Source organism: Pelobates fuscus, chromosome 10 (assembly GCF_036172605.1).
Source record: "Pelobates fuscus isolate aPelFus1 chromosome 10, aPelFus1.pri, whole genome shotgun sequence".
In the NCBI taxonomy this organism is placed as follows: Eukaryota; Metazoa; Chordata; class Amphibia; order Anura; family Pelobatidae; genus Pelobates; species Pelobates fuscus.
The window spans coordinates 108,042,905-108,114,993 of NC_086326.1; the positions used below are offsets into that span (position 1 = coordinate 108,042,905).

General features: G+C 43.2%; 1 protein-coding gene and 1 pseudogene across 1 annotated transcript; one reads left to right on the forward strand and one right to left on the reverse strand.

Annotated features, from left to right (window-relative positions):
- Positions 1-2,850: 2,850 nt before the first annotated feature.
- Positions 2,851-39,884, reverse strand: SMTNL1 (smoothelin like 1). The gene is made up of 5 exons (XM_063434822.1): positions 39,186-39,884; positions 27,464-27,622; positions 13,191-13,296; positions 6,678-6,829; positions 2,851-4,932 (listed from the first exon to the last, which is right to left on the reverse strand). The coding sequence occupies exons 1-5, from the start codon at positions 39,752-39,754 to the stop codon at positions 4,788-4,790; spliced, it is 1,131 nt and encodes a 376-aa protein (XP_063290892.1). The 5' UTR covers positions 39,755-39,884; the 3' UTR covers positions 2,851-4,787.
- Positions 16,677-19,968, forward strand: LOC134575504 (uncharacterized; annotated as a pseudogene).
- Positions 39,885-72,089: the final 32,205 nt, after the last annotated feature.

Below are 72,089 nucleotides of genomic sequence, written 5' to 3' on the forward strand. Positions count from 1 at the left end.
AAAGTATACAGTGAATTAGAGTGTGTAAATATTTAAAATAGTATCCACGAAATATCTACAGTTGAACCGTGGTTCACAATGTACCAAATTCACCACTGAATACAACAGGATACCTCTTCCCGACAAGACCCTAGTGGGGGGTGAATAATGTACTAGGTAGACGGAAGTTGTGCCAAGAACAACAAATAGGTATTAGCAGGTCTTGTCCCAGTTGAAGCCTACAACCCAATGTTTACCCCCTCCTATATGGGATGACAGGTAGGGTGCATGTGCCGGCTGATCCCTATACTTGGCTGCCAAATATGTAGGGATTAGAAATCTCTTTTATTAACTCAGACAAGTATAGGGATCAGCCGGCACATTCACCCTCCCTGTCAACCCCACGCCATCTTCGGATCCACGGGGCCGCCCGATGTCCTCCGTGGCCCCCGCTCCAGGCGCAGCCCTCCCCGAACTGGGAGCCGCACCGTCCACCTCCCGGGCAGCCGCTCCTCCGATGCCCCGGTAGCGCTCCGGGAGGTGTGGCCTCGACCATGCAGCTACCGGGTCCTTTGCGGCCTGGACCTGCCGCCACGCGGCTTCCGACTCTGTCCCAACCGGACCCCACGCCCGGGCTCAGCCTTCTCGGCAGCCTCCAGGCCCGCACAGGACGACCTCTGCCGCCCTCCGGATCCGCTGCTCCCGCCAGGGCCAGTCCAAGTTGGGCCCGCAGCCAGTCCACGCCACGTACTCGAGCCGCCGACCGGATCCCCTCCAACAGCTTCTCCATGTCATTCATCGTCCCTGCAGAAAGGAGAAAAAACAAAAGACCCACCAAGCCAAATTCGTGGACACAGGAGTATACACAAACTCAGCCAGGTAGGAAATTAAAAGTGAATGATTTAAAATGGATGCCTATTTAAATAGCCAAGCCTACTTACCCATAACTCCATTCCTTCCTTGCTTCCTCCTATGCCCGCCTCCTGACCCCTGTCAAGGCCTTTTTTCGCTTAGCTGCGCTTTGGCTACATGGGGCTACATTCCCCTCTTCTCTCTGCTTGTCACTCCTAGCTGTAAATGTGTAAAGTTGTGTATCTCTATTCCTTAGGCCCATTCCACAAAGTCACTTAATTTCTTCTCAACTCTAGTGCTGGGCCATTCATGGCCATCTTTGTGCTGGTGCTCCAAGTGAATGCCTATTTGCCTTAATACAGTACCAGCCATTATAACCACACTGTAAATATTTCTATAATGTTCTTATAAGACCATTTTTACTAGTATAAATACATTTTACTTTTTAACCTTATTTTATAAATGAAAACTTGCATTACTAATTGTGTAGTCCACTTTTTGACTCTTGTTTCTCATTAATAACAGTGATATAGAATTAACTTATATAAACAATTCACTGTTCCCATATAGAGTTTGGTTCAATAAAATAAGAAGCACCACTCAGCATGCTGGAAGAAAGAGTAGATGCTGTCGTTGATTGGAAACTGTTACTTATCTGGAAAATACATCACTGAGAAAACTTTAAGATTACGTATTCCTCTGGTGTGCTCCATTTTCTTTTAAATGTATATAAAAGTTTAAAAGAAGTGAAATACAAATTATACAAATATATTCGGGGCCAATACAAACCATTGTGTGGAAATCTATTCACAAACCGGACTTTACATAGGACACGAGGCCATGCGTTTAGACTGGAAGAAAGAAGATTTCGTCTAAGGCAAAGGAAAGGTTTTTTTTACTGTAAGAACAATCAGGATGTGGAATTCTCTGCCTGAAGAAGTGGTTTTATCAGAGTCCATACAGATGTTCAAACAGCTACTAGATGCATACTTGCAAAGACAGAATATTCAAGGATATAATCTTTCAATGTAGGGTAATATGTGCTTGATTCAAGGATAAATCTGACTACCATTCTGGGGTCAAGAAGGAATTTTTTGTCCTAGCTTGTTGCAAAATTGTGCTTCAAACTGGGTTTTTTTTTTTTTGCCTTTTGGATCAACAGCAAAAAACAGGTGTGAGGAAGGCTGAACTTGATGGACGCAAGTCTCTTTTCAGCTATGTAACTATGAGAAATCACAATCCAGTTCATTGCGGAGCACATAATGGAAATGAAAAGGAGAGCAGAGACATAATTTTTGTTTCTTCCTTTTCACAAAGGCCAAGAATAGGTCAACATTTACAATGATGATTGACATGGAACCAACATGCAGGATGGAGATAAATACTCTAGTATAGATTTGTACATTTAATGTTAGTTTCCAGAGCTCAGAAATAGATAGTTGCTTTCAGTGCTTTATATAGGAGATACGTATACAGAATATTAAAAACCATGGAAAGTAAATGGTCCCCTTTAAATCTCATAAACAGGTAATAGATGAATAAATACTTTTTTTTTGCAGGTAAACACATTTTGTTTATCTTTATATAAAGAGGTACCAATCAAAAAAATAATATTTTTTTGTGGGACCCAAATAAAGTTTGGGGAGAACTGATGATCCACAGAATTAAAATTGCCTTTGTACACAATGTAGCTGGGGATTGAAGTAGTGCATTCATCCATATTTTCATCCACTTTTTAAATCCTTTATAAAGAAATAGGCACATAATCCAGGTTTGCAACTTTCTACTGTGAGCCCTCGGAAGACTCGGTGTGGCTGAAACGTCTCAGACAATTGTAGCCCTCCCATTATATTTAATAAATTACTTTGATGCTAATACATCTTTAGTACTGCTTTTTTGGGGGGTTATGAATGAAAAACAACAAAATGTGAGCAATTATTTGTCATTGAATGAAATTGTATAGTTGACTACATCTCTAAAAAAATGTGTTATAGATGGATACATATACAGACTAGCATAATGATATAATTGAATGTTTATTTTAGAATAAAACTTTTTTGAAGACAAAATAAAAATAAAATAGCCGTTCTTTCCCTGCAGTGTAGCTATGTTTAACACACCAGGCTATATCAGAGGGTGATAGTAAAATTAAGTCCACACCCACGCCTTGGTTAGGAGTTCTTCCATAGAACCTAGGATAAACACAGTATCATGTCTTGCTATTAAATTCATCATCCTCCAATATAAGAATCAGAATGCCCCTGGCAAGCAGATAGTGAAAGATTTTAAAGCAAGTAGAATCAGTTACAAAGAAGAATGGTTTATAAGACTATAAAGTGATTATGTTTGGATTTTTTATCTGGGCTATTTTAATTATGAAATTAACCTAATGCCGGTCAAAATGATGTATTTACTGGGGCACAGCTATAGACAAAACTTCTGAAGGTGCTCCCATTTTTCATAATGTACATGCTTGTGAATGGGAAGTTCTATGTTCTTATGGACATGTGCAAAGTGCATATATTAGGCATGCTATATAAAGAATGCAACGAGTCTAAGTGTATTTAGTGAGTATATGATGTTATTATGGGCTAGGGTCTAATGCCATGGATAAACAGAAACTTTTCGTCATACTTGCTGTTATTTTCGTTCCTGGCTATTTCACGGCATTAGACTTATAGGCAGCTACTTTCCTCTCAGCTTATAGGATGAAAACCAAAGTCTTTATAGGAAGGAACCGGAAACAGAGGAACCCCTGTTTAATTACTAGACAAACATGTGTGGGAACATAATGATGTCACGTAATAGCTGAGAAAAGAAACTTATGGTAAATATGAAAATTTTAACACAGCTGAGAAATTGCTATCTGACTCCAAGTCTTGAATATTCCTTGTCTTAGATGCCTCACACTTATCATAGGATGAAGATGAATTCATCTTCTGGACCTCCCTCCTCATTAGATTTCCTGATGCCTCCTTAATAGCTTGCTACACAGACTACTTAATGTAGGTGAGAATATCTGGTGGAGGTACTATCTGGACTGACCCACAACTGACAGAAAACCTAGAACCCCAGTGAAGTAAAGGCACATTAAATAAATTAGGTTAAACACAATAAACATTAACAGCCATGAAATCTCTAAGGATACTTAGGGTGCGGGGAGCGGGAGGGAGGCACTGTTCATATCACCGCAGCTACACACAGCTTGGTGAGACTATTTGCCAATACCTATCAACATAATGCTACTATGACAGTGGTCAGTGCAGACTGAATTCTATAGCCACTAAGAAAAAATTTCAGGATGTCACCTGCATGTCATCTGGGATTTTCAGCAAGAAAAGTTTAAGCACTGTACAAAAAAAGGAGCGGGTTGAACCAAAAGATAAAAAAAGAAAGGTTGGTTCCCTGACCAGACCTGCTGAATGGACAGAAAAAAAAGACTAGAGGTCTTCTGTAAGGGTTTCTTATCTGCTTTTGGGTTTTTTCTTCCGATTCTATCAGTTGGTAGGGGAGGTATTACCCCAAAATGTAATGCTGCCTTGTATAGCCGAGAGAATTATATTATTTATTTATATCTACAATTTTTCTGTTGTGGACACAGGAAAACTAATTTTCTATTTACTAAAAATAAATATATCTCTGGTAATATGATCTACTCAGCATTTTTAATATATGAATATAATATCAGTTTTTGTGTAGTATGTTTGCAATGCAAATTCCAATATTTAGATTCTGTGTTTCATGTTGCATTTTGTATATATAATGCATAGTGTACATAAGGCATAGAATAATGGTGTGCATATGATGCATTGTAGTACTATGTAATTGTAGCTTATTTGTTAGATAATGTTTATAAATTCACTTTTTTTTGTTTTTAATCTGAGTCCACTGTTTTTAAAAATGATCAGGAACTTCTTAGTCAACACCTATAGGAACATTTAAAATCAGTGCTTGGTTCAGGCCTTCTTAGTCTTCACAAGGCCTTTACTGACTAGGCTGCGGTACAGTTCTTGCACATAGGTGTAAACACATTTAGAGTCCGGAACCTTCATATGCACCATGTCCTCTACGTCCAACAGTGGTGGACAGTCAGCAAGTTGTCTGGAGAGAGAAAATAGAAAAGTTGTAAAGTAATAATAGTAGTAACAAGGGACTACAGTGAACAGAAAGAAAGAAAAACAGAAAATGAGAGAGAAAAAACAGAAAGGAGGAAACATTTTTAATAAAAAAAAATATAAACAGGATGAGAAGCAGAGTTTGATAAGAGATAATACATTACTAATTAAATAGTGGCTTTAGTGGGTATGGTGCTAACTATCCCTAGTTTTCGGACAATCTGTTTTCGAGCAAAACTCTGAGGCACCCACCACCCAACTCCATCCTGTTGCTAAGATTGTAAGACAATTTTCATCCATACTTTCTTCGCCATTCATTGGGTGAGCATGCCAGGCCAGTTGATGTGCTCAGTCAATGAATGGTATTAAAAGAAGGGGATGAGTAGGAGGCTGGGCCTCAGGTGCCATGGGGACACAATGTTTTGTTTACACCATCTGAAAACAGTCTGACCAGGAACACCAAACAAAGACTTTCAGGGTGATTCACTAAAGTGAGAATTCAAGGTGAATTTAAAATGCAAGTTCAAAATAGCCAAACTGGAAACATTCTGTAAGCCAGCTAAGCTTTCACGTTGACTAATTTGGCATTAAATTTGAAATTCACTTCGAATTCACCTTGAATGCTCAGTTTCAAAAGTAACCTTGAGTGTGTTTTCTGGTAGTTGGTAGTCCAGTCTTGACTGCATTAACAGAGGCCATTAAACGGTGAATTAATATGAGTTACTTATTGGTCGATCTGCATACAACGCACAATAACGGACTTGAATTGAAAATACCAGACTAGCAACAAAACAGTAAAATTACTTTATTTTTTTTTGTATCTGTGACATGCTCAATGAAAAGGGGAGGTGAGGATCAAAGGTATTGTTTGACAGGGCTGGAACTCTGTACCTACTAACTTATTAGCTGGCTAGCTGCTTTATTTTGCAGAGTTTATTAAGTAAAATCTCCTTCACTTCATATAATACTTAATATTTATTTTGGTATGGAAGGTTTACAAGTGGAGGGTGAATTTGAACACTGTTAAGTGACTGTACTCCCTTGTACACAAGTTATATTAAAAAGTAATGAGACCCATTCACCACTGACAATGTGGTTTATATTTATATCCAGAACCACATTGTATTACCCAACTACATGTTTCACCATAATGGATCTTTCAAATTACATTTTTAGGTTAGTGTTAGGGATAGTGTACATGGTAAAGAAGTGTTCGGGTTAGTAGTTAGTATTAGGGAACAGCAGGGGTAATAAGTGCAGTGTTAATGTTTAGTGTTAATACAATGTAAGGGTCAACTTTTAGTGATAGTGAAGCATGTTCGAGTAATGTAGTGGTTAATATGTAGTGTAGTCTGTTAAGGTAATGTAGGAGTTAATGTGTAGTGTTGTATGTTAGGGTAGTATAGGGATTAGGAGTAGGACTAAGGTATGCATGGGTTCAGGTTCATAGACGGCTCCAAAGACTGTTTTAAATTAACTGTTAAATCTTTTTCTATTACAGTAGTTAAAGGGACACTGTAGGCACCCAGACCACTTCAGCTCATTGAAATGGTCTGGATATAGTGTCCCTTTTGAACTTAGTGCTGCAATAGTGCCAGGAATACAGCTTTGTATAGTATCCCTTTACGTACAAACTTCCCATATTAGCAATGATTGGAACTGCCTCCCTAATCATCTCTTGTGTCATCTCTTCTACAACCCCAAGTCTTCTCCCCAGGACACCACCCTTACTCTGCAGTGCTGAATGCAAGTTGAAAGTTCCCTCTTCTGTTCTTTGGGTCAAGAGAATCATAATCAAAGGCATCTGGGAAGAAGGCATGGATGAGTGCGCAGAAAGCAAGGCCACTGCTCCAACTGCTGGAGAAATTCTGTATTTCAACACCCTTGTAGATAAAAGTAAAATGCGAAAGGAGAGAAACACAAGTTAGTGTTTTCTTTTCAAACAGTTTTTATTAAAAAGTTTAATACTGATACAGCAAACAAACCGTGGTATAATGGTATAAACAATTACCCGGTAGTAGTAAAATATTAATACATCAATAATAGGGTATCATGGTGCAAAATGTTATAAAATGTGTTTCCCAACGTGGAATGTATGTTGTACCTCTTTCTGATGTCTTTTTCTTTGATATCCCATTCATGTCTAAGAAGGCCAAGTGTGTTAGATGGTGCTCTAAGCATAGGTTCACATCTCATATTTTCAAACAATAGGTTAATAACTTTCCTAATATCAGGAAATACAGGAGATTTCCAGTGACGTGGTAGAGCCATAGTGGCTGAGATGAGAATATGTCCTAAAATGATGCGTTTGTGCTTAGGTGAATTGTCAGGAATCTTTTTGAACAAACATAGTTCAGGTGTTAGTGTGATTATGAAGTCATCAATAAGTCTATTCAAAATAAGAATGTCATCCCAGTAAGACTTCAATTTAGGGCATGTCCACAGCGTCTGGCAAAAGATAACCCACCTGACCACACTTACTCCAACACTTGTTGGTAGGAGACAATTGCAGCTTAAAACGCCTGGAGGGAGTGAGATACCATCTGTATAGAATCTTGTAGTGAGATTCCAAATGTGACACACACTGTGTAATGCCCCGTAAAGCTGATGTGAAATCTAACCATTTATTCAAGTTAGTATTTTCCTTAGTGCTCTTTATAGTTTTTCTATTCTGTTTCACCTTGTTTTCTCGTAGTAATTTTTCAAACAGGAACTACCTATGATATCATATAATAAAGCATAGATTGTTTTTAAATAATTAAATTAGCTGTTGTATGCTTCAGTGAATATGATGGGGGGGAGGGGGTTCACTTCTATAACAACCACCCCCAGTCTACTTTCCCAAGCAGGGCAAACATACTCCATGATGTTTTGTTGGCTTTGTTGAACAGAGTGATGCCACATCACTCCATTCCTATACTCCCTAGCCAGCGCTAGCAGTGATGTCTAGGCAGTTACCATAGCAACCACAATGCAAAAGCTGTGGTGTCTATGGGTGGAGAACCAAGTAATCTCCTATGGGAGGTCTAGTCTGCCCCCGCCTGTATCTTAATTCCTCGGCATTGAGTGTCCTTCAATTGAGATAAATAGGATTTTTCTCCCAAACTATATATTTGCTACCAAAACAAAACTCTTTAAAATAGCGCTAAAGTAGGGGGGCGGGGCCGGACCGCCGAGCCGAGCGGTCGCAGGGAAGAGCAGCTCCTGCATAGTATGGCTTCCCCACGCTATAAATCGTGATTCTCACGGACCCAGGCGACCAACAACTGTGACCAGCAACACAGACAAGCTACCGGAGCCGGGGAGAGGCTTGCTCCCGGAGCTCTAGTCCCCCGGAGGGGGTTTCCCTGAAGCATTTCACGGGATCCAGCCTGGCGGTGAGTGGAGTGGACGGCCGCCGCTCCACTATCCCGCCCAACGGAGCATGTCATACATGAAACATAATGGCGGTTCCGGCCCTGTACCCCCCCCCCACCGGACCGGGGGGGTGATCCCGGTCCATGCCCCAAACTGAGATCGGAGGCACTACCAGACCACCGTGCAGGCCCAAGGCCAAGATGGCGGAGACCACATGGGCGAGGAATAACCTGCTGAGCCCGAGCCAGAGAGCAGACACATCCTGACATGGCACACGAGGCTGCAACTCACACCACAACGAGGTACCCAAGCCCAGAGACTCACCGGGCGCAAAGCCCCGCAGACCCTGCTCGATGCACAGCTCACATGGATGGGGCTGCCCACGAGGCCGCTCGCCCTTCTTCTGAGCTGGGCGCTCAACGAGAGGAACCCCTCTACTGCCTGCCATACACCCTGGGAGAAGATGAGGATCGACACCCAGGGCCCACGATCCTGCTGATGGGATCAATGGCATAAGGGCGCGAGCGCCTACAAAGGCCTCAGGCCTCAGGCTAGTGGCGTCCGGACGTAGTGCTACCACAACACATGGGAAAATGGAAGACGGACGGAATCCACCTCGAAACACAACAACGTACCCGGTGGAGCGTGCAGACGAGCAGGGGGGGGGGGGTAATACCACGTAACCTGGACTTGTGCCTAAATCTCCGGAACAGCCGGACGCAACATCACTGCACATTGCCTTGGTCCGACCGCTAGACATGCCGCACATACCTTGGGACGCAGCAGGCGGGAACTTCGCTCATCGGGACATATGGGCATGCAACACTGGGCAGCCTGCAGCACCAAGCATGTATAATTTCTTTGCCCATACCAAAAGACGAGACTATCATTTTTGCTTACCCTGTTGGCCCCCTCATAACCTTTGACGCTGGGCGAAATCTAACGAAGTTTCACCTGTACCGGACACAAGGTGCCGGTCTTAGCTTCCCTGCCCTACCAACAACACACATGTGAGGCTGTACGAGTCTAAGGAGCCAGGTTATCTAGCCCCCATATCTAGCTTGTATTTAAACATGTATTCAGCAACTCGTACTAGCGTAGGATGCCTGTTTGCTCCCCTTGGTATGTCTTCCTTGCCTCCCGACCACTCACTCATTGGCCTCTGCATAGCATGATATGTATTTTACGTATACTTAACTACAGGCCAGACTCCCAGGGCCAATCCTAAAAACATGTGTACCTCCTATGTAAGCGACTAGCATTTCCACGGGGCCAACTGCATAATACCTAGCATATACCTAAACAGATACCACATAGGTATTCGCAGTTGAACCATGTCCAGCATGCACCCTACTCTTGACTATCACCAAAGCAACCTTATCTTTAACAATGTTTAGCCTGTTTTACACGACCTATCCAAGTTGCGTATATAACCTTTGTTTTGACCTCATAGAGAGGCTTTGGTGACCTGCTTAAGGCTCTCCACTTTATTATAAATGCTTTCCTCGTGTTCGTAATTTTATTGAATGCTTAAAAATATAAAATGAGGCAGTTTCTCATGAGAGATGATGTACTGTATTGACGTGACCCCAAGCTGTATGAAACTGTACACCCCCTCTTTTATTCTGTACCCCAATTAACTAATGCCTCAATAAAAGACAGATTAAAAAAAAAAAAAAAAAAAAAATAGCGCTAAAGTAGCATAAGTCATGACCGGTTCCCTTTATAGAAACAGTGAACTACTAGAGTACTTTGAATAGCCTGTAAAGACACTCAGTGTGCGTATTGTCTTGGTAATACATCATCTTTAATCTGATAATAGGCTTCCTAGAATGGCATTCCTGATTTCAATGGGATAATAATAACATTGAAACACATGCTGTGACAGGCAGCAGATAAGAACCAATGTTTATTTTTCGATGTTCCATCTCTCAACATCTTTACTTTATTACACCTACTAAATGAATCTCACAACCTTCGCATGCACTTCAATGCAATTGCTCAATAAGCTAGTTTTACTTATGAGAAATCAAAAATAATATCTAGTAATGTCTTGGCTCTGTTTAAAAAATGCAGCTCATAAATAACTTTGTATGAGAAAAATAATAAGCTGAGGACACCACTTTGCCACCAAATGTTTGATGGACTAGTATGACTCATAGAAGTGAGTGGCATATACAATATGTATTTTTGAGGTGTGAAAAGAAATTATAGTAAAGTTCAACACTTTTTTTTGTCCTTTTTTAAAAGCAAAATGTAAGGAATAGGTAGACATAATGCTAAAAAATATGGAAATAAAAACAGTTCCCCTTTGATGATGTATACAATAATTGTTACAGACACCCCCTATATGCTAACAATAACCATTTCTTGATTACTCATGGGTTTATTGTTCTTTGTGAAAGGTCAATATATTATAATTCAGCATTAGTGCTGTAGAACTTGCTAAAGCTTGTCTTTCCTATATTTGCAGAAAAAAAGATTGTGACTGACTGAGCTTTATCTTATCTGGCAAATTCCAAAAAGAACCTGGAATGAGGTTCCTATGAGTTTGTCCTGAAATAAGCCCTGATTATATGATTAAGTGATTAGCTTTGGCTGAGTCTCAGATGGTAATCTACCTTTTCTGGTTGGCATTTATTCACTGCTAATACTAAAACACCTATGACCTTAATTTAATTTGTTTGAATCTGATAGAGAAAAAACAAAATTTTTAAAATTATTTATCTTCAGAAGTCACCATTATTGATATATAATTTTTAAAAAAAGTCTAGCAGAAAATGGAAATCTGAAATCTGATTTCATGCAAACAAATCAAATTGAGAAATACACAATAGAAGGGAAAAGGGCGCTATACACAAAATACTACAACTGGTGCAGCTTAAAAACACCTCGGTGTACAGTCACTTATTACACCAAATGAGAGATATAGTGAACAGAAAAAAAAAAGGTGAAAGCGCACAAACAGTGGAATATTTTATCTTTAAAATCTTGTATAGGTCCTATTTTCAGCAACAGACAGTAACTGTGGACCCTATATATAATATATACAAGAAAACAACATAGTGTATACTGTTGAAACCTATTTACAATATGTGGAGAATAAAAAAGGTTCACTCACACTTTCCAGAGCCACATAAGTTAGGCTCTGGACTGTAAAGGTATTTCATCCACCAAGGGATACACTGGATCTGATCCTCCTCTTAGATGTTTGCAATAAGTTTTTCTTAGCAGGAACTCAGGAATAGTGATGTAGCGAACACAACATTTTCGGTTCGCGAACGGCGAACGCGAATTGCCGCAAACGTTCGCGAACCGGCAAACCGGGCAAACCGCCATTGACTTCAATGGGCAGGCGAATGAAAACCCACAGGGACTCTTTCTGGCCACAAAAGTGATGGAAACGTTGTTTCAAGGGGACTAACACCTGGACTGTGGCATGCCTGAGGGGGATCCATGGCAAAACTCCCATGGAAAATTACACAGTTGATGCAGAGTCTGGTTTTAATCCATAAAGGGCAGAAATCACCTAACATTCCTAAATCACAATGGATATGGATTGACACCTGAAATATGACATATTGACACCTTGACATATGGATTGACACCTGTCCTCAGAGACCCTGATACACACTGACACAGAGCAGAATAGGGACTGTTTACCCTACATAGGGTCACTTGGCAGGTATGGCTTGATACCTATCCTAAGGATCCCTGATACACACTGACACAGAGCAGAATAGGAACTGTTCCCCCCTGACACCCGCTTTAAGGACACTGACTGCTATTAGCTTACAGTGAAAAACTTTTTCTTTTTAAAGGCACGCTATAATGACACCAGATATGAGTGGCAAAGTACACTGGCAGAGGTTGGCAGAGTACACGCTGAAGGCCTGACACCCAGACGCTTGCAGACAACTAACTGCTATTCAATCTATTACAGTGAAAACATTTTTTTTGTTTTTAAATGCAAGCTTAAGCTATTGTGACACCAGATATGAGTGGTGGCACTGGGCAAGTGGGTACAGTATCCACTGTGAGCCTGACACAGAAGCTGGCAGGCAGGTAACTGCAATTACATTACACAGAAAAAACAAAAAAACAAAAAGCAGACTGATGTTCTAGCCCTAAAAAGGGCTTTTTGGGGTGCTGTCCTTACAGCAGAGATCAGATGAGTCCTTCAGGACTGTAGTGGACACTGAATACCCTAGCCTAGCTATCAATTTCCCTATCAAATGAGCAGCAGCTACACTTTCCCTTCTCTATCTAAGAATGCAGCTTCAGAATGAATCTAAAATGGATGCTGTACAGGAGGTGGGAGGGTCTGGAAGGGAGGGTCTGCTGCTAATTTGCTGGAATGTGTCTGCTGACCGTGAGGCACAGGGTCAAAGTTTACTCAATGATGACGAATAGGGGGCGGATCGAACCGCGCATGTGTTCGCCCACCGTGGCGAACGCGAACACGCTATGTTCGCCGGGAACTATTCGCCAGCGAACAGTTCGGTACATCACTACTCAGGAACCAGGTAAGGTGAAGTGTTAAAATAAACATTTATTTGGTATAAAATAATAAAAGCAGAAATTGCTGACACAGCAGCTAGCACAACGCGTTTCGACCCTCCAGGGTCTTTTTCTTCACCTTTTTTTGTATGAAAGAGTCAATGGTTGTGAAGCAAAGTTTATCCAGGCTTCTGTACATCCGTGTTACATTTATTTACAAATATATCAAAAATATCAAAGATTACATTTGAAAAATCGGTGTTGTATGCAGAGAATACAGCATATTAATAAGGCCAAATCCATAAAATGCCTGGAGTGTCCCTGTAAAAGTGATAAACTCACTTTAATAATTTTGTTATTAATGTATCTACAAACTCTCTTTCTCACCTGATGGTCTCTTGTTTTTGCCCGGCACCAATCCAGTAACATGTTCTTCACCGCACTTGCTCCACAACTTGTCGATCTCTGGACACGAACACCTGATGTAGCCACCCTGTAAGGCACCTGTATTAGCAAACTTCACATGCAGACTTTAACAGACTTTTCTTTACTAACCCCAGAAATGCATAATTGTATTGTGTTTATTCACAGTAAATTGTGGTGAATGGAAAGCAAAATTTCTAAATTTACTGCAAGTAAAGTAAGAGTTGCAAAGTAAGATTCAATGCAACTTTTTCCAGCCAAGGCCTTGATTAACTTTTATAATATTTTTTTGTTAAATAGAAAAATATTAAAAAAAATATCACATATAAAAACCACATCAAAATATTAAAGTATTAAAATATCTCTCAAAAATATTAAATAATTGTAAACTTTTTTTTACAAATATTAACTTATTTGAAAAACGAATCCAACAATTTTAAATTGAGGCCTACATTTTGCAATTTAGTTTTCAGTTCACCACTAATGAATAACACCACTAATAAATAAATTCAGATGTATAATGAAAAAGATTAATTTTGAGATACATATCAAAATCTGGTAGGCTGCATAGATTTCACTTCAGTAGAGAGGTTTTTCTTAGACATGTAAACAGATTTTTTTCGTGGGAATTTGTTCAAAGATAAAAAAAAAAAAAAAAAAGTTTGACCGATTCTTTGCCACAAGCCTTTTCCTTTCAGCTGAAAGTTGCTTAAAATTTTAGGTGAACTAACAAATGTAAATCATTAAGCTCTATAGGAAAGGAATTAAGACAAACAGGGTTAATGACAATTGAAAGCAAAAATAAAGATAAAAAATAAATGAAATAAAGCAAAATAAAAAATAAAAATATTACTTGTAAAGAAAGTGTGGTGGACTCTCGGTAAAAATAAATTTAGTAGGCCGAGATTACCACGTGGCATGTGTACGTGCATATGCTGACGTATCGATCAGTTGGTTGCACGAGGCAAGATACGATCAGTAGTGTACGGAGCATGTGCAAGAATACAGGATATAGTATTCCCCTCCTCCATTGTGCTGGACAGGCCATGCGGTCAAGCAGGAAGTTAATTCTTATTTGTATTGATTGGTCAAGAGAATGTGCGGGTGGAGCTTAATATGGGAGGAGTTATGTGCCTATATAAGGAGCCTGCACTATTGTCCGGGGCTCAGAACTTGCTGTATTTTGGTGACACTAGTCCCTCTGAGTCCCGATCGGTGATCCAATAAAGAATCTCTTCCTTCCTGAAGAAACCTGTGTCCATCTCTCTGTGCTTGGCTTCCGTCAGTTTCTCCGGTATCATTTGGTGCATTGGCCGGGAAGCTCATCGTTCAACGGTAGCTGAGAGGCAGAGGCGTGAGACGGTCTATCTTTGCCCACGTTCTCTACGGCTGCACCCCTGAACTTCTGCGTGGACCTCCCTTCGTCTCGGCGCCACTGGTCTGTTGTCCAGGAGATCATCGGCCTCTACGTAAGAAGTGCTGGGGTGTCCCCGTCGATGAGTGTGAACTCAGGTTCAGGAACGAGGAGGTAAGACAACTGCTGTTTTAGACGGCAGACCCACTAGGGGTATACCGATTGTGCGGTAGGCCCAAAAGGGGTTTAAATCTGTGTATGGAATCTGCCCCCTCTGTCGGAGGGAAGGAGCGAAGGCGCACCGCTCAATCGAACGCTCTTTAGTAAGACCGTTTGATTTGGTTTGGAGTCAGGCGGGGTTCTGGTGTAAATAGCCCTAGCCGGACACCGGTGTCTTGTCTAGACTAGCGTTCTAGGGTGTATATTACGTTCGCTAGGTCGGAGGGACCGGGAGACTAAGCGGCGTCTGTGTAAATTCGGTTCGCTAGCTCTCAACCTATCTTGGCTAAGTGGGAAGGCGTGTAAATTTGGAACCCACTAGATTTTTGATAGAGTAATAGACTAAGAGGCGTCTGTGTAAATTCGGTCCTCTAGTTCGCTATATGTGGTGCTTGGGCAGTGTGGCTAACCAAAACGGGTGTATATAGTTTTAGGTAGTCCATTCAAGGTACTGGCCAATAGTTTAGTTGGGATTGTATATGTGTTAAAGATTGTTAGTAAAGTGTATATCTTGTTAGATAGCGCGAGCTCAGCCGTCTAGCGAGAGTGTTAATAGTGTGTTGCTGTATCATAGTGCACGGTACCATAACCCTGTATATTTACTGACACTGTATATAAGTACTAATCATTGTCGTCTATTGCATGTTTAACACCATAACCACTAATGATTGTATTGTGACCTTAAATTGTGCTTTGACCTATGCTAACCGTACTGTAACCGCTATTTGTAAAAGACGATGTTACTGGGGTGTGTTATAGACGGGTAATTCATATATAGAGAATTATAGCGTGGGTGACTGTATAGTTTCGCCAAAGGGCATAATATTGATTATTTAGTGACTGGTGTAACAGCTGTGTGTGTACGGGAATTCCCTGAGTGTTTATTGTGTTATTGTGTACGTTTCACTTGGTAACCGTACCACGTGGTGCTGTTGCCAGAGGAAACGGGTGTGACTTTTGAATAGAACGCGTGCATAGTATTCGTTGTCTACGACGTTCCATTGATAAGTATGGGCGCGTCGGAGTCAACGATTTTGGATCCCTTAGGTTGTATGGTAAAGCATTTTAAAAAGGGATTCAAAACATGTGATTTTGGGGTTAAAATGTCTCCTGTACGTTTGGTCACCTTGTGCACTAGGGAGTGGCCTACTTTGGTTGCGGCATGGCCGCCACGTGGTAGTTTGGATCCAACCCTGATACAGCGTGTACACGTGGCTGTGTCAGGTAGGCCTGAACTTTATGGGCAGTTTCCATATATTGATTGTTGGAGACAGGCCGTAAACGACTCGCCAAAATGGATTCAGATATGCCACGAGGAGCAATGTCGCCTCATGGTGGCAAGGACTTGTTTGTCCACTAGGACTGTGGTTAGGCCCATTTTGGACACGCCCCCTGAGTCCGAGATCCCTTTGCCGCCCCCTTACTTCCCTACAGGAAGAGGTGACGCGAGTGCAGGAAATTCTATACCCCTCCCCTCATTGCCTTCATCCACTTCCGCTTCCTCCTCCAGTACAGAATCCACCCCCCCTCGTACTAAACCTCCCCTTCCGGAACCAGGACCAACCCCCATTAGATCTGAATATCCTGATTTGGCGCCACTTCAAACTTCCGGTCAAGCTTCTTCTAGCTCGGCTGGGAGTGTTCTATTCACTAACTTTTCCCAAAATCAAGCTCCCACATCCTCATGCTCTATTACCCCCCGACCGGAACCTCTAACTGACGCCCCTCCACGTAGTCCCATACTAACCCGACAACTGACCGGTACCCAACAATTAAAACATTATCAGATGCCTCTTCGTCTGAATCCTGGGTCAGCCTATCTCGATGCCGCAGGTCAAATGGCACATGCTGACCCAGTCTTCGTATATGTCCCGTTCACGACTACCGATCTCTTGAATTGGAAGACCCACAACTCCTCGTACACTGAGAAACCACAAGCTATGACGGATCTGTTCACCTCGATAGTTCAGACACATAACCCGACATGGGCTGATTGCCAGCAGTTATTAATGACATTGTTTAATAATGAGGAAAGGACAAGGATTAATCAAGCGGCCATTAAAGCGCTAGAGGATAGAGCCCGTGCTTTAAATCAAGCCAATCCGGCAGCATGGGCTGCAACACATTACCCTAACACCGATCCCGATTGGAATGTTAATGGCGCTGATATGGTTCAACTCAAAGCCTATAGAGACGCTATAATTGCTGGCATGAAAGCCGGAGGGAAGAAAGCTATTAATATGTCGAAGACAGTTGAGGTGATTCAGAAAAGTGATGAAGCGCCCAGTGTCTTTTATGACCGATTATTGGAGGCATACCGCTTGTATACCCCCTTTAATCCGGAAGACGCTGATAACTCCCGAATGGTGAACTCCGCCTTTGTCAGCCAAGCTTACGGAGATATTAAGCGCAAGCTACAGAAGTTAGAAGGGTTTGCAGGAATGTCTATTACCCAACTAATGGAGGTAGCAAATAAAGTATACATGAACAGGGAAACAGAGACAAAGAAAGAGGAAGAGCGCAAGATGCGTAAAAAGGCAGATATGCTAGCGGTAGCGATCGCAGGCGTAGATAGACGGGGTCCAGATAGAGGCGATAGTAGATGGAATAGGGAGCCTTTGAGTAGGAATCAGTGCGCGTATTGCAAGGAAGAAGGGCATTGGAGAAACGAGTGTCCGCAAAGAGAGCAGTACGAGAGAGACCAGGGCAGGTTACGGAAACTTTAGAGGCAGAGCAAGAGGTAGAGGAGGCCCCGGAGGGAGTAATGGTAATAGAGGGAGTAATGGGAACAGAGGAAGTGTAAGGGAAGATAGGTACTATCCAGCAGCGCAAAGGTCCCGCGATAGAGAAGGTAGGGACTTTGTGGGATTGGCTGACACGGTTATGGAGGACTATTGATACCGACCGGGCTCCATCCCCCTTGGTCGAGCGGAGCCTATGGTCGATGTATCAATAGGGGGAAAAAGGAGTGCGTTCATGATCGACACTGGTGCTGAACATTCGGTGGTGACTGACCTAGTTGCTCCTCCATCTGGAAGAACTATTACTGTAATAGGAGCAACTGGGAGAAGTGCTGCAAAACCGGTTCTTAAAAGTCGACTCTGTACATTGGGAGGCCACGTAGTAAAACATCAATTCCTTTATATGCCTGAATGTCCAGTCCAATTGCTGGGACGTGATATGCTATCCAAGTTACAAACGCAGATTACGTTCCTACCAAATGGAACAACATCCTTAAAGTTTAATGGACCTTCAGGTATTATGACATTATCCGTACCAAAGGAAGAAGAGTGGCGACTTTATACAGCGTTGACTAGCCAAAACCCTAGGAGTGATGAATCCCTATTCAACATACCAGGAGTTTGGGCAGAGAACAACCCACCAGGACTGGCCCGCAATATTCCACCTATTAAAATCGAACTAAAACTTGGGGTTTATCCAGTGAGCCTAAGACAATATCACATCCCGCAGAAGGCTAAGAAGAACATCCAATCTTATCTGGATAAGTTCATACGGTATGGTATCCTAAAATTCTGAACTTCCCCCTGGAACACCCCATTGCTGCCTGTTCAAAAGCCCGGTACAGATGAGTATCGACCTGTGCAGGACTTGAGAGCAGTCAATGATGCGGTTGTTAGTATACATCCAGTTGTGCCCAATCCATATAACCTGCTTGCTTTAATTCCGGGCGGGGCTACTTACTTTACAGTCTTAGACCTCAAAGATGCCTTCTTTTGCCTCCGAATTGCCGCAGAAAGCCAATGTATCTTCGCTTTCCAATGGGAAAACGCTGTGACGGGCTCAAAACGCCAAATGACCTGGACAAGACTGCCCCAAGGGTTTAAAAATTCACCTACCCTATTTGGTTCAGCTCTAAGTCAAGATCTACTGGATTTCGAGTCCATCCCAGGAGAGTGTGTATTGTTACAATATGTAGATGACTTGTTGATAGCAGCAGTTACAAAGGAAATATGTCAGCAAGCAACGCACGATCTACTACACATTCTCTGGAAGGCAGGATACAAGGTGTCTAGAAGGAAGGCTCAGTTGTGTTTGCCAACTGTCAAATATCTGGGATTCCATATCTCTGAAGGCCAAAGAATTATGGGGCCAGAGAGAAAAGAAGCTGTGTGCCAAATACCGATACCCAAGAATAGAAGACAAGTGCGAGAATTCTTGGGGGCAGCAGGCTTCTGTAGGATATGGATTCCCAGCTACGCGATACTGGCAAAACCTCTGTATGCAGCTATCAAAGGTACAGAGCACGACCCCTTCTTATGGACTCAAGAACAGCAAACGGCATTTGAAGATGTGAAGAAGGCTTTGATGAGTGCCCCAGCATTAGGTCTATCTGATCACACACGACCATTCTACCTGTATGTACATGAGCAAAGAAGAATGGCTGTGGGAGTATTGACACAGTACTTGGGATCATGGCAAAGACCTGTTGCCTACATGTCTAAGCAACTGGATGCAGTGGCCAGCGGTCTTCCACCTTGTCTAAGAGCCGTAGCTGCAGCCGCCCTGCTAGTAGCTGAAGCCGATAAACTCACTCTGGGTCAAGAACTTTATGTACGAGTCCCACATGCAGTACAGACGTTGTTGGATTACAAAGGAAATCATTGGTTTAGTAACAGCCGTATGACCAAGTATCAAGCAATGTTGTGTGAAAACCCAAGAGTGCATTTAGAGACTGTAAATACCTTAAATCCAGCTACCCTTTTGCCACAACCTACTGAAAGTCAACATGATTGTTTGGAAGTAATGGATGAAGTATTTTCAAGTAGACCAGATCTTCGTGATTTTCCCATCCAGAACCCCGATGTTCAATATTACACTGACGGCAGTAGTTATGTGAAAGAAGGGATCCGCTATGCAGGATATGCAGTAACAACAATAGACAAGGTGATAGAAGCTCGGCCACTGGCAAAAGGAACATCAGCACAAAAGGCAGAATTGATAGCACTGACACGAGCGTTACAATTGGCTGAAGGTTTAAGAGTGAACATCTACACGGACTCCAAGTATGCGTTTTTAACCACTCATGCCCACGGAGCTTTGTATAAAGAAAGAGGACTATTGAATTCAGAAGGCAAAGAAATCAAGTACGCAGCTGAAATCCTACAACTATTGGAAGCAGTGTGGGAGCCGAAAGAAGTCGGTATTATACATTGTCGAGCGCATCTGAGAGGAGATGGTGATGTAACCAAAGGAAATAGGATGGCAGATAGTGCAGCTAAGCGTGCCGCTGAATCGGGAAGACAAGAGTATGTGGAGCATATAGCTGCTCTTATACCAACTCCACTGTCTCAATGGCAGCTCAAGAAGAGGAGTGGTTAAAGACTGAACCTGGAAAGTACTTGGAGAACAAATGGTATCAGTTAGAAGATGGAAGAATAGTTATTCCAGCATCACTAGCGGTAGAAATTGTCCAAAACTATCACAACGGGACACATTCTGGAAGAGATAGTACAGAAGAATCTCTCAGAAAAAATTTCTACATACCAAGATTGTCCAACTTGACTCAGGCCATTGTAAGAAGATGTGTAACGTGTGCTAAGAATAATGCAAGGCAAGGACCAGTAAAGCCACCAGGAGTCCAGTTTATGGGGGGACTCCCCATGTCCGATTTACAAATTGACTATACAGTGATGCCTAAATATGGTGGACATCGCTACCTGCTGGTAGTTGTGTGTACCTATTCAGGCTGGGTAGAAGCATGTCCTACTCGTACAGAGAAAGCAGGAGAAGTTGTGAGATTCCTGCTACGAGAAATAATACCCCGATATGGACTACCCTGCTCTATAGGATCGGACAATGGTCCAGCTTTTGTGCACCAATGCCTACAACAACTGACTCATATGCTTGGTATAAAGTGGAGGCTTCATATGGCATATAGACCCCAGAGTTCTGGTAAGGTAGAGAGAATGAATAGAACTATTAAGAATCAGTTGGCTAAAATGTGTCAGGAAACCCAACTTAAGTGGAACGTTCTCTTGCCCATAGCTTTATTGCGAATCCGCAGTACACCTACCAGAAGGATGGGCCTCTCTCCTTTTGAAATCATGTATGGGCGACCACCTCCCGTACTTGGTAACTTAAGGGGGGATTTGAGTCAGTTGGGAGAAGGAATTACCCGGCAGCAGGTTGTAGAGTTGGGTAAGACTATGGAGGAGGTACAGAAATGGGTACAAGATAGATTACCTGTGAATATTTATCCCCCAGTTCATAGTTACCACCCAGGAGACCAAGTGTGGATTAAAGAGTGGAATAATGTACCGTTAGGGCCCAAGTGGAGAGGTCCTTATGTTGTTCTTTTGTCTACCCCTACAGCGATAAAAGTAGCCGAAGTGACTCCGTGGATACATCACTCCAGGGTTAAACCAGCAGCAGTCGATTCTTGGCAAGTTACAGCAGATCCAGAGAATCCCTGCAAGATCCGGTTAAAACGCACGACTCAGTCGGAGTGACGAGGAACCTTGTGGATTACAAATTTTATTGTTTCAGAGATTTGGTGAGTGAGTGAGAAGGCCATAATAAAGCCTGTCCGCTCACCGACGTGTAGTATATAAGACAGGAAAAGTCTCGAAGGGACCCCTGTGAAGACGAGCAGAACTCCATTCCCTGCAGCCCTTACATCCTGGAAGCTGAGGTGCCTTCGCACGGACGAAGACTGAGGATGACGACGAAAGATGTATTCTTAATAATGTTTTTATATGTGTATTTTTATATTCAGGAAGGTAGAGGTACCGACAATCCTAGCTGTGAGGCATGCATTAAGACTACAAGAACAGGTAACCATATTTCCCAAACCCTAATTTGGCATTCGCAATACGAGTGTAAAGGAGATGTATCAAGATGTAGATACTTAAATATAGAATATAGTGTGTGCCATTTAGGAGTAGGAGAACCTAAGTGCTTCAGTCCAGAGTATCAACCCCGTACAATTTGGTTGACTCTCAGGAATGGAGATCCTCAGGGGACCCTAATTAATAAGACGGTATTAGAATCCGTACATTCTTCGGGTGTTCTGCTATTTGATGCGTGTAAGGAGATATCAAGTGGTAGAAAGCCGTGGAATGTATGTGGGGATCTTAGATGGGAGAGGACGTATGGGTCTAACGATAAATATATTTGTCCCAGTAGTAAAAATAAGTACGTGAGTCCTAGATGCCCAAATAGAGATTATAACTTTTGCCCATATTGGTCTTGTGTGGGGTGGGCGACTTGGGGACAGACAGTAGACAAGGATATGATTGTGACTAAGTTGCCTACCAGTCCATATTGTAAGTCTATGGAATGCAATCCAGTCCATATACTTATAAATAACCCCGACAAGTTCTTAGATAAATATGGTAATTTATTTGGGTTTCAAATATATGGGACGGGTTTAGATCCTGGGACAGTATTGTTTATAGGGATAGAGACTGATACGGTATCCTCCCAAACTCATCAAGTATACCATTCCTTTTATGAAGAGATGAGCATAGATAATAAGATCCCCCATAATGCTAAAAACCTGTTCATTGATTTAGCCGAAAGTATTGCCGGTAGTCTTAATGTTACCAACTGCTTTGTGTGTGGAGGTACTAACATGGGAGACCAATGGCCTTGGGAAGCGAAGGAGGTAATGTCCGGTTCTGAGGCAGTTGACCAATTAATATCTACACAAGCCGATTATCATATGAGTATAAGAGGTAAATCTGAGTGGAGATTAAAGACCTCCATCATAGGTTATGTTTGCATAGCGAGGAAAGGAATGATGTATAATACTTCTGTAGGAGAATTAACTTGTCTAGGGCAAAAAGCTTATGATGATGATACAAAGAATACAACTTGGTGGTCGGCTTCAAATGTCTCAGAACCATCTAACCCGTTTGCTAGATACACCAATTTAAAGGATGTGTGGTTTGATTTATCCATCACATCTAACTGGAGAGCCCCGGCAAATTTGTACTGGATCTGTGGTAAGAAAGCCTATTCGGAGTTGCCACAGGACTGGGAAGGGGCATGTGTGTTGGGTATGCTCAAACCATCCTTCTTCTTGTTACCTATTGAAACAGGTGAGACTTTGGGTGTTAAAGTGTATGATGTGAATCATAGGAAGAAAAGGGGACCCATAGAGATAGGCACCTGGGAAGATAATGAATGGCCTCCCCAGCGTATTATAGATTACTATGGGCCAGCCATGTGGGCAGAGGATGGTACCTTTGGTTATAGAACCCCAATTTATATGCTCAACCGTATTATAAGATTACAGGCAGTGGTTGAGATCATTACTAACGAAACATCACAAGCGCTCAATCTTCTAGCGAAGCATAATACCAGGATGAGGACAGCAGTATACCAAAATAGATTAGCCTTGGATTACCTTTTGGCAGTAGAGGGAGGTGTATGTGGGAAGTTTAACCTGAGCAATTGCTGTCTTCAAATAGATGACGAAGGGCAAGCAATAGCTGAGCTTACTAGCCATATGGTTAAACTAGCGCATGTGCCTACTCAGGTATGGAAAGGGTATAATCCAAGTAGTTGGTTTGGTAGCTGGTATGAGTGGTTTGGAGGGCTTAAGGCAGTGGTAGGTGGAGTCCTACTGATCTTAATGTTGTGTCTACTCCTGCCGTGTCTTATACCCTTAGTAGTAAGGTCTGTGCAAAGCCTGATAGAAAATATAGCAGAAAGGAAGGCTGCTGCACAGATAATGGCTATATATAAATATAAGGCTCTAGATCAGGGAGAACCAATGCAGGAAGATGAGTGTTGAAGATTCACATCATAGATAAGTCTGGTCTGGTTCAAGGTAACTTGCGGTGTATGCAAACCAAGGTTAAGTGATGCCTCAAGTAATTGTAAAATATCAAGAGGCATCAAAGGGGGGAATGTGGTGGACTCTCGGTAAAAATAAATTTAGTAGGCCGAGATTACCACGTGGCATGTGTACGTGCATATGCTGACGTATCGATCAGTTGGTTGCACGAGGCAAGATACGATCAGTAGTGTACGGAGCATGTGCAAGAATACAGGATATAGTATTCCCCTCCTCCATTGTGCTGGACAGGCCATGCGGTCAAGCAGGAAGTTAATTCTTATTTGTATTGATTGGTCAAGAGAATGTGCGGGTGGAGCTTAATATGGGAGGAGTTATGTGCCTATATAAGGAGCCTGCACTATTGTCCGGGGCTCAGAACTTGCTGTATTTTGGTGACACTAGTCCCTCTGAGTCCCGATCGGTGATCCAATAAAGAATCTCTTCCTTCCTGAAGAAACCTGTGTCCATCTCTCTGTGCTTGGCTTCCGTCAGTTTCTCCGGTATCAAAAGGATAATGGCTGGCTACTAGTACTGTAGCACTGGCTAGTAGTCATGCAAGTTGCATATGTAATATACATATATGCATTGCAATTGTATGCACACTCACAGCCATATTTTTTAAAAAAAAATTAGATGTGAGCCCAAGGAGTTTTATATCAGAACCCTGCAACAAAGTTAACAAAACACAGGGAGAAGCACTGCAGCTGTACCAACAACCTCTAAAGAAGGATAACAGTTTATTTTTATTTTAAGTCAGAACAGCAGCAGCCTTTTGACATGCGTCCAGGAAGAGAGGTAGCAGACTGGCAAAAAAAGGATTTACTCAGACATAGAACAGCTGCAGCATCCTTCGGACGTCAGCCCAGTGAAGAGGTAGCAGTGGCAGACGGTCAGGTAGTCACTTTAATATTATCAGGTCCTTGCAACAAAGTTAATAAAACACTGCAGTGCTATAAAGGGAGAAGCACTTTAGCTAAACCCTACATCCAAAAATCCCTAAAGGGGGGTGTGGCGAAACCAGCTTCGCCACTGTGAACTAGAGAGGCCTGGCTGCTAGCCTCCTGCCCTGCGACTACGGCCCATGGACATATTGCTCTATAAACACTATATTTGGGCATGTAATAATTTATATTGCTGCTACTGGCCCTTTAAAATCATCTATGAACAGATTGGGACTTTTGGGACTACTGTCCCTTTAAGACTGTGAAGCATATTCTAGTGTACTGCCTGTAATATTGTATATGTATTCATGTGTTAAGTTTAACCTGGGTGATATGTATGCAGCATTCACCTGATTGTTCGGTAGAATCACTCCATTCATTATATTGAGTGAAACTACCGAACAACCAGACCACCCAGGAATAAGTGTGCCTCCAATTACAGTTTGCAACAATGTTGCAAATGGGTAATTGGCAATCCAGGTAATGTATTCTTTGTCCTCTGGGTGGCCGCCATTCGGGAAACAAACACGTGGCGGCGGCCATCTTAAACTACCGAACAGCGGTGTTTTGCCGTCGAGTGTCTGGAACTAAAATCGGACACTTGACTAGGCAAACACCGCTGAGACCTCCATACTTCCAGAAATTCGTATGGAAACTACCGAATGACCCGCCGTTCGGTAGAAAGAACCCCACAAACAAGGGAATTCATTCAAACCCTCTCCAGGCTCTATAACACAGGCAATTCGTCTGTTTCATTCACTTGTTTGTGACCGACCGCAGGGCCAAACTGCATGGAACTGTTTTCGGATACTTTACCCATGCGGTCGGTCAATACTTTAAAGTCCCATAACTCCCGAACCGTTTATCCGAATGGGCTGATTCTTGCATATGTTGTCCCCCTGAATAAGGGCTATCAGGGGATACCTGTTTTGGAGGTGTAGCCTATGTATTTGGGGTACATCCAGGAATTGGGGAAAAAGGTGTACGGTATAATTGTGTTAAGTGTTAATCTAAGGGGAGGAAATGTGTGGGAGGTACATCCATGTGATTGGTTAATTTCATCCTCCCCCTGGGAGTGTCCTGTATGTACTTGTTTGTAATAAAAGCCAGACTGGGTGTCCCAGTCTTGAGTTCTTGCTTAACCCTCAAAGCGATGTGTCGTCTCGGTCTTTGGGGGAATGGGATTGTATGCTGACTGCCAAGAGTGTAAGCCGATGTCTGCTTTTCTTGTTCAGCTGTTCCAGTGTTCGTGTGGTTCCAGTCGGGAGAATGGTGTTTGCAGTAGCTGCCTGTGCATCTGGAAAGGGGATTATCGCCTAAACTGGGTTTTATCCTCTTGTAAGTGAAACGGTCCGTTACAGGGGGTATTTGAATTCTGAAATCAGAACAGCAGCCTTTGGATGTAATCCCATGGAAAGAGGTGGCACACTAGCAGAAAGGAGATTCACTCAGAATCAGAACAGCGGGAGCAGCAGCCTTTGGACATGAGCCCAGGGAAGAGGTATCAATAGCAGACAATTGGGAAGTCACTTTAATATGAGGTTCATGCAAAAAAACTCAACTGAACACTGCTCCTAACAACCTTTAAGGGCGATAGCAGACATCCCAACATGCAAAAATGCATTTCATGGAGGTGGCTGCACAAGCTACTGCATCACCCCCCCCCCCCACACACACACACACGCGCTCACCCCCCCACCCGCTCTGCCACCCCCGTGCTCACTCCCCCCCACCCTCCCTCACAGACAGACACTCACAGAGATACACGTACTGGCACATTCACACACTCTGGCACACACTCAGATACATACTGGCACTCAGACAAACACTGGCACTCAGATAGACACAATGACACATACACTCAGATGCATATTGGCACTCAGGCACACACATACACTCAGATACACAATCTGACACATACACTCAGATACACGCACTGACACACAGGTACACAAACTGGCACATACACTCAGATACACACTGACACATACACATATTGACATGCACACAAGTAATTCTTTATGGATTTGCAGCATCCCTCCTGTTAGCTTACCTTTGTGTCCAGGAGGGTGGCTTGCAGCAGCTCACTCCAGCCCTTTCCTCAACCTGCTTCCATCCTGCTCTCTTCTGCTGCCTCCTCCTTACTGTCCTCCTGGATGGGAAGCTCTCTGTGCAGCAGGGAGGAAGTAGCTGTCACTTCCTCCCTGCCGACTGATATCACAGGGGCCCGGTCAGCTCTTAAAGGGTCAGCACCCAACTGGCCCCTATTTAACAAGTAGTGTTAGGGGGGCACAGATCATACACAATATAGATTAGAGGGATTTCCCGCTTTGGTGCACTTGTCTATGTTCGGGGAAATTTACCCGAAGGGAGATATACGCACCAGAGCAGGGAATCCCTCTAATATATGTTTGGGAAAAATTCCATGCACAAAGAACAGCTCTCTAACATGGGGAATCCCTTGAATCCGCACGCTAAAGAGCTTGTCGTAAGTGTGAGCCGTCGTAAAGTGAGGACCACCTGCAGTTTATGTGGTGGTTCATAAGCGGTTCACCCAATCAACCCAACTTCAGACGACTTGCAATTTGTAACAAAATGAATCTCCAAGTTTACAAATTTCCAGGGGCAAAGGACAGAGCTTGCTACAGTGAATGCAAGGTAGCTAAGATAGAAGCACCCTGTTGTAGGACAAAAAGGTGTAGATTTTTTTCATTTAAATCTATTTTTCACACATCACAAATACATATTTGTTAAATTTACAGGATAAACAGGATAAGTAAGCATAATATTAATAAAGGACAGTTTCCATTTAATACATCTTACCATTTACATGCTGTTCAGTTGCCACTAGTGGGAAGCTATCTATATTCCCCACATAACATGCCATTGATGCAATTTTTTCTCAGTTGATTCTTACCCTCCAAACTTCTCTGCAATATCTTTTTTCGTAGCTCTTCCATATGATTTTGGCATAGTTCTAGAGCGGGGCAGATCAGTTTTTCGCTCTGGACGTTCTTTCCCCTTTGATATTTCTTTATTTGGTGAACGTGAAGCTGGAATCTTGTCTTTTACATCACTGTCAAATGAGAAAGTGGGGATGTTCTATAACAAAATAAACAATTCTTATAGGCTTACAGTATATTTCTAGTTTTTTTTAATCTTTAATGTTTTAAAGTGTACCCTGAAGAAGTCCCCCTATTGGGTGAAACGCGTTGGATCTTTCTTTTTATGGACTTTAAAATACCCTGTTTTATCTTTGTTTTATTTCCTGCTGCTGAAGTTGGTTACCCCGACCTACTACGCTGCTATTGAGTTCCACGTGACGTGGAGATATGCTCACGACTTTCATCTTGTCTGTAAGTGCAATCTAATAAAATGTATTTGTATTTAAATGTTACATCACTATGTGTGGCCTTTTTCCTCCACATATTTAAGGATTCCTATAATCTGAAAGCCACCATCCTCTCTATCCGTTTAACCCCTGGTGGGGTGAGAAGCCTGATTCATCTTTTGTTTGTGAGTTTTCTACCCTACATCAGCAATTTTGTATTCAAATACTGTATTACGCTATGTTATGTTTATTATTATTGTAGATCTGCCAAGAATCCGTTTTTCCTGAATTATATTTTCCAGGTTGTTTTGAATATATTTATTACCTGTTATGTATTACATTTATATATGTGTATATGTATATGTATGTATATATATATATATATATATATATATATATATATATAAACCAATGGAAAGAGTGCACTCGAAAGGTCTTCATATGAAATATATAATCAATTTATTGTGCCAAAATTCAAAGACATACAAGTCGACGTTTCAGTCCCCGTAGGACTTTTATCAACTTGATAAAAGTCCTACGGGGACTGAAACGTCGACTTGTATGTCTTTAAATTTTGGCACAATAAATTGATTATATATTTCATATGAAGACCTTTCGAGTGCACTCTTTCCATTGGTTTATATTGAAGGCTGAGGCAGCACCGAGGCAAGTACAAGACCGGCACACTGAGTGCGGGACATTTGCAGTTTATATATATATATATATATATATGCATATATATATATAGTTTGTATGTTGTATTTTTGTGATATTGTATCCTATTGTAACAATGCAATGTTATGTGGACCTAGGAGATACTTGAAAACAAGAGAAATCTCAATGTATCCATCCTGGTGAAATATTTTATAAATAAATAAATAATACTGTGTTTTAAACATACTTCTGCTGAGAAGTATTTTAAAAACACAGTATCAGGCTGACATTAGGACGAAGCTACCAAATACTGGCAATTACAACTGTACGCAAACATTTTCAGGATTGAGGTCCCAGGGGTGTCCACAGGGTGGGCAGAGGGGTAGGGGAGGCATGGATGGTTTCCAGCAAGGGCAGGGACACAGACATGACAATTATTTCCCTCGCCCTCAAATGTACACTGGGGACCCACCTGAAACCCAACTCCTCTCTATTAGGCATGTGCAAGGGGAAAATTTTCGGATCGGTTCGGCATTCCAAAATTCGGGACTTTCGCAATTCGGGACTTCGGCAATTCGGCACTTCGGCACTTCAACACTTCGGAACTTCGGCAACTTCAGAACTTTGGCACTTCAGAACTTCTGCACTTCGACATTTCGGAAATTCAGCACTTTGGAATTTTGGAACTTTGGCATTTCTAGACTTCAGGACTTCTCTTGCAGCTGCTTAGTAGATAACTCCCTAATTCCCACGGTATTAGGGAGTTATCTACCAAAAGGCTAAAAAGGCATAAATTGGTCTTTCAACCAAATGTATTAACACTAAGGGGCATGTCTAGTAAACAGTGAGCAGTGAGCAGGACCAATTGCCCCCCCCCCAGCCACCACCCCTGAGCGGCAGGTGGAGGCCCTAAAGCAAAATGATGGGGGGGACCTATTGTCCTTCCCCCTGGCCCCCACCCGGCGGTGGGTGGGGGCCCTACAGTAAAATAAGGGGGGACTAAAGTCCTCCCCCATGGCCCCCATACCTGAGCAGTGGGTGGGGGCCCTAAATACTAATAAGGTGGGAACCTAATGTACTCTCCCCTGGTGCCCACCCCTGAGCGGCGGGTGGGGGCCCTACATTAAAATAAGGGGGGGACCTAATGTCCTCCTCCCAGGCCCCCACCCCTGAGCAGCGGGTTGGGGCCCTAAATTGGAATAAGGAGGGTGCCCTAACGTCCTCCCACCACCCGCCGCTCAGGGGTGGGGGTCAGGGGGGAGGACATTAGTATTTAGGGCCTCCACCCGCCACTTAGGGGTGGGAGCCAGGGGGAGGACATTAGGTCCCCCCTTATTAGTATTTAGGGCCCCCACCCACCGCTCAGGAGTGGGTGCCAGGGGGGAGGACATTAGGTCCCCCCCTTATTCCAATTTAGGGCCCCCACCCGCCGCTCAGGGGTGGGGGCCAGAGGGGAGGACGTTAGGTCCCCCCTCTTATTAGTATTTAGGGCCCCCACCCACCGCTAAGGGGTGGGGGCCAGAGGGGAGGACATTAGGTCCCCACCCTTATTATAATTTAGGGCCCCAACCCACCACTCAGGGGTGGGGGCCAGGAGGGAGGACATTAGGTCCCCCCCTATTCTGATATAGGGCCCCCACCTGCCGCTCAGGGGTGGGGGCCGGGGGGGCAATAGGTCCCCCTTTTAGTTTAAAAGCCCCCACTCGCGCGTCACGGGTGGGTGCTCGGGAGGGGGGACCTTTTTTTTTTTTAACAGTGAGCAGCCACAGGCTGTTCACTGTTTAATAGACATGCCCCTGCTCACGGTATAGCGAGTAGGGGCATAATTTACTAATACTAAGTAATCTTTACTTAGTATTCGTAAATTTGGCTGAAAGACCAATTTAGGTCTTTCAGCCTTTTAGTAGATAGCTCCCTAATATCGTGGGAATTAGGGAGTTATCTACTTATTCATTCCTGTCATTACACAGATTGGCTAAGTAACTTACATTTTATATGAATGTATGTTACTTGATTGTTGTAAGTGTTGCAAATGCTTACAGCTGAATCCTGGCTATGTTTGTATACTTTTTATTTAAAATTGTATACAATGTAACATTCTTCTTCTTTCACTGGGTAAGTATATTAGTACTCAGGCAATACTGTGCTTCGGAACTTCGGCACTTTGACACTTCGGAACTTCGCCAACTTCGGCACTTCAACAATTCGGCACTTTGGCAATTCGGACATTCGGAAGTAACCGAATGTCCGAATTGCCCGAAATTCGTCAGAATTCATATTCGGACCGAAACGAATTGCACATGTCTACTCTATATACGCTTGTCTAACCACCTCTCTAGATGGGGGAAATGTGTATTTTTGTTTAGTGGAGACTAAACAACATGTACTTTGACAGATCCAAACACTCTTATATCTACTATTAAGACTGTTTTGAGAATTGAGGGAAAGCCCGATATTTATCCTATATTTATATGATAAAATGTAAGGGTAGACCCCCTAAATAAACCACTCATCCCTTGTAGTGATTGGACAGCCTATTCACCTTTTAAATAGAGAGATTCTGAGTAAACTGAGAGCCACAACAGAAGTTAGTACTAACAGCATGTATCTTTCTCTTGACACATTTATTAAACAGATAAGCACCCTTTTTTACATTTACTGTTGCAGCACATGACCTTTCAGACTTACTATCTGCTGTGTTTTCTTGGCTATGGGTAAATAGTACAACTGACGTGAGTCTGTTTCGTTGGAATCCTATGTGATTTCCTCAGTCACATAGCACTGTGACAATACTCGTTAGGTGCAGTCAGCAGAGATTGGTGATATTTGATAAGCTGTGATTGTGTCGTTTTTAACTTACGTATAATAAATATGTGCTATGGTGTTAGCACAAGCATCCTGCACTTTTGCTTTTGGTATTTATTTTGTTTTATTAGATACATATTTTGGTGCGTATTAGAGCTGGATCCCTTTATCTGGGAACGTGAAGACTTTCATTACTATTCCAGGCGTTTGTGGGTCAAATATATACATTATGCATTTATTGGTACTCTTAGTACGACACTATCATTGTGCTGTATGTTTCTTTTTAGGATTGGCAGTAATCTCTTTCTTCTCCCATTTGTAATAGCTATTTGTGGGGATTTGGGGAAGTCCCAGAGGAAGCAATTCATATTGGAAAGAATTCCCATTGATTTTTCATGTTTGATTCACGTTTGATTTCATATCCTGTACAGATATATATTGATATATCAAGGAGCTGGTAGAGTTCCAAAAAGATCCCTCTAAAGACTATCTTTTTGCAGTCCAAGGGAAGGGATGAATTCAGACTAATATCTACAGAATGCTTCAGCTCCATTTCCAAGCAGGCACTGGACATCACACACCACATTACCAAGCACAATATGCTTAAGGGATAGGTTTATGGGATATAAGCAAAATGATATTGAGGGCAAGAACGGGTCTGGTGATCTCTTTAACCACCTTTTCGATTTTCTCCCTACTGCTAGTTTGTTATGTACTATGATCCTAAGTATTATTGGTGTTCTAGTATGCTGTATAATGCTTTGGTGCTGCATATAATGTATCCTGAGCTTAATATCTCGCTTTAGAGGAATGTTTAAATGCTTCTAAAGGAATGAGTGATCATACTAACCTATTGCCTCTAATGTATTCTGCTCACCCCTTTTCCTAAAGGGGCTTATGAACTTGAAGTTATTTTACAACTCCCTGTTTAAAAATTCTGCCATTCAGTTTTTTTCATATTAACACTAACCTGTCCGTATCCAAGTAGCATTTTGTCCTAAGGTTGGCCAAGAGATTTCTAATAGGATATGGTCACAACAGAACCCTAACACACAGTGTTTTCCTATTAACACTAACTTGTCCTTATCCAAGTTGCACTGTGTCCTAAGGTTGGCCCAGAGATTTCTAATAGTCACTAACAGAATCCTAACACACAGTGCATCGTAGTTAGCTGTGTATGGGGCCAGTCAGCTTGCCCATAATGACCCCTGTCCACCACCAAAAGTACCTTCAACGAGGACTGTGCATCAGAACTGGCGGAAGGAGCAATGGACATTTGGATATGCTTCACAGGACATTAAATATGAATATAATTAAAACAATGAAATACACTTTTTTTCAAAGGTATTTTTATAATATATTTCCAGAGCTAGTGCAGCTAAAAAAATAGATTTCTTTATTTGTCCTAATGTTTTTCACATAATTTTTCACGTATCTAGGAATCCAATCAGTTTTGAGCAAATATAGGTTGAAAAATACAAGGGAGGAACTTCTTTGCAAACATCCCTATCCTGAGACCAAAGTTTAATTGTGATTCAAGGGTCCTAGGACCGCCTTGAAGCACGTGGTAGGCCTTACTGAGCGGGAGCCCTCCGATATCGCAGAGTTAGCTTGCTGTTCCGCCTCCCTCCTGAGCAGTTTGCTGCAGGATTGCGGTGGTGGGGTGTAGTGGCTGACTTACTGTGAGGCTGTTTGGATGGTGTATACCGCTGGTCTCTCCGCTGCTCCATCAGTGCAGATTGTGTGCGCTCATGGATCATCCTTCAGAAGTTCTGGAAGATGGCATCCAGATGAAGAAGGGTATTTGCAAGAGAGCTGTTGTGAGCATCTTGGGATGCTAGTTCCTCACAAGGGAAGTCTGCATCTTGAAAGCAGAACCCCGCGAAATGTAGTGGGCCACAGCACGAGGCAATGTGAAGAGTAGGTGGTCCCCAACAGCACAGTGAGACCGGGTTAACCCCCGCTGGTCCGGGGGGGGGGGGGGGAGGATAGGAGCACAGCCCGAGTAGGTTGGCAAACTGGAGCACAAGGAGATCGGCCGCCTCAGTCTATTTTAGAATGGATATTTTGAGTAATTTTAGAGGCATGCCCATAATGTATAAGTCGCTAAGTTTTGTTTTAGTGTCACTTTATCAGCCATTTTTCACTATCTGTCTCTCTACACAAACTTGCATCAAGGTCAGATGCTGAAGAAATAGTCAAATAGATACTGGAATAGGTGTGTAGTGGGTGTCCAGGAGGAACACAATGTGTTCTATAGTAATGTAAACCTTATAAATTGAGTATGTTGCCACAGCAATTAGATGCCTGAGGTAGCTTCCGAAAGCTATTACTGGGATCCCTCACATATGAGGTATGCAACAATCCAATCCAATCCCAAAGCAAAATAACTTTAAACTTTAACTGTTGGTGGTGCATACGATCTAATTTGTATGTCTATGAAAATAATTGTTTTTGTTCAGCAACACTGCTATCATCAACTAGAACCCTCAGCATGTTAAAAAAAAAAGGCTTTTTTTTACCCAAAATGAATATTAAGGAATATTGATTATTATGTCTGTTTGTATTTCCGTCTGTCTGTCTATATAGAAAAATATCCTCAAGTGGCATGCACTATATGTAAGATATCCAAATAATGAAGTTTGGACTACACATTTAAGTTGATAAGCACTCACAAACATACTAGTTTGGCACACTAGTTTTTTTCCAGAGCAATGAGACACTACAGGATGGCAAATGTCCCCTATTCTCACACAAAGTCAAACACAAGGCCCTACACCACTGGATCCCTCTCATGTGTCTTCATGGGCTTACACGGGATTCTGAATACGTAGTCATGAGTATATGTTATTTTATTTGTTCTTAACCACTTAAGGACAACAGTGCATGGCATTGTGCTTCATGCACTAGAGTTATATCCTTGCTGGTACCAAGAAGTCTTAGGTATACTTAGATACCTGGGGGTCCACTTTGTCAGCTGGGGTGCTGCACATAGACCTTTAAAACATTTAAATACTGTATAGCGCATAGCCACGGTACTTCTGAGTCTGTCCCCAGCCTGCCAGCAATTAAAAAAAAAAAGGGAGCTTTAGGTAGTTTTGACACACAATTAGTGGCCCCTGACTGACAGATGAGCTATGTGCAGCTCTCTAAATGAGTGTGGCATATAATAATAATAATAATAACAATAACGTATTTAACCAAGAACAGTACATTCAGATTAGTCTGGTATTCAGGTATGTCCTGGGGATGTTACTTTTGCCCAACATCCAGGGTTTGTTACGATTACCCAATTTAATAGTACTCATTTTATCTACCTCGGAAGGATGAAGGGCTGAGTAAAACCTGCTGGGATTTAAACCTACGACCCCCCCAGGGGTTGAACAGATATTGATGATGCACTAACTCACTGAGCTATCTCATTGTAGCCCTTAAAATGAATTAGCATACCGCAGCAGGGCGCGACCGGTAATTTTACCTGTACCTGGTAGATCTCCTGGGTCTCAAAAGACCCTTGTGAGGTCTCCCTGCTAAGTGATTAGTGCTGGGCTTTCCAGCTGCTCAGCACTGATCACTGTTCCAGGAGAGGGAGATTCCCCTCTCACACTGTGATCACACTGTAGAGAGGGCTCACATAGCCCTTTGTACTGTGAAATCCCTCTTTTGATGTCAGTACCGATGTCAACCGAGGGAATCCCTGAGGTGGCATGTTTTAGGGGCAGAATTAAGACTAGGATTAAGATTATGGCTTGGATTATTGATAGGATTATGGTTCTTTTATGGGTTGGTTTAAGGGTTGGATTAGGGACAGGATTAGGGGGGAAAAGTATAAATATGTGGTATCATTGTAATTGAAAACATTAGCAAAATACAAATATGAGATGGAAGTGGTACACGTGTGGTCTGTGAAAATCCACATAATAAAACATGTGTGAACTTACCCCCCCCCCCCCCCACACACACACACGCTAAACAAATACTATTTTGACATAGGTTTGTGATTAAATAGTTAAATGAAAAGTGTTCTAAGGGAATGTACTTTCTACAAATATATACTGTTCCGTAGCAGCGTTGGATTCTGTGGTTTTGTAATGCTAACATACTAAATTTGGCAAAGTTTTAGCTTTAAAGGACCACTATAGGCACCCAGAGCACTACAGCTTAATGAAGTGGTCTGGGTGCCAGGTCCATCTAGGATTAACCCTGCCTGCTGTAAACATAGCAGTTTCAGAGAAACTGCTATGTTTACAAATGGGTTAATCCATTTGACAGCCGCTAGAGGCGCTTCCGCGCTTCTCACTTTGATTTTCACAGTGAGAAGACGCCAGCGTCCATAGGAAAGCATTGAGAATCTTTCCTATGGACTGGCTGAATGTGCGCGCGGCTCTTGCCATGCATGCGCATTCAGCCGATGACGGCCAAAGGAGGTGGAGAGTCCCCAGCGCCGAGGGAGCCCGGCGCTGGAGAAAGGTGAGTTTTTAACCCCCTTCCTCCCCCTTCAGCCCGGCGGGAGTGGGACCCTGAGGGTGGGGGCACCCTCAGGGCACTATAGTGCCAGGAAAACGAGTTTGTTTTCCTGGCACTATAGTGGTCCTTTAACCCCTTAAGGACCGGACTTTTTTTGCGATGTTGTACATTTGCGACCAGGCATCTTTTTGACACTTTTGTGGTGTTTGTGTTTAGCTGTAATTTTCCGCTCTCTCATTTACTGTTCCCATACAAATTATATATTGTTTTTTTCAGGACAAAAGGGGCTTTCTTTACATACCATTATTTATATAATCTCATGTAATTTAATTTTAAAAAAATGAAAAAATATGATGAAAAATTTAAAAAAATACACGTTTTTTGAATTTTAAGTGAAAAATCTTTTACTCATCTACAAAAGCGAATGAAAAAAACTGCTAAATAGATTCAAAATGTTGTCCTGAGTTCAAAAATACCCAGTGTTTACATGCTTTTTGCTATTTTTTTGCATGTTATAGGGCTATAAGTACAAGTAGGATATTGCGGTTTCAAAACATAAATTTTTAAAATGTATCAATAGTGACATTGTAACACTATTATCTGTCATAAATTGCTAAATAACACCCCACATGTACATATTTTTTTTAAAAGTAGACAACCCAGGGTATTCAATATGGGGTATGTCCAGACTTTTTTAGTAGCCACTTAGTCGCAAACACTGGCCAAAGTTAGCGTTCATATTTGTTTGTGTGTGAAAAAAGTAAAAAACTAAATTGAACGCTAATTTTGGCCAGTGTTTGTGACCAAGTGGTTACTAAAAAAGACTGGACATACCCCATTTGCAATACCTTGGGTTGTCTTCTTTTGCAAATGGTATGCCATCATGGGGGTAATTCTCATTCCTGGGCTACCATACTCTCTCAAAGGCAACGTAGCCAACCTGGCCATTTTCAATGTAAAAATATTTGACCCATATATTTGACCCTGTAACTTTCAAAAACGCTATAAAACCTGTACATGGGGGGTCCTGTTCTACTCAGGAGACTTTGCTGAACACAAATATTAGTGTTTCAAAACTGGAAAATGTATCACAACAATTATATCATCAGTAAAAGTGCTGTTTGTGTGTGAAAAATGCAAAAAAAGTCACTTTCACTGACAATATCATCGCTGTGATATGTTTTACTGTTTTGAATCACTAATATTTGTGTTCAGCGAAGTCTCCCGAGTAAAACAGTACCCCCCATGTACAGGTTTTAGGGTGTCGTAGAACGTTACAGGGTAAAATACAGTGATAGCAAATTAAATTCTCTGGACTTTCGGACTGGGTTGGCAGGCAGGTCCCTTAAATTGCAATCAATAAAATAACTTAATTATGTAAAAATATTACATAAATACGCATGTAGAATTTAAATATATATGCATATTTATATATTTGAAGTCTACGTGTATATTTATATAATTATTTATGTAATTTTGTATATGGACATATGAATAGTTCGCATTCTTTTTATTTATTTATATATACATAGATATATATACAATTTCATTCTAAGTGTATTTTGATATAAATATATATTAATATCAAAATACAGTTAGAATAACATTTCGTATAGATATAATTTTTTTTTTAATTTTTATTATTATTTTTAATTTTTTTAATTTAATTTAAATTATTTATTATTCGTATTTTATAATAATATATATATACAATATATATAGTTATTATATATATTATATATATACGTGTGTAAATTAATTATAAGTGTATTTTTATATTAATATATGTACATATTAATATAAAAATACACTTAGCATGACATTATATATATGATATATAGACATATATTATATACCGTATTTATCGGCGTATAACACGCACCGGCGTATAACACGCACCTCATTTTTAGAAAGAAATTCCAGGAAATTTCCCCCCCCCATAGTATTCCCCCCCCTCATCCCATAGTATTCCCCCCTCATCCCATAGTGTTCCCCCCCTCCCCTCCCATAGTATTCTCCCCCTCCCCTCCCATAGTATTCTCCCCCCCTCCCCTCCCATAGTATTCTCCTCCCCTCCCCTCCCCTCCCATAGTATTCTCCTCCCCATCCCCTCCCCTCCCATAGTATTCTCCCCCCCTCCCCTCCCCTCCCATAGTAATCTCCCCCCCTCCCCTCCCCTCCCCTCGTATTCTCCCCCCTCCCCTCACATAGTATTCTCCCCCCTCCCCTCCCATAGTATTTTCCCCCTCCCCTCCCATAGTATTTTCCCCCTCCCCTCCCATAGTATTCTCCCCCCCTCCCCTCCCATAGTATTCTCCCCCCCTCCCATAGTGTACTTCCCCTCCCATAGTGTACTTCCCCCTCCCCTCCCCTCCCATAGTGTACTTCCCCACCTCCCTTCCCCTCCCATAGTGTACTTCCCCCTCCCCTCCCCTCCCATAGTGTACTTCCCCCCTCCCCTCCCATAGTGTACTTCCCCCCCCTCCCCTCCCATAGTGTACTTCCCCCCCTCCCCTCCCATAGTGTACTTCCCCCCCTCCCCTCCCATAGTGTACTTCCCCCCCCCTCCCCTCCCATAGTGTACTTCCCCCCCCTCCCCTCCCATAGTGTACTTCCCCTCCCATAATTACTTACCTGTCCTGAAGCGTGGGCCGGCTTCACAGCTTGCACCGCGGTACAGGAACTTTAATTTCATGTTCCGGTTTCTGGCGGGACTGAAAGGAAGTGTGCACACTATTGTGCACACTTCCTTTCAGTCCCGCCGGAAACCGGAACATGAAATTAAAGTTCCTGTACCGCGGTGCAAGCTGTGAAGCCGGCCCACGCTTCAGGACAGGTAAGTAATTATGGGATATCGGCGTATAACACGCACCCACGATTTTCCCCCTATTTTCAGGGGAAAAAAGTGCGTGTTATACGCCGATAAATACGGTAGGTATAATATATGTCTATATATCATATATATACACATATATAATAATATTTTTTTATTATTAACTTTCACTTTAATTTTTTTTTTGATTTTACAGCAGCAGGGAGACTGCCTGTCAGCACAGACAGTCCCCCTGCAGGCAGAGACTAGGACAACTATTGTGACCATGTGGTCGCCCTGTTGGGCGATCACATGGCCACAGGGGTCCTAAACCGCCATGGGGAGACTGTCTGTTCTTTTTTTTAATAGTTTATTCCTATTTAATATTGTGTAATATATACATATAGAATATCAAAATAAAGCCCTATTCACAAATGTGTCACATCTCAAATTAACCTTGGTCCTTAGCTGTTAATTGAATACATTGTTTTAAGAAAATAAAAACATTTTCCACTATTTTCTCATGGTATGCACTTGGCACCTAGTCGTAGTTTTATTTTTGGGTATTACCTGTTTGTCTCATTACTTGCACTCCCACTTTCCTTATTCTCATCTAAAGTCTGTTTAGTTCCATCTTCTTTGCTTTGAGTTTCACCATCTGTACTCTCTCTTCCCTCTTTGCTTTCAGTTTTCCCATCACTGCTCTCAGTTTCCTTATCTTTGCAAGACTGATCTTCTTCTATATCTTTTTCAGGTGTTTTCTCATGTGTTTCTACATCCACTGCAGAGGCCACTTTGTTATTCGTGGATTTCTCATCGTCTGTCTTGTCTTCTTCTATTGAGCTTGTGTCTTTGTCTGTTATTTGTGTTGTCTCATTATTTGATGGCGGTGTCTCCTCAACTTCTGGAGAAGTTTCTTCCTTAATTTCCACTTTATCATCAATAGCATCTCCTGTGCCTTTGTGTACTAAACTAACAGTATCACAGTGTTCCAAAGGCTTACCTTCATGAACAGGGACATCTTTCATGCTTACATCCTCCTCTTTTAACTTCTTCTCCTCATTCTCATTGGATTGTAAGCCGCTATCATCAGTCTCTAAATCTTGCATTGCTGAGGGATGTAATTGCTCCTCCACCATGGTTTAATGTGAAAATTGGCTTTATAAACACACACCTCGTAAAGTGCTAGGCAGTCTCTCTACAGTCTTCTCTCTTGCAGTTTTTTCCTCTCCTGCTTATCACTGTGCAGGGTGGGTGACTATTTTTATTCTGGATTAGCTGGTATTATGCATCCTCCTTGGCTCCCCCACCCCCTGCCAGCTGTCACCTTGAAGCTCTGTCCCTGAAAAGCTAAAAACAACCCTGTGTTATGTCACTTGTCACAGTGCCTACTGTCCCTATGTCCACTATGTTTTCACATATACTTCAATCAGGGTCGTCTTTAAAATTGATTTGGCCCTGGGCAAGAATTTGATGGGGCTCCCTGACATGCAATCACGCTCTCCACTTCCCAACACAGTAGCGGAACCATTTTCCCATGCTTGCAGAGTCGTATTTAGCACTGAGTTGTGTTTGTGTGTTTGAATGAATGCATGTTTGTGTATGGAGTATGTTTGTGTAAATGTAGGGGTGTGTTTGTATTTGAATGCAAGCATGCATCTATGTGTAGTTTTTTTTTGCTTGTTTTTTTAAATGCTGGGGTGTGTTTATATATATTTTTGGTGTTTATGTATTGTTGACGTTTCAATGCAGGAGTATGTTTGTATGTAGTGTTGAAGGTTGAATGCAGGGGTGCACTTGTGTGTAGTGTTGGCGATTTGAATGATGAGATTTATGCACATGTACACAGAGATTGCCACACACTGAAACACATGCAGATACACAGACATAAACACTGACACTCACACTAACACACATGCAGATACAGACAGGCACAGATACACACACTAACACATACAGACACACAGACACACAACCTGACACACATACATAGACATATATACAAACACTGACACATATGGATACTCAGACACACTGATGCATATACTGACACACATGCATACACAGATAAAAACACTGACTATATACAGATGCACACACAGATATACAGACGCAGGTACACACTGACAACATACAAATACATACAATGATAATGTACAGATACACACACTGACACACATACAGACACGCAGATACACAACCTGACACACATGCAGATACACAGACATAAACACTGACACTCACACTAACACACATGCAGATACAGACAGGCACAGATACACACACTAACACATACAGACACACAGACACACAACCTGACACACATACATAGACATATATACAAACACTGACACATATGGATACTCAGACACACTGATGCATATACTGACACACATGCATACACAGATAAAAACACTGACTATATACAGATGCACACACAGATATACAGACGCAGGTACACACACTGACAACATACACATACATACAATGATAATGTACAGATACACACACTGACACACATACAGACACGCAGATACACAACCTGACACACATGCAGATACACACAGACCACATAGAGAAACATAGATATACTAAATACAGATACACCGATATACATACTGACAACAGAGATACACACTGACAGACATACTGATACACACACAGACACCCTGACAGACATACTCACACACAAACACAGACATACTGACACACATGCACAGTTTACATTTTTACACACTGACAGACATCCTGACACACACAGAGACATACTGACACACACAAAGGCCCTGACAGACATACTGACACACGCACAGACATAGTGACACACGCACAGACATATTGACACACGCACAGACATAGTGACACACAGACATAGTGACACACACACAGACACCCTGACAGACATACTGACACACACAGACATACTAAGACACACATACTGACACATACAGACACCCGGACAGACATACTCACACACATACTAAGACACACACAGATATACTGACACACACAGACAGACATACGAAGACACACACACAGAAATGGTGACACACACACACAGACACCCTGACAGACATACTCACACACATACACACATACTAAGACACACAGACATACTGACAAACACAGACACACTGACAGACATAGTGACACACACAGAAATGGTGACACACACACAGACACCCTGACAGACATACTCACACACATACACACATAGTAAGACACACACACACACACACACATGCAACGTTTACATTTATAAAGCCACCCTCCAGCCTACCTTATGGGTTCCCTGGGGTCCAGTGGCAGGCTGAGGTTGTTGGGAGTGTGAGGCTCCTGCACTCCAGCTCCCTCCTGACGGCCTCCTCCTCCTCCATCCCGCGCGGCTTCGTTCTATCTGGGAGGAAGTGACTCACAGCAGTCACTTCCTCCCAGCCTGCTGCGGTAAAACAAGGGGGCCCGGTCGCGCTGTTAAAGGGCCACAGCGCACGACCGGGCCCTTTTAGTGTGTGGGCTCCAGGGGGCAAATAAAAAATAAAAATTGGCGGACAGCGGGGCCCACGGGGTAGCTGCTTTGGGCCCTCCAGGAGTGAGTGGGCCTGGGGCAGCTGCCCCGTTTGCCCCGTTTTAAAGACGGCCGTGACTTCAATACTTAAATCACAGCTGTTAGGGCCAGGGTATCGTGGTGACTCTATTATACATGGGGGTGGAAGGGGGGGTGCACAAAGATAACACAGTCAAAACTAGGGGAGCACTAATCATTTCCACCACTATATTATATAAGCAGGGGTCACAGGGCTGCAGTGGGTGTAGAGGAGGGTTAGGGGCTTTAGTGGGTGCAGGGGGATAGCAGCTGTAGTGGGTGCAGGGGAGGGATAGTGGCTGTAATGGATGCAATGGGTAATTGAGACTTTAGTAGGTACTGTAATGGGGTTTAGGGGGTAGGCAGATAGGGGCTAAAGAAGGGAAAATAGACTGTAGTGAGTATAGGGGAGATATTGGCTGTAGTGGATGCAGGTGAGATAGGGGCTATAGGGGATGATATAGGCTGTACTAGGTGCACCCCTTACTTTCTTTCTATCATCCCAGTTTGCTGTGTCCCGGGTGCTCCAGTCTGGCATCCTGCCAAGAGAGTGGATGGATTATTGGGAGGGGCTGGGAATGACCCAGCTGTCATGGTCTATATTGGTTAGAGGAAGAAGAAGGACCTTAAATAATTAATTCAGAGAATTAGGTAGCAAACTTAAGTATTTTCTGACATATTACCTGTGCCATGTGCTACAGTGGAGAGGCAGCAGGAGATTAGAGAGATCTATATGTGGCTGAAGTTTTGGTTTTTGATAGAAGCATTTAAATATATAAAGGGAATCAACACAGTAAATGAGGAGAGTATATTTAAAAGAAGGAAAATTAGAGGGGCAAAGGTTTAAAAATAATATCAGGAAGTATTACTTTACTGAAAGGGTAGTGGATGCATGGAATAGCCTTCCAGCTGAAGTGGTGGAGGTAAACATAGTGAATGCGTTTAGGCATGCGTGGGATAGTCATAAGGCTATCCTAGCTATAAGAGACTAATGAAAGTAGTTAGGAAATTGGGCAGACTAGATGGACCGAATGGCTCTTACCCGCCGTCACATTCTTTGTCTCTAAATGATCTGGGGGCATTTAGTGGTCAATGTGAATTCAAAGAGAATTTCAGGTTTAAGGTTAGAATATGAAACTAGAAAAAAATCTCTAGTTCAGCTAAGTTTTAAGTTTGGCTACTTAGTTCTTAAATCTCAAAGTAACTGTGAATTCCTACTTTAGTAAATAACCCTGTTAAAGTAAATTTAACCCCTTAAGGACACATGACATGTGTGACATGTCATGATTCCCTTTTATTCCAGAAGTTTGGTCCTTAAGGGGTTAAAGACAACTGAGTCGTTCATGAGAAAGGTTTAAACGAGTTATAGGTGATGTTCAATGTTTTTTGTTCTGTTGTGTAAAAGATTTATGGAGAAATTCTAAGCTACTATATTAACAGCTATAATTGTAGTTATTAGGTTTTGACATACATATGTACATACTCATGGTGCATAATTTGAGTTTATTTAATGTATATCTGCTTGATGGCAACAGAATACCATTTTCATTAATTATTATTATTAAAATAGAATTACTTAGTATAGATTTCTGCTGAATACTTGCTCTTCCTGAAAGAACCTTTTTACATTGGGAAGACAGGTTTACTTGCAGAATTCATCTTTAGAGATGACCTTTGCTAATCCAGATAGCTCTTAGGGAACCTGGGCACTTTGCCTAAAGGGAAATCCTTCCTAAATGATGTAAGGGAAAGGAATTTACCTGCAGCATGAATTTTAAAAAGTGTGTGGCAATCTATAAAGTATATGGCAATTCAGACAGTGATGGAGAAAGGATTTTTTCAGTGAAGAAAGATAAGAAAGATACGTTTTCAGGGTTTGCCACAAAACTAGGAATTTTTGGGCATCGACCATGGAATTGCATATAATATAAAATACTGGAACTGCAAAAAATCGTCTGTTTTGACTTAAAATGTGCAATTACCTATTACATTTCTGACAGTTTATGGTGTAATGAATGACCCTGAAGATGTGTTAGAAGGAAGAAAAATGGGAATCATAGAGAATGTGTATGAGAGTGACAGAAATGAGGGATGAATGTGACAGAATTGTGTATCAGTAATACTCATTTATGTGATTATATGGCACATTCAATACATGAAAATAGTTTTTTTATGAATTGTTCCAGTACAGAGTGTAGCATAAAAATAATGACACAGTAAGTAATATCAGCCCAATAGTTTAGTATAACAGCCTAACAGCCTGGATTTAAATGTGAAATGCCGGTTCTGCTGCACGGAGGGATAATCCACTTAACGGTATATTTCAGTGGGAGTATCCCTCTCGTGCAGCAGTGCCTGATGGGAGAAATGCTCCAAATGTTAAGTCCCCCATGTAGTCCCTTACTGTATTACCCCTGCTATGTCAGTAAGGAAACCCCTTGCATGGGGACTTGCATAAATACTGGAAGCTGTGAATAAAGACCTCAGTTGACTCCCAGAACTGTGTTTCGTCCGGTTACTGGGGGATTTGGGATATTGCCTTACTTTTCAGCGCTGACTGTGGATTTACCTTTAATACCAGCGGAGATCGTGGGATTTAATATTGCCGCTCCGCTACACAGCCTAATATATAGTAAGGATACCGTACTCTCACAGTGAAAACCAGGTGCATCAAAGACCGGGTTGGCAAAACCCAATTTAGTAGATAACAATAGAAAGTACCAACGGACAAGACCCCCACGCCTCTGGCCTAGATAGCATGCAGCGCACCACGACCCACACCAGAAGATAAGTAGAGCTGTCTCACGGGTGCTCAACCCCAGACGTGGTCCCCCACCTAGATGCCCTTAACCAGCACTACCCTGTGTGCCTGGCACTGTTGATTCCGAGGGGGCGTCCCCGGGGCCGCCTATGTACTCGCATGCCTGCGCATATTGGTAACTGTATATTCATGCATTCACGGTCTTGTTTAATCATGCTGTATGCTTCTCCATGTTCGACCAAACGCCACGTATGTCGTGCTGATATGCTACTGCCACTTGCCTGTCTGTCCCGGTGTCTCCCCCCCCCCCCCCGCTCGATGGCAACCCACTATCCCGACTGCGAGACCACAGAGAACGCATCCCCCCCCCCTCTCGGCGTGGCCATGATGCCCTGGGAAGCACCCCCGTCCCCTTCTGTAGGACCTGACGGGAGTGGCCCCCCCCCCCGGTCCCCGTAACCCCGCATTCCCAGCAAGATGTTTGACATGTGCTAGACTGATTAGATAGCCCACCGACCGGCTCCACAGTAGATCCCGAACTGCGACGCTTAGCCGACCGCCCTGACCGTTCCCATCCCCAAACCCATTCTCATAAACGTTAGTTGACGTACCAACCACCCCGTGCCGTGGGCCAAGGGAGAGCGGACCCGGTCTCTCAAGACGGACTGCACCCGCCAGACTTCCTTGTCCCCCAGCAACCGACCCACCTGTATATTAGGTCACCCTCACACGACCTAGGGCCACAGTTGCCTAATCCCTTGAGCCCGTACCGGGCTACCACCCTATCCTAACTACCCCCCCCCTCCGCCCCCCCCTCTATCCTCTCCTACCCTTTCCCCTCTCTACCTCCCCTACCCAGAGGCCCGGCGACCCGTCCCCCCTTCGCTCCGTGCAACCGAGCAGCCATGGCGTCAAGCTTCCTGCCTTCCCCTTTACTCCTAAGAACACATAATGTTCGTGGCCTTAATTCCCCTGAAAAGAGACAACACCAGCTTCGAACGCTATGGTCCCAAAAGACCTCCATAGCATTCATTCAGGAAACACACCTTAACCCCTTAAGGACCAACCTTCTGGAATAAAAGGGAATCATGACATGTGACACACGTCATGTGTCCTTAAGGGGTTAAAGGGGAGGATGCACCCCAGTTGGAAGACATTCCCCTTAGGCTATTACGCCAACAATCCCGAATCTAAACGAGCGGGAGTCGCCATTATCTTCTCTCATAATGTCCCTTTCCTTAGCTCGGCCTCACAGGCTGACCCCCTGGGCAGATATCTATTTGTGAAAGGCACAATAGCAGGCCACAGGTACACTTTCGCCACGATTTACTGCCCCAATAAAGGTCAGCACCGATTCCTAGCACAAACCCTCACGCGACTGGAGAGATTCCATGAGGGAACCCTGGTCCTTGCCGGTGATCTCAACATCCCACTGGACCCCCGGATGGACTCATCCGTGGGCACCAGCACCATCCCCTCACACTGTATACGAAAGGCCAAACAAGCACTGGCTAAGTCAGGCCTGGTCGACTGCTGGAGGGTGGCGCATCCCGACGACAAAGATTACACGTGCTATTCCGCAGCCCACACCAGATATAGTAGGATAGACTATATCTTCCTGGCCCAAGAATACCTTCCCTTCCTGTTAGCCTCCACCATAGGGATCCAACACGACTCAGACCACGCCCCAGTCCAAATGACACTAAAATCACCCCTCTTTAAACCTCGTGAACGCCACTGGAGACTCAATGAAAGCATACTGTCGGACAACAACATTACCACACAAATATCCCAAACACTGACCCAATATTTTGCTGACAATGTCAGACCTGACACCGCCCCCCTTACAGTATGGGAGGCGCACAAATGCGTTATACGGGGACAGTTGATTAAACTCTGTACCCAGCGGAAAAAGGAACACAATGCCAAGATTCAGGAACTGACGCATAAGATAGCAGACCTAGAGACACGACACAAAAGGGACCAAACAGACGACACATACCGCCACCTCACAGACACTCGCAGACAACTCAGGGACCTCCTATCCCAGAACCTACTACACACCATCCGCAAGTCCAATAGACACTTCTATGAGTTCTCCAACAAATGTGGTAGGACACTGGCCCGAACCCTGACACAGAGACAGAGGCAACACTACATCCATCGGATCATGGGGCGGGACGGGACGATGAAAAGGTCTCCGACGGATATCCTCCAGACGTTCAGGCTTTTTTACTCGGAGCTGTATAACCTGGACACTGCTGCGCGGCGAACAGACTCGTCTCAGCACCTTCGTAGAATAGACACCTTCCTTGCAGAACACGTCGGCCGCACGCTCCCGGAGGACCTGGCCGAGGAACTGGAACAACCCATCACGGAGGAAGAACTGGCCGCCGCACTCAAACGGTCTAAATCCAATAAGGCTCCGGGCCCCGACGGTTTACCGATATCGTACCTGCGGAGGTTCAGGGAAACACTGTTCCCGCACCTGCTGCAGGTCTTCAACTCCTTACTAGAGGGGGGCCGATTCCCAACAGACTCTCTCCACGCCACAGTGACGGTCATACCGAAGGAGGGAAAGGACCCCACCAACTGCGGGAGTTACAGACCGATCTCGCTTCTCAACGTGGATCTCAAGCTTTTCGCCAAAACCCTAGCCTTGAGGCTCTCCCGTGTCCTCCCCACACTTGTCCACCCGGACCAGGTTTGGTTTATCCCAGGATGAGAGGCGCGGGACAATACCATACGCGCCCTGCATATGATCCACTCTGCCCGGTCGACGAAACGGAACCTAGTTCTGGTCTCCACAGATGCGGAAAAGGCCTTCGACCGGTAGACTGGCAGTACCTCGAGGCCACCCTACGCCATATGCAATTTGGACCCCACATCCGTTCCTGGATCATGGCCCTGTACACTACCCCGACGGCCCGCATTAGAATGAACGGCGCACTCTCCGCACCCTTTCCCATTCGCAACGGCACCAGACCCCTCCTGTTTGCCCTCACTCTGGAACCCTTCCTGGAGGCGGTCAGATGGGACGGGGGTATCACGGGGTATAAGCTTAACCATACGGTACATAAAGTAGCCGCATACGCGGACGACATGCTATTTTTCCTGGACAACCCCACTATCTCATTCCCCAACCTCCTCAGAGCCTTCAGGAGTTTTGGCGACGTCTCCAACCTTAAGCTGAATATGAGCAAGTCAGAAGCCCTCCCGATCTCGCTCACAACTGAGAGAATTACACATCTACGTTCGCAGTTCCACTTTTCGTGGTGCGACTCCAAACGACCTGACACTCCTTTATCAGTTGAATTTCCTCACCATACTCTCATTTCTACAATCAGACCTACGGCGCTGGAAAGGCCTCTATGTCTCCTGGTTCGGCCGGATTAATGCTGTAAAGATGAACGTGCTCCCGCGCCTTCTGTTCCTGTTCCAAACGATTCCCATTACTATACCCAGAACGTACTTCCAAACACTAAACGCGGCGATACGACAATTCGTTTGGAACGGGAAAGCGAGCAGAGTCAGCAAGACGCTGCTAGAGCGACCTAAATCCCGTGGAGGCGCGGGTCTCCCGTCTTTCCAGGGATACTACCACGCAGCACATTTGCTAAGGGTGATAGATCGGCATGCACGTCCCACAGCAAAGCTATGGGTCCCCATGGAACAAGTGCAAGCGGGAGGCACGCTCCCCTCCCGCCTCTGGCTCGGCTCCCTCACGCTGGGTTCGCTGTGAACGGGCAACCCACTGATCGACGCCACGCTCCGGGTCTGGTGCTCATTACGCTACTCACAACAAATCTCACCACCACGGATGTCCCCCTCACTCCCATCACACACAACCCGAGGGTGGGGGGGGGGGACTCACGCCCGCAGACCTACACTAATTTACTGACACAGACTGGCTCAGCTTCCAGCAGCTACTGCACGGGAACCGACTCAAACCCTTGACGGATATCCTGGGAGACAAGACGCCCACAGGCCTAGACCACCTCCACTATTTTCAAATACGAGCATACTATGCGACCTTCCCCAACAAACAGTGCCTACACAGACCCCCCACGCAGTTTGAAACACTATGCACAACCCGATCTCACCCGGAAAGGGGAGTCTCCATTCTGTATGCAACCCTCCTCAACAGTGCACACCAGACACACCCCAGATACGTAACCAGATGGGAGAAAGAATCGGGGTCCACGCTCTCTGACCAGGAATGGGATAAGATATTCATACTGACGCATAAATGCTCCATCAGCTCCAAATCTCAGGAGACAAGCTTTAAGATTCTCACACACTGGTATAGGACCCCAGACGTTCTGCACTGTATAGACCCAGAGACGCCAGATGCTGGAGATGCGGTGCCCCCGACGGCTCCTTTATCCACATATGGTGGAGCTGCCCTGACATCGCACCATACTGGACAATAATTAGAGAGACCATCCGACTCATTACAGACATTGCCTTACCGCTCCATCCCCTCACCATGCTCCTACATCACACGGACATGTCATCTCAGCATACAAAAAATCCCTAATTAAACACCTACTGACAGCAGCCACTACACTAATCCCAACTAGGTGGAAACAAAAGGATGCGCCCACTCTCCGGCAGTGGATGGATAGGGTGGGGGAGATATACCACTTGGAATCACTCACGGCGGCACTGCATGACAGGCAAGAGAAATGCACCCGCACCTGGACGCCATGGCTGTGGTACCTCGCGACGGGCGGAGCCGGGCTCCCAATTGACTTGAGGGACGGTTACGCCTCCACCCAAGAGCCGTTCATCCCAACCCCCCCGCCACACTTTCCCCCCGCAAGATCGACCCCGTGATAACACTCACGAGTCGAACACCAGAATGGTAAACGTCAGAATCACCGAACCGAAGAGCCACTCATTCCAGAACCACCTTGATAGGACCCCACACATTTCCTATTCACACAGACCCCCTTAGCTGTGCTATATATACCAGCCTAACCAGCGGATCCCTGGCCAAGGGACTGTTGTCCTCGCCACCACACCGATCCGAACTCCGAGGCTGGAGTACACTGACCCCCTCGCAGGGAACATGCCCCGATATGACCTGTACCTTAGAAGACAGATGCTGTCACCCTGACTTCACACAGCTGACCGATACGTCTGCATCCTCCGCAGTCACAGACCGGGGAATCCTCCCCAACACGCCCCAAAAATACCCCCCGAAACGTCTGGAACACATTAACTTTACCTTCAGTCACCAAGATGCCGAACAGCCCCCCCACATTTACCACAGCTTGTTCAACGTTCGCTGTTTGATGGTGCAAAGTGTAAGAGTATATGCCTATGTGCCTCCCCTGGTTTGTTGATAAGTTTGTGAAATCTGTTAACTGCTCTCGAACTATCATTAGTGACTTCATGTACTCAACTATATCTCCTAAGAGGTGCCCTGCGCCTCGATTATGTCTGCCTATTGCCATGCAGGTTGTACAACCGCTTTACCCATATCCTGTTGATGTTCTCTAAAACTGCATTTTACTTCACCTGTACTTCGTGTACTAAAATAAAGATTGTCAAAAAAAACCAAAAAAAACAATAGAAAGTAGGTCCAGGCACTCAAAGGTTCTTCAAAGAGGCAGATTTATTGAGAACTGAATTCGCAACTGCGACGGACCGCCTGCCACCCCGACCGCGTGCCTTCGTCAATTGAGGCTCATAGTGCTCACCAAGGACTCCAAGCACTCCACCAGTCACCATCAGCTCTGTAGCCCCCTAGCTGCCGTAACTTGGCTGGGGGTCTCGCTGTCCCTTCCCACCCTGGACCAAATTCCTGGATCCAGCTCCCAGTGGGAAGGCCGCTCCTCCAAGAGAGTATAGCTGTAAAGCTCTTATAAGAGCTAGTGATATAGCTTGTATAGCAGGTCCCTACAAACTTTCGGCTCGGCTCTATGTTGAGGGTAAAGCAGGACTGAATTTTAATGGTGCCACATTGGCCTTTTATGACAGTCCCCATGCAAGGGGTACGCCCACATGGATCTTGTTGGGGACTCCAACACAAAGACACAGACCAATAAGAATGGTGATTAAATGCATGGTAACAAACATACAATAACAAACATACAATTTTCCCCCTCTGCCTGGGAGATAATTAAGTCAGATACTGTATTAACCCAATTCTCTCAAAAAACCCCCACATATTTTACAAAACCACCAAAGTACCCCAAAAACACATGATATCCCCACAAATATCCCCTGATAGCCCTGATCTGGGTGACCAACATATCCAAAGATCACCCAGATCAGTTCAGGGGTTCAGGAATTTCCTGGAAATCACATTTTGACCAACCGCACGCATGGTTCCATGCCCAAATTTATAATTTTTTTGATTATCTTTTAATCATGGATGCACAATATTTTGATTATGATATACATGCATGTATTTATGCACAACCTATTTTTTAATTGACTGATTGGATATATGTTTTTCACTAATTGTGTTAATAGTCAAATAAAGTTTACACCCTTTAAATATAGCATTAGTTCAATGTGGTGACAGCTTGTCAATGGCCTCTGTGAAGGCCGAAAAGTTGTGAACTCAGTGCTCAATAAATCTGCCTCTTTGAAGAAACCTTGAGTGCCCGGACCTACTTTCTACTATTATCTAATATATAGTAAGAACATCCCTACCATGTAATCACTGACCAAAACAATGGTGGTTACTGATGAGGTTGAACCCTACTATGGCTATTCAGAAGAAAGAACTTAGAATGTATACATGATACATTGCCAACATTTTTGCATCTAAGGTAGACTTTAAAAAAAAACAAGGGTTTGATGGCACTGCCCCACATACTCTACCTCTTCCACACACTGCCAATAGCATTACCAAACAAATTGATTAAACTCCTTCAACTTGACACAATGTACAATTTTACCCTGTTTCGACTCAATAAAAATTATATATCAATGTGCACGTCTGGAAGCGGAAACCCCCTAGAGTAGCCCAGCGTAATTTAGGACTCCCATACACCAAAGGGGGACTGGGCTTACCAGACATCAGGACCTACTATAGAGCTTCGGCGCTAGCGCAGGGGGTACACATATTAACCAGAGACAAAAAAGTAAAATATCCACACTGAAAACAGAACACATAGAACTGTTTGGACATGTGGATATAATCTGGATTCGTAGTTAAGAAAAAAGAAGCTTTTAAATAATTGCAAAATGTGTATTGGAACCAAAAAGTGTTGTACTAAAAAAGATAGGTCAGGATAGTTTCTAAAGCTAGCTTTCTTCTGACTCAGATTAACTTCTAATAGTCCTTATAACGAAGGCTTTAATAAAGATGGCCAAATAGAAAGGGTATCTAGAAAGTTAAATTGCTAGCTAGGTAGGGGAGATTGTTTAGTCTATTTGAGGAGTATTATCTCCAGTTAGTTTGCAAAATATGTAGTTTAGCCGATGAGACAAATATCGAAGGTTTTTATCAGGTAAAATACACTTGTAGCGAAGTCTCTAATCAGCATAAGTATACGACTAGCTGAAAAGATAAAGCAGCATAGTAAAAACATAAAGCCTCTCTCCCTGTAAATCTTGCTACATAGTCAGAAATATAGGAAAAAGAAAGGTGAAAAAATAGTGCTTATGAAAATTCCATGCTTCCATGCTTCCAAGTCTGCATGGTGTGACACACCGAAGTGATAGTGTGCCCTGTGAAGTGATGAGTTGCCCAACGCGCGTTTCGGTGCACTGCGTGTGCACCTTCGTCAGGGGTAAAAGATATACTGACTCTGTATCTGTTTTTAAACTCTAAGCCCCACGTGGGATCAGTGACCGGCAGCCAATCGAAAGGTGCCGTGTGGATTGTTATTGAGCTGTCTAGAATATCTTATCTTGATTGGAACACAACTCCTAATGATAGGACATTTTGATGTTAATCACATGGTCCTAACTTATTAATGATTTTTTTCGTCGGGTAGCTTTTTTACCCTTGGTAATTTCAAATACTGTGATGTGTTTTCAATTAGATTGAATTCGTTTACTGGACTAGATTTCAATTGAGATATCATGAAGATATTGATGTACTAATAGAAGAGGCATAATTTAAATGCAAGTTGGTCAGATTAATATTATTGTTATCGTCATCATGATTTATCCGTCTAAGGTATTAGTTCTTTTGGTCCAATCATTTAAAACTCTTCTTTGGTAATGATAGAGGTTTTTGAATCAATGCTTATAATGTCCTGGATTATTATTAGTTGGTACACATATTAAGACTCTCAAATTCAACCCACCAACCATTATGGTTACCACTGGAGGACGCTTGTTTGCACCCACAGAACACGACACACTCCTTATGGGCAAATACACTCCCCAAAACTGATCGATTTCTGCTGCGCTCCTGGCAACTCTGGAGTCGCCTAATCCTAGACCCGCACTCACTTCTCAGAGCAGCACCACTTGAGATCTTAGCCACATTCTCCCCAGACCTGCCGATGGCAGGATGGAAAACCAAGGGCATACACAGGGTGATCGACCTCCTAGAGGTCAATAAGATCAAGCCATTTCCTGACCTTCAAAGAAATTCTCCCTACACCTTAGAGTGAAAAATATATTGCTACCTCTTCTGCGAGGCTCTGCTGATAACCCAGGTTTTATCCCCCAAACTAACTAAACCTCTATCTATGTGCTATAATGCCCTCCTCCTAACCCCGTCCCAAGAGAAATTGCCATATATGTCACACTGGGAGGGAGAGCTGGGTCGCCAACTACCCTTGACACAATGGCACGAGGCAATGACAAACACAAAACGAGCCTCAAAGAGCCTTTCGCTCTGGGAAGCGTATTGTAAAATATCCATGAGATGGTACCTAGTTCCGCATAGGTTATCACGCATTTATAGAGATTCGTCTGAGCTATGCTGGACGATGTGGGGAGGGAACAGGTACCATGCTACACATGTTCTGGAAGTGCTCAGTACTGGGAGCCTTCTGGAAGCAGATACAATGGCTCATCTCAAGCACTACCAGTCTCCCCCTCCAGGTAAGACCAGAGCACTACCACCTACACATGATACCTGAGCTGTCAATAAATCCCCATTGTAAGGTGATAATAAACATACTCACAGTGGCAAAGGTTCTCCTAGCACAAAACTGGAAAAGCACAAAAATACCCACCATAGAGGCCATCAGCAGTAGATTAGACATGATATGCTCCTACGAGCAAATGGCTAGCAGGTTGCATGGCCATGCAGACAAACACGACCGGGACTGGGTTGGCTGATCATGCAGACTACAGCACCTCACTGTCAGCACTAGTGGTAACCAAGTGGAACCTATTGATTAACTATGAATCAGCTGTCAAACTCAATACAACAGGAGAGACGTGAATAGATGTAATTAAATGTATATAAATGTGACTAAATGTACATAACTGTTAACCAAATGAACACCGGATATTGCATGGATACCTAGAAGTAGCAATTCGGGGGACTTCATGTCTTATGTTTCATGTCCCCTCTCCCCTCCCCTACACCTTGCTCCCTAATCCCTTACTTGTTTCTTTTTATGCCCCCTCACCCCATCGATACCATAAAAGTCAACAGTGCTGTACAATACCAATTTATACTTGATGTGCATTGTGAGGAGCTACTCAACTGTTATGACCACATACAACCTTGTTTACCAATCATTGTACTGAAACTAAGATTTCCCTGTGTGTTACTGGCAATGTAAACTTGACACAATGTACAATTTTACCCTGTTTTGACTCAATACAAATATATATGGAGAAAAAAAACAAGGGTTTGACATTCCAAACAATATAGAACTGCAAACGGATTGAAACGTAATGAGATAGAAAGGTTATGGCTGGACAGTCTCACAACGTATAATGTACGGGAGGGTAGAAAAGTACCATTGCCACAAGCATTGCAAGTATATATAAACCTTTAGGCGCAAGTAAGTGTAACCCAAAAAACCCTGGGTACAGTGAAAGGGTGGAAAGGAAAAAGCGACTGTAGGGCCAGAAGCCATTATATCACTATGTGGGAAAGAATAGCATAAGTAAAAATAATTTAAAAATAGTGGAGAGATCAAAAACAAACTACATGTTCACCTGGAAGATTTGCATACGCCATAAAACTTGGATGCAGGCAGTCTATCACCCAACCTTCAACTAGCCTCTAGGACAAAGGGAATAGTTGTGTTGTGTCCACGTTCCAAGTAGGGGTAGCCCTGTTATTGGGCCACATGGCTGAGAGAGTCCCAGGCTCAGCAGAAACATAGCAGTGTCAGAGGCTGCAGTAAGCTTAAACTGAACCCCATATTTAACTGCCATGAGCTTACCATGCCCCAGTGGTATGGTATAACAGAGTCTGTAAAGCCTTGGTGACAGTATGGATAGATTGTCTCCACTGCAATGTTGATGTACATGTTCAAGGCACTAACATACAGGTTCATTGCTGTGTGACTACTTCTCAAAGCAGAAGTGTTCATGGAGTCTAAAATAACCATTAAAATCTGTCCATAATGGCACCTTGGCATTTCTTCAAGTCTAAATGGGAGAACTCTTTGTACTGTCCTTTGTATAATCTTAATAACATTATGTCATGCTTCCTGATGTGATAGCATGCTATGATGTCCTACAAAAGGAGGGCTTTATAAGCCGTCAGGCTGGCATAATACAGCCTAAAGATCTGGCCACGCCCCCAGTCCGGATACTTACCCACTGTGCCAATCACGATTGGTGGACCTGCCTGACAACCTACCGACCTGCCCAACAGCCAATCCAGCCGATCCAAGTCATGTGATTGCAGTGACACTGCGATCACATGACTCGGATTGCCTTGATTGCCAGGATTGGCTGCAGGGCAGGCCTGGACTGGGAATGAAAAGCAGCCCTGTGAAGAAATTCTATACTAGCCAGGAAAAAAAACTTTAAAACTGAAAACTACCACTCAAACATGAAAGAAAGATCTCATAGGGCTTCAAAATAAACAAGAGTGGATTTGCTGTAAGCAGACGTGCATTTGCATATAATCAATGTTTCAGTCCATTTTCTTGATATATTAAGAAACGTTTGGTCATTTGGACTGAAATTATGAATGTATGTATGCTATTGCACAGCAGTAAAAAAATAATGTTATCTTGTGTTTTTGAAGTAATAAGAGTGATGGATTGCACCTAAACGGGGTCTGCAGTGCTGGGGGATAGGATGGCTAGAAGGTTGGAGGAGATTTTAAACTAGTAGTGGGGGGGAGGGTCATAGCAATTTACAAAATGGAGATAGGACAGAAAGGAGATGGGCTTTAGCACAGTATAAGGAGGGTGGAGACGGGGGGAGGGGCAAGCTCAGAACAGAGAAGGTATGTAATGTTGATAATTCACAAAATATACAAGTGATGCATGATATTAAATGTATGCTTACTAATGCAAGGAGCCTAAATAACAAAATGGGGGAACTAGAGGAATTAGCATACACTAAACAATATGATATAAAAGGGATAACTGAAACATGGTGGGATGAGACACATGACTGGGCAGTTAACTTAAATGGGTACATGTTATTTAGGAAGGATAGGAAAAACAAGAAGGGTGGTGGGGTATGTTTGTATGTCAACCATGATTTAAAGCCAAATCTTAAGCAAATGGAATGCGATGAGGAAAATGTGGAAGCTTTATGGGTAAATATCTGCTTGGGTGAAAAGAAGGGAAACCAACTATTGGTTGGGATATGTTATAAACCACCTAATGTTAATATTGACGAGGAACAACAGCTGTTTGAGCAAATTGAGAAAGCTGCAAATCTGGGTAACACTTTAATTATTGGAGATTTTAATTACCCGGACATAAATTGGGACAGAGGGACTAGTAGCTCAGCAAAGGGAATTAGGTTTTTAAACTTGTTAAAGGACACCTTTATGTCACAACTTGTACAAGCACCAACTAGAATGGACGCTTGTCTGGACCTGGTTTTAACAAACAACGTTGATCTTTTGACCAACATTCAAGTAGGTGAGCACTTGGGAAATAGTGATCACAATATAGTGTCCTTTGAAATAAACTCAAAAAAACAAAAGTACATGGGGTATACTAAAACATATAATTTTAAAAAGGCCAATTTAAATAAGTTAAGGGAATCTTTACAATATATTGACTGGCATAAACTCTTTAGTGAAAAGAACACTGAGGATAAATGGATCATCTTCCAACAAATATTAGAAAGGTACATTTCTCAGTTTGTAAGATTGGGAAATAAATATAAAAGAAACAAATTAAAACCAATGTGGCTTAGTAGAAAAGTAAAACAAGAGATTAAAAATAAGAAAAGGGCATTTAAAGCATTTAAATCGGACAAATCAGATGCATCTTATAAAAGATATAAGGAAGCAAATAATGCGTGCAAAAAGGCAATTAGACTTGCCAAACTTCAAAATGAAAAAATGATAGCTAAAGAGAGCAAAACCAACCCCAAAGCATTTTGTAAGTACATAAATTCTAAAAAAAAACAAAAATGAAAGTGTAGGTACACTAAAAACTGAAACGGGGTTGTTAGTCAATGAAGACCAGGAAAAGGCAGGAATTTTAAATAACTATTTCTCCTCTGTATATATTAAGGAAGAACCCATGGCAATAGATGTGCAAATGATTGCTACTAAAAACTTGCAGAATAATTGTAATTGGTTAACTCAAGACAAGGTGCTGCAGCAACTAAAGAAAGTTAATATAAACAAAGCTCCAGGGCCTGACGGTATCCATCCACGTGTACTTAAGGAACTAAGTGTAGAAATAAGTGAACCTCTGTTTTTAATCTTTCAAGATTCTTTTCTTTCAGGAAGTGTTCCGGAGGATTGAAGGCAGATGTGTTTCCTATATTCAAAAAGGGTTCAAAATCCTTGCCTGGAAATTATAGACCTGTGAGCTTAACTTCTGTGGCTGGTAAAATATTTGAAAGGTTATTAAGGGATAATATTCAAGAATTCCTTGAGAAGAACATGGTTATCAGCAAAAATCAGCACGGTTTTATGAAGCACAGGTCGTGTCAAACTAACTTGATTGCATTCTACGAAGAAGTAAGTAGAAGTATAGATCAGGGTGTTGCAGTGGATGTGATCTATTTGGATTTTACCAAGGCATTTGATACAGTTCCAGACAGAAGATTAGTGTTCAAACTCAAGGAAATCGGTCTAGATGAAAATGCTTGTTCTTGGGTAGAACATTGGCTTAAAAACAGAGTACAAGGGGGCGGAGCTAAGCATATGAAGCGAGCGGTCGCATGGCCGCGGTGCTCTGGGACAAACTACAGCTAAAGCAACTTTGCCAGCACCAAAATCCACGCAAACAGTACCCAGAGACGGCACAGGGAACCGGGAGAGCCGAATCGGGCGGAAAAACAAAAAAGCAAAACCCGATAAGCCCCGACAGGGCATGGACATCGGGGAACTATAGCGGCAGGCGCACGAGGCAGGAGGCGCCAAGATGGAGTCCTTGCACGGCGGCTGCTCGGACTTCACGGAGGGGTCGTCGGATGAGGATGGGGGAGACTCCATACTGGCGACGCTGACACATTCCCAATCACAGGGGACAAAACCAACCACAAAGACCCCCCCCACCCCAGTGACCATGGAAGCAATTGGTGATCTGATGGCGACTCACCATAAGAAGATAGCCGCCGACGTGCCCCTAATTAGAGGTGACATCAAGGGCATCACAGACAGGCTGGCAAAGGTGGAGGCCTCCTCCGACAGCCACACCAACCAAATCAGGGATCTGAAAGCAGCGATCGAGGACCTGCAGCAAAAAACCCTGCAGCAAGAAATCCAACTGACCGCACAGGAAGACAGACACCGACGAAACAACCTCAAACTTAGAGGGGTCACGGACTCCATACCAGAAGCGGAGTTACCCCATTTCATCAGGCGACTCCTCACGGCATTGCTGACACCTAAGGCAGCTAAAACGATCACACTGGAGGACCTATTTCGGCTACCACAACCAGCAAAGGCACCTCAGGCTGCCACTGGGGACCTCATACTAAAATTCCATTCGGCCAAAGACAAGAAGATGGTCCTAGAAGCCACAAAAGGACAGCCCTCGTACCTCTTTGAGGGGCTGTCTCTTTCTTTTTATGCGGACCTGTCGGCCGGAACGCTGGCGTGGAGGAGATCCCTGAGCGCATTTACAGCCCTCCTGCGCCTCCATCAAATCCAATACCGCTGGGGCCCAAACCGAGTCCTCAACGTCAGCAGAGGAGACACCAACCACATGATACGCAACCCCCAAGAGGCCGCAGGGGTGATGAGGCTCCTGAACATCCCCACAGATTCTCAGAATCAAGCAACGTATCCCGCAGGCCGTAGCCTACCACTAGACAGACACTCCGTACATGCTACAGAGTTTATCCCCAGGAAGACACCCGCTACGACCTCCACATGAACAGGGCTGCGGACTACCCAAACAACCAAGACCTACCTTGCTGCCGACGGAGATCGACGACCGCTGTCAGGGTAGCCAGACACCACCTACCTGGTGCAACACCAACCAATGGGACGGTCCAAAGGACATGTTTTATCCCACACTCTGGGTTCTGAGTACATACTCTAAACGCCTAAGTAGAACTGAACTTTTTTTTTTTTTTTTTGTTATTATATATTTTTTTTGTTATTATATTTTTCTTTTTTCGTTATTTTATTTTATTTTAATATATTTTGCATTGGTTTCAGCTATACCAGCTTATCTTACCTCAGGTCTAGACGCAGGTCTAACCCGCATATACTCCAGGCAGCATTTCCCTGAGCCATACCGCCGTTATTATACCACAACACCAACGATGTATAGCTAGCGGTAGTTGCCCCAGATCACCTCTATCTCTTGGCCTTACACGAAACTTGAGCAAGCTAAGACTCTCCTGCCCTGATACCCACCTTGCAGCACGTGTCCTGAATGTGCTGTAACCAACATAATCTCTCATGCATAGACCTGCCCGTTAGAAGCCACACTTAGCATGTCTAGCCTGTAACCAGCTATTTATCACATTTTATATGGACGGCAAGGTTCCCTAACGTTTTTACCTTTTCCTGTAGTCTCATTTAAGTTAATTTAGCAAAGTTATAAATCGTAGCATACTGGAGGCAATCAACATGCCGGGCAAGAGTAGCCTCACTGGGACCTCAGGGTAGGCTGGAAACGTGACGGCGCCCTAAGCGCACTCAATTCTCCCAACCCTATTACATTATTAACCCCAGCTATCCGGTTCACCTGTCCTGTGAGCTTCTACCAAACTAGAAACAAGGCCCACAAGCACTTAGAGCCAGTTTAACCCTACCTGTACAAACTACCCTACCTCTCAAACTGGTGACACAATCTATACAGTTAAACACCCAAGCTCTACAACATGATACCCACAGTCTCATGCACAACCCATAAGTGTGTTTTCTCAATTTATTTCTCATGTTTAGCCTAAGTTACTTAAGCATGTTCCTAGTTTTAAAAGCAAAGTTTAATTTCTTGTACTCTATAGAAACGCATCTCACAAATGCCGAGGTACACATTCTATATGCAACACACATGCGAATACATCCTGTCTTATATACAAAAATTGTGCAACTGAATATTGTCATGACTGTGTCTGCATCATTGAGCCTGTATCTGCTGTCGTGGCACCACAGGCCTGTTTGTAATTCTTATTGCACCAAAAATAAAGAATTTAAAAAACAAAACAAAAAAAAAACAGAGTACAAAGAGTTGTCGTTAATGGTAAATTTTCAAGCTGGACAGAGGTGGCAAGTGGTGTACCTCAGTGGTCTGTTCTGGGACCCCTTCTATTTAACATGTTTATAAATGATCTTGAAGACAGCATTGAAAGTCATGGTTCAGTGTTTGCAGATGACACAAAACTTTGTAAAATAATACAATGGGAGCAAGATATTACTTTGCTGCAGAGGGATTTAGATAGACTGGAGGACTGGGCACTCAAATGGCAGATGAAATTTATGCACTTCGGCGTAAATAATACACAAGCAACATATACCCTTAATGGAAGCAAATTAGGGATGACAACACACGAAAAGGACTTGGGAATTGTTATAGACAACAAACTATGCAACAATGTGCAATGTCAATCAGCAGTGGCCAAGGCCAGTAGGGTATTGTCATGCATGAAAAAGGGCATTCATTCTCGGGACGAGAATATCATTTTGCCTCTTTATAAATCACTGGTAAGACCACACATTGAATATGCTGTGCAATTTTGGGCACCTGTTCTAAAGAAGGATATTATGGCACTAGAAAAAGTGCAGAGGCGGGCTACAAAATTAATAAAAGGAATGGAACATATCAGCTATGAAGAAAGGTTAACAAATTTAAATCTATTTAGTTTAGAAAAACGTCGCCTGAGAGGGGATATGATAACATTATACAAATATATTCGGGGCCAATACAAACCATTGTGTGGAAATCTATTCACAAACCGGACTTTACATAGGACACGAGGCCATGCGTTTAGACTGGAAGAAAGAAGATTTCGTCTAAGGCAAAGGTTTTTTTTTTACTGTAAGAACAATCAGGATGTGGAATTCTCTGCCTGAAGAAGTGGTTTTATCAGAATCCATACAGATGTTCAAACAGCTACTAGATGCATACTTGCAAAAACAGAATATTCAAGGATATAATCTTTCAAGTAAGGTAATAACTGCTTGATCCAAGGATAAATCTGACGTCCATTCTGGGGCCAAGAAGGAATTTTTTTCCTAGCTTGTTGCAAAATTGTGCTTCAAACTGGGTTTTTTTGCCTTCTTTTGGATCAACAGCAAAAAACAAATGTGAGGAAGGCTGAACTTGATGGACGCAAGTCTCTTTTCAGCTATGTAAGTATGTAAGTATGTAAGAGTGAACTCTTCACTTTGGCTTACAACTGGATAAATTTCAGTCAATGCCAATTCAATTCCCATAGGAAAGCATTGGAGGACTATTGCGCATGTGTGGCAAAATGCTGTGCTTCACCGCACCAAACAGCATCTCCCTCATAGAGATGCATTGCATCCACCAGACCGATTAGCGCCTCCATGCAGAGTGTGCAGCACTGGACTAGGAAGCAGCTCTAGTGGCCATCTGAGTGACTGTCACTTGAGATGTGCCTAGGCAGCAATGTAGACACTGCCTTTTCTCTGAAAATGTAGCATTTACAGTGCTCAGCCTGCAGGGACAGGCTATAGACACCAGAACCACTACATTAAACTGTAGTAGTTCTGGTGACTATAGTGTCCCTTTAATACGACAGAGACACAAGTGAAGATGTATTTTGTTTGTGTCTTTCTCCCCCAAGCCCCTTTCATGTGTCTCTTAACCCCAGCCCCATTGTATCTTTCTCCCTTTCCCCAGCCCTTCTGTGAGTCTCTTTCCCAGACCCCAGCACCTTTATGTGTATCTTTACCCCAGCTCCTCTTTGTGTCTCATTCTCCCCTTTCCCAGCCCCTCTGTGTGTCTCTTGTTCGTCTTCCTCAGCTCCTCTGTGTGTGTCTCCTGTTCCACTTCCCCAACCCCTCTGTCTCCCCACACACCTCTGTGTTTCTTTTTACTCCCCAGCCCCTCCATGTGTCTCATTACCCCACAGCCCTCCATGTGTCTCATTCCACCCTCTCCAGTCTTCCATGTGTCTCAGTAGCCCCCAAATGTGTCCCATTAGCCCACAACCCTCCATTTGTCCTATTATCCCTCCCTCCGTCCATATAGCCCTCCTTCCCAGCCCTCCATGTGTCCCACTAGCCCTCCCTCCCAGCCCTCCATGTGTTCCTATGCCCCCTCCAAGCCCTCCATGAGTCCCTATACCCCCTCCCAGCCCTGTATGTGTCTCATTAGTCCTCCCATGTATCTCAGTAGCACCCCCATGGGTCACATGAGCCGCCATGTGTCCTATTAGCCCTCCCTCCCAGCGCTCCATGTGTCCCTTTAGCCCCCTCCCAGCCCTCAATGTGTCCCAAAAGGCCCCTTCCCAGCCCCCATGTGTCCCAATAGGGCCCCTCCTAGCCCCCATGTGTCCCATTAGCCCCTCCCAGCTCTCCATGTGTCCCTATACCCGCTCCCAACCCACCATGTGTCCCTGTACCCTTCTCCCAGCCCTCCATGAGTCCCATTAGTTCCCCCCAGCCCTCCATGAGTCCCATTAGTTCCCCCCAGCCCTCCATGTTCCTATACCCACTCCCAGCCCTCCATGTGTCCCTATACCCCCTTCCCAGCCCTCCATGTGTTCCTATAGCCCCCCCTCCCAACCCTCCATGTGTTCTTTTATCCCCATCCCAGCTCTCTTTGTGTCCCATTAGTTTCCCCCCCCCAGCTCTCCCTGTGTCCCATTAGTTCCTCCCCCAGCTATCCCTGCACACCGGACCGCTATTATGCCGGCCCACCAGGAAATTTCCTGGTGTCCCGGTGGGCCAGTCCTGCCCTGCTGTAGGGTGACTGCCTGGGTCGTCAGACTGGTCCTCCAGTATAATTATTCAGTATTTTATACTGAAAAGAAGGCAAAAAACACAGTCTGAAGTGCTTCCAATTATGCAGCAAACTAGGAAAAGTTCCTTCTTGACCCCAAAATTACAGTCAGATATGTCCTTGGATCAAGAAGCTATTACCGGACTAAATTAAAATTTATATTCCTGTTTATTATGTTTTTGCAAATATTTATCCAATTTATGTTCAAACATCTGTATTCCACAACATTATCGTTTTTACTGTAAAAAAAAAAAACATTTTCCTTTGCCTTAGACTAAATCTCCTTTCTTCCAGTCTAAATGTGTAACCTATTGTCTTATGTAGTCCTATTTATGAATAGATTTCCTGACAATGGTTTGCATTGGCCCTGAATATATTTGTAAAATGTGATCATATCCCCTATTTATACATGACAATACCTTACTGGCCTTAGCAACTGCTGATTGACATTGCATATTGTTGCTTAGTTTATTGTCTATAATAATTCCCAAACCTTTCTCATTTGTTTTTATCCCTAATTCACTACCATTTAGGGTGTAAGTTGCTTGTGCATTCTTTACTCCAGAGTGCATAACTTTGCATTTTCCCACATTAAATTTCACCTGCCATTTGCGTGCCCAGTCCTCAATCTATCTAAATCCCTCTACAGCAAAACAATATCCTGCTCACACTGTATTCTTTTAGAGTTTTGTCATCTGCAAACACTGAAACATGGCTTCCAATGCCTATTTCCAGATCATTTATAAATATGTTAAATAACGACAACACTTACCTTACTTACTTTTGTCCATTTTGAAAATGTACCATTTATGACAACTGTCTGTGCTCTATTTTTAAACCATTTTCTACCTAAGAACAAGAATTTTCTAGACCAATTTCTGTAAGTGTGAACCTATTGTGTGGAACCGTATCAAACGCCTTGGCAAAATCCGTCTACTGAAACAGGGCTTTCATTGGCACAAATATTTAGATATAAAACATCATTTTATATCAATAAAAACTAAAAAAGTGTGAAGAATGTATACATTTTGTTATTTTCTAACTTTTGTTTGGCATTTTAACTGTGAATGTCTTAATACTGTTAGCTTTCACTGCAATACATTACAACAGTAACCCCCCATATACAGGTTTTATTGGGATTTGAAAAGTTACAGGGTCAAATTTAAAGCACATTCCCTTTTTTTAGTTTGCACACATTGAAATTTGCCAGATAGGTTATGTTGCCTTTGAGACCGTATAGCAGCCCAGGAAGGAGAATTACCCCCATCATGGCATGCCATTTGCAAAAGTAGACAACTCAGACTATTGCAAATGGCCTCGGTCCAGCGCAGTCTTTTTTTAGTAGTCACAAACACTGCCCAAAGTTAGTGTTCATAAGTGTAGACTTGGCACACCACTATCATATAAAACAAAATATCTTGCCTTGGTGCATACCCACGTTTCAAATATAAAATAAAAAAGGGTGCACTCAGAGGTCTTCAAAAATCCATACATATGTTAATATCAAAATACAGTTAGGACAAAATGACACAAACACACATATCATTTTTTTTTTTTATGTATGTATTAAGATTATTTGCTATTCTGGCCATGTGATCGCGAGGTAGTCTCCCCTATTGTGATTGTTGGCAGAGGAAAGGCCGGGCGCAGGTAAGTGGAAAGGACAGCAGGGGACGTAGGACACATGGAGGGAGGCACCTACGTGCGCAGTGAAGGTGTGGTGAGTGGCAGTTCAATGAACGGCGTTTGCTGTTAAATACGCCCAAACGCTATCTATCCGGCTACATGGCATGCTGGGGGAAATCTTTGCACATCTAACTGAGAGGGAAGACAGAGACTGAACTTCAGACACCAACATTTGCATAGAGGTGACCCTGTGAAATCACAAGCTAATGCTGAGACCTGCTTCATGAGAGAAAAAGAGAAGGAGAAAACCTAACAGAAGGCATTCAGGAGGCACTCACCTGCCCAGATAAGTAGCCTAACAAACCTTCTGGAGAACTGATTGACTGCATTCAGTATATTATTTATCTTTCTCTTTTACTCTTTCGGCTACTGCTTACAAGGCTACTGTTTAATAATACTTTTGCCTAACACATCTAGCCTGATGGCTACTGCTTTATATCTTTCCTTATTTGCATGGCTGATACAGCCTGAAGGCTTAATGCTTAGCAGCTTAGACAGAAGTAATATTATGCAGTAGCCTTCAGGCTGTATCAGCCATACCTATTTGACAGGACTCGGAGTTATACTTAACAGGAAGCCTTAAGGCTGTATCAACCGAGGATATTAGGCGGGAGTGAAATAAAGCAATTGAACAGTAGCCTTTCGGCCAGGAGTGTTGTTAAGCTGATACAGCCTGAAGACGTCTGCTTGATATCCCTTCTGCTTAACATGCTCGGCTGATACTGCTGGAAGGCCACTTCTTAATATTACTCCTGCATAACACATCTGACTGATACAACCTGAAGGTTACTGTCTAAATGCTACTATGATTTAAAATCCCTAGGGGACACAGCTGGAAAGTTATTGCTCAATACTAACATTGTAAATTATGATCTGCTGGTATTGCTAAGTCTATTGTTTATTATCACTATTTTACATTGGCAGCTGGTACAACCTTATATATCTAGTACTCAACATGTCTGACGGAGACAACCTGAAGGCCTTTGCTCAATACTAATAATATTTAATTTGTTTGGCTGAAATAGCCTGAAGGTTATTATTTAAAAGTACTAAGGTGTAACAAGTCCAGACGGTATAGTCTAAAGATTATTGACTACTGTGAAGCTGACCATTGCTTTACCTTATGGTATATGAGGACATTTTTTTTGTTTCTTTTTGGATTATTGCTGGCTGGCAAAGATGTCTGGTGGGCATAGCCTGAAGGCGACTGTCTAACTCCAATCCATAGTGTGTGTGTGTATGTGTCAGCCAGTTTCAGGCAGTGTGTGTGTGTGCTTTATTTAATATGTTCTCTCCGTGGGTCCCAGTCCAGGCCTAACTGCCTTCATTCTATTTAAGCGACTGTATGATGCGCCCGTGCTCTGCGGCATAGGAGGTGTGTAAGGGGAGCAGCTCTGTGATTCTGGCTAGCTGAGGATGATGGTACCGGGCGCTGCGGCACGCCAAACACAATTTGACCCATATAGAGGGGCAGCCCAAACCAGCAGTAAAGCTGCTGCTGGCACCCCCCCTTAAGTAGCGCTCTAGGCAGCTGCCTAATCGACCCATAGAACGTGCCGGCTCTGCCGGCGAGGCCAACTTGCCACCTCAAGGTTTCGCCCAATTGGCACACATCATACGTATAGCCCCACCATTTGGGTTTATAGTTAGGGCCTCACCTTCATAGCCACAAGTTTTGAATCTTTTACTGTCACCGAGAGGCCAACACCCCACCACAACATTCAGTGACTCGAGCCCCATGGCCCAAATCATAGATAGAGCCTCTCCTCTGCCGCTTGGTAACTAGTAGGGCCTCACCTGTCATGGGGTAGTTCGTTTTTCGCTTCAGTGTAAACATGTACCAGGTTGCAATAAGTCAGCTGTTGATCTGATCTAGGGGACAGATAATGTAAGACTTTGAGATATAGCTGAACATATAACAAATGATAAATTGGAAGAATTTGTGATTTAATATTTTGGGAAATTGGGTCTCCAAACAACACACAAGCGCCAATATTGGGGAGATGTCACAGAGTGATGAGTCCATCACACCTCTCTGAGACCGTACCGAGAGATGTTATAGTTTGCTGCTTTTCCTGCAAAGCTAATATCAAATTATGCGACTATATAGAACTACTACCTTACAAGATCCTTTGAACAAGCTAAAATATTTCCTGACTTGTCGTATCATACAAGAAAGGGAACGAAAGCATATGTAATTTCAACAAACATTCTGAGAGAAAACAATATATAATACAGACACAACAATAGTGGCATTATCTTAACTACGGAATATAGTAAAGACCTTGTATATTTTTTGGTAATATTAACACTAGAACATTTTTTTAAAAGGTATGCACCAATACAGTTATAGACAGATCAGGCTGTCACCATCAACCCTGGTTGGATGGGATCCCTAAAGGCCAGTTCCTGCATCTTCGCAGAAACTGCTCCCTAAACACAGACTTTGACGCACAAGCCATAACATTAGAAACACAATTCATTGACAAACACTATAAAAAAGACCACCTTCCATGCCAATCATTTTCAACTTTGATAATAAGAACAAAATGGTGAAAAAAAAACTATTCTAAAACATTGGCACATTCTGAAACAAGACGAAATACTTAAAACCCTTATCCCAGATAAACCCCATGTCATTTTCAGAGGGGCCCCTAACCAGGCCCGGACTGGCCATCGGGCACACCGGGCAAATGCCCGGTGGGCCGCGGTGGCCATGGGCCGAGGCCGGCAGGGGAAGGTCCCAGGATCTCCCCTGCCGGTCTATGCAGGGCCGGCACTATCCGAGCGCCGGCCCGCTGTGTGCCATGAAGGGCCGGTGAGGGAGATCAAAGATCTCCCTCACCGGCCCACTTGAATAGATCTGCGGCTGGGGAGGGAGGGAGAGGACCCGGCGGAGCTCTATCTTGCAGCTCCGCTGGGTTCCTCTCGCGAGATCCGGGGCGTTGCCATGGCAATGGCCGGATCTCGCGAGAGTGAACTTTAGCCTCGCAGGCTAGAGTTCACTCACCCACTGGACCACCAGGGATGCTGTGCGAGTGACTGGACCCCCCTCCCAGATGCCACAATGCCAGTGTCCCCCCCTCCCAGGCTAAAGGTAAGAAGGGAGGGGGGGGACATTCTAACTGCTTTATTTTATTTTTTACCCCCCAAACACACACATCACTCTCACACACAGCACTCTCACACCCATCACACACAGCACTCTCACACACAGCACTCACACCCATCACACACAGCACTCTCACTCCCATCACACACAGCACTCTCACACCCATCACACACAGCACTCTCACTTCCATCACACACAGCACTCTCACACCCATCACACACAGCACTCTCACACCCCATCACACACAGCACTCTCACACCCCATCACACACAGCACTCTCACACCCATCACACACAGCACTCACACACCCATCACACACAGCACTCATGCACCCATCACACACAGCACTCTCACACACAGCACTCTCACACCCATCACACACAGCACTCTCACACCCATCACACATAGCACTCTCACACCCATCACACCCCGCACTCTCACACCCATCACACCCCGCACTCTCACACCCATCACACCCAGCACTCTCACACCCATCACACACAGCACTCTCACACCCAGCACACACAGCACTCTCACACCCAGCACACACAGCACCCTCACAGCCGTCACACCCAGCACTCACACCCAGCACCCTTACACACATCATACACAGAACCCATCACACACATCATAAACAGCACCCTCACACACAGCACCCACACACACATAACACACAGCACCCCTAAAACACAGCATCCATCGCACACACATACTGCACCCTTCACATACACACTACATCCCTCACAGACACCCACTGCACCAAACACACACACAATACTTCCGAATATATATATATATATATATATATATATATATATATACACACACACACACACACACATACTGCACTCCTAAACACATTACGTTCCAGACACACACTAGATCCCTTACCCAACTCTGGATTATATACGCACACTAGATCCATTTATACACTCTGAATCCTTATATACACACACTCACTAGATCTCCTACACATTCTGGGTCCTTCAAACACACTCCTGTATACACACACACTGCACCACCTACACACACACACTACATTCCTAAAATACACACTCTGGATCCCTTATAAACACACTAGATTCATTGTAAACAAACACATACTACACCCTGAAACACACACTCTCTACAACCCCTACAAACACTACATCACCTATATACACACACACTATAGCCTGTATGCACACACTTACTACATCCCCTATACACACATTATCTACAGCCCCTAGCCATATATGCATTACATTACACCAAAAACACAACACTACTAAAACCGACCTTGTTACACAATACCACACCACAATCAGCTCACTCTACACACACGCAATACCACAAACAGGCTCCAAACACATGCACAATACTCTTTCCTGGTCCTTTTGTCTCCTGGTATCCATTTATAGAGTCACCAGAGACAAATTGCAAGGAAACACAGTGCAAGCATGTTATTAAATTTGCTTGCACTGTGCAGAACAAATACAGGGATTTTTTTCTCATGCTAGAGCTCTGTGCATGGTCTGCCCTGGAAGAGTATTGAACCAACATGCTCACTTTGAGAGGGGGCGTGTTTGTCACCCTCTCTGCCCCGCCCCCTTCTTAGTGGGCCGCTGTGATAAAAAAAATGCCCGGGCCGAATTTTTCTCCCAGTCCGGCCCTGCCCCTAACCTAAAAACAATGCTCACAAAAAACTATACAAAAAACGTTAATACAACTAACCAATCCTTTCTATCTAAATCCAAAGGTTTTTATAAATGTAACAGATGTATTGTTTGCAGATCCACTGACCCAAAAATCACGTCAAAAACCACACAATTCACTTCCAATAATACCAATGCTACATACCCCATTAAAGATTTAATATGCTGCAATACTAAATAGTTTATCTGTTTAACTGTTTTATGAACTATCTTATCAAGTATATCAGTATGAGTCCTCATAAATAAGCTTTATTCCATAATCATAAAAAATGGCCACTCAATGTTTCATATAAGATTTATTGATTTATTTATTTTTACAACCAAAAGTATGCACTTTATGTCTAATCTGTCATACATATTAGATCATTATTCACATTAGATTAAGCATTCTTTTTTTATCTTATTCTGTATAAAGTAAATAAGTGATTCTATTCCTTTTGCACTATCTAAAAGTGAGATAATTTATATTTAATCATCCTCCTTTTTTTATATCCCTGTATTATATATATATATATATATATATATATATATACTCTTTGTATTCTTTCCACATTTCTTAAGAAATATATATATGTTAAGATATACCTTTATTTATTTTTCCATATGCTACATACATATGCATTTACTCATAGAACCCAGATAAACCCCTTAGAAAGTTTACACATTCCCTCCTCCCCATTGATGGTTATACCCGCCCCCCTCCTCCCCCTCCTCACCCTCCTCCCCCTCCTCACCCTCCTCCCCACCTACTATTTTCTCCACTCCCACACATCACTTATATGTGTGTTTCGATCCTGTTTTTGGGCCACGCCCCTCCCGATTCCTATTGGTGGCTACACCCGGCCTCCTCCTCCCCCTCCTCCCCACCCACTATTCAACTCATCCCCACACACTACGTATATGTGTGTTATGATCCCGTAAGAGGACCACGCCCACCATCGTCATTAGGACGTGGCCAATGAAGATACAGGTCGCGTCCTATATGACCAAACTACATATACGCCCATCGAACCCAGCAAACTGAAATACCCATAAGCCTCAGTATTAGATCACGTGGCGCGGCCCGATATCAAATATGGCCGCTGACCACGTGATTTTCTCTATGTAACTTATTTTACATACCATACCCACTCAAAATTGAAACATCACACTTACACACTTATTCTAAACGCTTATGCTTATGTTTTAAACTATTTTGTATGTTATAAAATTGTAATCATGACATCATTGTGGCGCCCTTTTTAAAGATGTACACTCATGATTTAAACCTGTACCTGTCAGGCTGTACTTTCTTATGTCCACTTGAAAAAGGGCGAAACGTGTTGTGGTTTCTTTTAAACAATAATGTTTCAATAAAGGTATTTTGGCCACTTTCTTACTGTGAGTTAGCCATCTTACTTTTTTTTTAATAGTTTTACTCTTTTAGCATTTTACTACTATTACTACCATCCTTATTATCTGGCACCAGAAGTTTTTACTTTCCAGTAAGGATATTACTCCAAAGAATCCTAGGTGGGGATTATACCACTCAAGCTGTATGCATTGAGCAGTTAGCCTGCTCAATCAAATGTGAGTAACCACTTGGTATTTTACTCTTTCACCTCTGTTTTTTATACTTCGAGCACTATTGCTGTCTCCTTTTATTCCCCATATGGTTCCTAAATCAAGAAAGACTGAAAAAAACTCACGTATCCCATAAGTGGGGATTGTACCACTGTACACTATCAACACTAGAGCTAAGTTCATAGCTCTTTAAAACGTGAGTAGGACCACATACTTTTTAGGGGTGTCGCTGTGGTCACAAAAGTGGTCTAAAGTAATCAAACACAATATGTAATTATTCCCAAATTCTTTATTAGAATTAATCAAAAGCCAAGTGAAGGTGTTAGAATACAAATACAAGAAAACACAAGAAATGGTAATATAAAAGTGGGTTAAGTTATTAAATATAATAAATCACTGTACGATAAAGAGCACTGTTAATATATATATATATATATATTTTTATATACATTTAAAGATAAGAGAAATTGCTAGAATATAATTAAAGGGAAACACGGGAACTGGGTATATAAGAATGGATTAAAGTAATTAAACATAATTATTATTATTATTTTATTATTTATATAGCGCCATCAGATTCCGTAGCGCTGTACAAAGGGTGGACTAACAGA

Bases quoted from the DNA above. Each gene is read 5' to 3' on its own strand.
- SMTNL1 (XM_063434822.1), bottom strand. From the start codon at position 39,754: ATGGTGGAGGAGCAATTACATCCCTCAGCAATGCAAGATTTAGAGACT. The intron at 6,830-13,190 runs GTGAGAAAGAGA...TTTATCTACAAG, and splicing joins CAAAAACAAGAGACCATCAG to GGTGTTGAAATACAGAATTT. The intron at 4,933-6,677 runs GTAAGGGTGGTG...TTCTCTCTCCAG, and splicing joins CTTGCATTCAGCACTGCAGA to ACAACTTGCTGACTGTCCAC.